Below are 72,089 nucleotides of genomic sequence, written 5' to 3'. Positions count from 1 at the left end.
CTCAGAGCTCTGTTGCATTCAATGGTAAAAGCCTGTGCTGTGGATGAGTAATCCACGACATGAATCAAACTGAACAAGGCCAGTAGTTTCTGTTTCAAAAGAAGCTGAATGTAAAAGATGCCTCACATTACAACTTTTTTGGTGGAAGATGTTTTTCACATAGAGCTCCAGCACTCTGATTGGGAGCACTGGAAATGCAAAACTTTTTGGTCCTTTTAAATCCAAATTAAAAACACAATTTGTTCAGACTAGCATATGGCATTTAGCACATTTGGTCTCGTTCTTCTTGTGTTTAATTGTGCTTTTATTTCATTTAGATTAAATTTTATCGTCCCAATCATTTAGAAATGTTGTAAGAAAGCTGCAATTCTTCTTCTTCTTCTTCTTCTTCTTCTTCTTCTTATTATTATTATTATTATTATTATTATTATTATTATTATTATTATTTTATTGTTATTATTGATATTATAGATGTACCTGCAAGGCTTATATGGTGGCCCCTAAAAGTATATAGATTCTTTAAAGGGGAATTCCATCGATTTATCATAATTTCTTCACAACTCAATGGACAAGATGTAAACAAAATCATTCGGAGTGCTTTGATGTGAAATGAATCACTGGGAAACTTACCAACTCAAATTTATTTACAGTGGTGGTGAAACAAGGGTTATGCCTACAAAAATGTAAATATAAACATTGTATTTACTGTCTGAAATGACAAGTAACCTTATACATGTCATCTGTGGTTTTATCTGCAGCCTAATGCTGATAATGAAAAAACAGCTATATATTTGAAAAAACAGGTTTCTATTTTTAGACTATTCCCTTACAAGGTCCTGCATATATCTCTCCACCAGACATTAAATGGTGCATACATAACCATTTTGTGTAATAACTTTCCGTGAGGGGGCTTTCACAATCTTTAAATGCTTGGGGCATTTGGTTCCTATCACCCCCACTGCAACAGTTGTAATTTGGTATGTTTCTCTAGCACCATCAGATCATTGTGAATAGCTGTATTTACAGTGTATCACAAAAGTGAGTACACCCCTCACATTTCTGCAGATATTTAAGTATATCTTTTCATGGGACAACACTGACAAAATGACACTTTGACACAATGAAAAGTAGTCTGTGTGCAGCTTATATAACAGTGTAAATTTATTCTTCCCTCAAAATAACTCAATATACAGCCATTAATGTCTGAACCACTGGCAACAAAAGTGAGTACACCCCTAAGCGACTACACCCCTAAACGTTCAAATTGAGTACTGCTTGTCATTTTCCCTCCAAAATGTCATGTGACTCATTAGTGTTACTAGGTCTCAGGTGTGCATAGATTTGTAGTGCAGCTCTCACACTCTCTCATACTGGTCACTGAAAGTTCTAACATGGCACCTCATGGCAAAGAACTCTCTGAGGATCTCAAAAGACGAATTGTTGCACTACATGAAGATGGCCAAGGCTGCAAGAAAATTGCCAACACCTTGAAACTGAGCTTCAGCTCAGCGTCACATCCAAATGCTGTCTTTGAAAGATAGGCGCAGGACTGCTGTCAGCATTGCTGCAGAGATTGAAGAGGTGGGGGTCAGCCTGTCAGTGCTCAGACCATACGCCGCACACTACAACAAATTGGTCTGCATGGCTGTTACCCCAGAAGGAAGCCTCTTCTGAAGTCTGTACACAAGAAAGCCTGCAAACAGTTTGCTGAAGACATGTCAACAAAGGACATACACATTACTGGAACCATGTCCTATGGTCTGATGAGACCAAGATTAATTTGTTTGGTTCAGATGGTCTCAAGCATGTGTGGCAGCAATCAGGTGAGGTGTACAAAGATAAGTGTGTCATGCCTACAATCAAGCATGGTGGTGGGAATGTCATGGTCTGGGGATGCATGAGTGCAGCAGGTGTTGGAGAGTTACATTTCATTGAGGGACACATGAACTCCAATATGTACTATGAAATACTGAAGCAGAGCATGATCCCCTCCCTCCGGAAACTGGGTCGCAGGGCAGTGTTTCAATGACCCCAAACACACCTCTAAGATGACCACTGCTTTATTGAAGAGGCTGAGGGTAAAGGTGATGGACTGGCCAAGCATGTCTCCAGACCTAAACCCAATAGAACATCTTTGGGGCATCCTCAAGCGGAAGGTGGAGGAGCACAAAGTCCCGAATATCCACCAGCTCTGTGATGTCATCATGTAGGAGTGGAAAAGCATTCCAGTGGCAACCTGTGAAGCTCTGGTAAACTCCATGCCCAGGATAGTTAAGGCAGTTCTGGAAAATAATGGTGGCCACACAAAATATTGACACTTCAGGAACTGTCTCTTAGGGGTGTACTCACTTTTGTTGCCAGTGGTTCAGACATTAATGGCTGTATATTGAGTTATTTTGAGGGAAGAATAAATTTACACTGTTATATAAGCTGCACACAGACTACTTTTCATTGTGTCAAAGTGTCATTTTGTCAGTGTTGTCCCATGAAAAGATATACTTAAATATCTGCAGAAATGTGAGGGGTGTACTCACTTTTGTGATACACTGTATGATGATTTAATTATGCAGAAATAAATGGAAATCTCATTAAATCATTGAACATTAATTAATGTATTTAAGTTACTTAAATGTAAATTAACATAAAATGATATTAGTTTCAGAAAAACACTTTCAGCACAACATCAAATGATGTTGTAAAGATGAATAGTTTGGGATGCACTAAATTGGCCAGGGACACAGAGATGAAATGAAAATGCAGGGTTTCCTGCAGCACTAATGTATATTTATTTTAGCCCGGGGAGCTGAGGGGCAGATGGATGGTGGCAACCACAATGGACGGGGTGTGGGTCATCTCCTATGCTAAAACCTGCAATTTCTCTGCAGGCAGATGCAGGGGAACATGAAGGGCTGATTATGCCTTGACCTTTCCCAACATGTCAAAGTTCTCTGTCTAATGGCCAGTTAGTCAGGCGCACTCTCTGAGGGAACTTTCAGATTACTTATTTACAGTAGCGCTGGAACACGAAGCATGAAATTTAGATAAGCAGTCAAAAAAGCTTAAAGCTGCCATTGTTATAAAAACACTTACATGCAGGCTTTACAAATGTAGAATGATTTTACTGATAATGCACACTCATCTGACAAAATGTCATGTAGTTTCCTCTCAAAATCATTCATTTCTGCATCTAATGAAGAGAGCATGCTGAAGCCTGTATATCATGTTGTTTGGAGCATATAATGGCAGTTTAATTAGAGGGGCAATCTATAGATTTTATTTACAAACAAGCAGTTCTTTCATGTCCTTCCTAATTTGACATTTAGCTTTCATTCTGAAACAATGTTCACTGTCCTTATGCTTTACTGCCCTCTGCTGGATATGTGTAGTGTTGAGAACAAATTACTTAACCAGCTACAGTCGTGTGCTAACACCTCCAGTCAGGGCTGTCACTAGAGGCTCATAAAAAGGTGTGTCAAGTTTGTATTAGGAGTGTGTGGGGCCATAGTTCCCCAGGAGATTGTTTTAATGGCCCCAAAATTTTCATCTTGAGCCTTTAGAGTGGGAACAGTCAGAAAATGTATCAAAATGGCTATTTGGTCACACTGGCCCACAGTAGATCTGTTTGTAGTTTGTATTAAGCACAGAGCTAATATGACTTGAAGACTATATCCATTCACTTACAAGGGCACAAATCAAGCTACTGAGGTCAAGCAAAGCTATTTGGTAAGACTTTATTTGGATAGTCCACTTTTGATGCTTTGCAGATACTTCATTGACTTTCAAATTACATTCAACTATATATGAAATATGTAATACTAAACTGACCATAATTTTCTTTAATTCTAAGCCTGGTTCTAATCCTAACCCAAACCTTAACCTCAACCCAAAACCTAAACCCAACCCTCACCCTGGTCCTAGCCCTAACCCTGGTCCAAATCCTAACCCTAACCAAACAGTTGAGTTTCAACGGATAGTTTGTTAACAATTTGAACATCTGTAGATAATCTGTAGAGGACTATAGTACTACATAGTATATCCAAATAAAGTGAGACATTAACTTCAGTATTAATTTTAATCAAAAGCTTGAGCAACTCTCCTTCAGTTTCTTCTTGATCACTAACCTCCATCAGATTTGCTCCTTCAGTCCTGTCATCCCCTTTCAACTTCTTTCTCTCCCTCTCTCTGTGTGTTTAGTAATACATTATTTTAATTGAACTAAGATATAATGGCAGAGCAATCCATTTTTAACAGATAAAAACCTTTTCATCTGACTGGCCTTCGATGGAGCAGCTGCCTCTTAATTTCCATCTACAAGCTAAGCTGCAACTTCTTCTAAGCTATAAATGTGTGAACCTTGTGTGACTTATCTTTGCACCTTTTGCTGTCAAGCATGTACGCCTATTTTAACCACAAATGGACAAAAAGGCTATTCTGGGCTACAGTAAATAGAGTGCGTCTTTGAAGCCTCTGCACCATCTGTTTTGACATGCACTCCCTGTAGCTCTAAGGGAGAGAACAAACAGGTTCAGTGAGGTGACGGTAGGATTAGAAAGAGACGGGTAGAATTCCTAACAGTTATGACTGCCTTACACTTTACAAGCTCCGATATGATTGGTTTGCCACTTGCAAGCTGTGATATAGTTGGCTTACAACTTTTCACATTATGTTAATAAATCTCTGGTAGCACAACAGAGGCAGCACTGCACCAGCAGATCATGCCCTGTTATCATGTGTGAAAGAGAATAAACTATACATTATTTGAACTAGTAAAGTATGTGATGTGGGAAGGTACAATCTTAAAGCTGGCCTAGCTATGTCCATGTAGGTCAAATAACATGCTTTTGTTTTGTTTTTGTAACACATCCCCTTCAAAGAACAAACTTGTTTTCTTCAAAAATTGTAGTGAACGATGTTTTATATTTAACATATTGGAAAAATGTAAAATGGCAGCTTCCAATGTACTAGATTCAGCAACTAACAATGCTAACAATAATAGAGCATTAAAATAATGTAGAATTGTGTTCTCTGTAGAGGTTGTGAATTTTATTTTCATAAAATCAACAAACGTCATCTGACTAAAAAATGTCATTCTGAGAGATAATTTCTGAAAAACCCATGAAGATGTGAAAAAAAGTTTTAAATATGAAATGGTGTACTGTAAAGAAACTGAGTCAGAATTGATTACAGTGGTGGTTATAGGACATAGACATCCAAAGCGTTTAAGACATTGTTTTCTCAGTCCCAAGACCTGACACTGTAAAAACAAATATTGCTTTGTTATGCTATTTGCTGCATAAAATTTGTGATTTTTTTGTTTGTTTATTTACTATTACCTGATGATAATAAATATGTTCATTTTTCAAAATCTTGTAGATTTTGTATACATAATTTCATTGGCCATAATACTGAACAAAGAAATCCATTGAAATCACTGAAAACAATCCATTCATCCATCCATCCATTTTCTAAGCCGCTTCTCCGTCAGGGTCGCGGGGGGTTGCTGGAGCCTATCCCAGCAGTCTTCGGGCGGAAGGCAGGATACACCCTGGACAGGTCGCCAGTCCATCGCAGGGCAGACAGACAGACACAGACAGTCACTCACACCTAGGGGCAATGTAGCATGTCCAATTGGCCTGACTGCATGTCTTTGGACTGTGGGAGGAAACCAAAGAACCCGGAGGAAACCCACACAGACACGGGGAGAACATGCAAACTCCACACAGAGAGGACCCTGGTCGCCCGAATCGAACCCAGGCCCTCCTTGCTGTGAGGCGACAGCACTACCCACCACGCCACCATGCCACCCATTTTTGCTCCCAAATTCATAGAACATTTTCTGCTGTCACTCCTAAATAAACATAAGATTCCACTTTCAACAAAGAAAATCTTGAATCATTACTTTTTGTAATACATGAGTTTATTAAACTAATCAAAGTATAATTCACTACACTTCATTCCAAACATCCAGATTACTTCACAATATAATTTTTTTAACATTTATGAATATCTACTATTTCTTTTTCACCATTTATAAGAGTGACCTTCTAGAATGACATACATACAAAATTATTTCTAAAATAAATACAGAATAAGTCCAAAACAGTGTTTCATTTAGACTTGAAGGCGATGAGTGTCTATCTCACCAGATGTCATATTTGATAAAAGAAAACACTCTAATAAATGACCAACCAACAGAAAGACAGAAAGATTTCTGTGGAAACATATAAGCGTGAGTGGTGGCAGAAGCTTACCTGCTTCCATAGAGCCTGGGAAAATACCTGGAAAAATTAGGGTTTATAACCAATAAACAAAAGTAATTGTATGAATTGGTCATGAATATGTTATCTAGTGCCTGAAACATTATTTTAGGATGTTTTTGAGAAAAGCTTTTGGCGTAAAACATTTTTTAAAAATTTAATATACATTTTTTTTCATTCATGGTGGAGAGGTACATGCTGAGAGTTGTAAGGCAAAAAAGTCCCCAAAGAAAATTTTCAGACACATTCTGATACATTAGCAATATTTCATCATCATCACCGTTATATATAAAAACTCAGAAGACACAAATTAGGACCACAATAATAAACAAATAAACACAGTAGGACCACAAATTGTTTTGGAAAGTAAATAAATTGGTTATATTTGGGTTGTACACCTCACAACCATCTGGTTCCTAACACCTCCACTATAGAGAAATCTGAGTTGATAAGTTTCTCTACAATACACTATTTCTCATCAAACCACTCCAGATGACTTTGTTTACATCTCAGCGACTGAATTATGCAGTCTTATTATGCAGTGATGCATGAATTATTTGGTTGCTACTATGACACTAATGTATTATTTAGTTATGAACGTGAGGAATTGAAGTGGTCCCACATACAGGCCATTAGGGTTGAAGGAGTTAAAGACTGGCTTCAAAATTCTGGATTCACTTGCTTTTCTTCTGAAGGAATAATGAATAATGGATACTTTAGTCTGGATGGAATGCAATGCAAATTTGAGAGTTTCTTGAACTTTTTGGGAAAATCATACCCGGATGCTTCAATCAAAGCCCTGACCATTGTATATATTTCAGAGAAGATGCTTCCCTGTAATCATTATAATTGGGTGAGTTTTTACAGATAAGCAATGTGTGAGGATGCATTAGAATAATTGGCCTGGGGAACATACAGCGTATATCAGCTCAGTAATCAGAGAGCTGGCAAATGCCGTAGGTTTACTGAGTGCACTCACCCCTCTATTCATCTTATCCGGGAGAACATCGAGGAACACATATACACACACAAATAAACAAATACGCACACACACTAACACGGTGATGCATTTATCTGTGCCTTGTTTAATCTTACTTTAGTTAGGAAGCGTTGCTGTGCAAAGCTGAGGCCCAACGTTTCATTGCTGGCAAAAGAAGATTAAGTGGCATCATTAACAAGTATGACAGTGGAATGCACTCTGGATAATAATTCATTAGAGTTGGCTTTTGGCCCGACTGGTGGGGAAATTAATTTGTCTACTTGTCCAAACACTGCCTGAAATGTTTGAAATCACAGATACAGCTGGCTTAAAATAATGGATACAAAAATATATGAATTGAACATAAATATATGAATTGGAAGACATTGCTTAGTTACACAAACACAAATGCTGTGAGTAACATCTTTGTAAGCAAGTGCTGCACCCTCATAAATGCACAAATCCTTCAAACATCATTACTAGGCCCTCATCATCCAATGGGTTTTGTGGGCGAGTGCCCAGGGGCCCAAACCACTAGTGTATATATATAAGATACTTAAACATACATATATACATTCATATTTAAAGAATGTTAAATATACAATTTTAAAGCCCAAGCCCAGGGGCCCAAACTTTTTAAACAAAATTAAACAGCTTGCTTGACTCTTACATAGATATAGGCTGTGTTCGTTATCATCGTAATCGTTCATCGTATCATCGTTCGTAATCATTATTTCTTTCAAGTTTGAATGCTGATTTTTGCTCATGGGTGGTTAATTTCTGTTTTAAACTATCCTTTATGGTCGGAACATAAACACTCACCAAACAGTGGAACATTTCACAGATCTGTCAAGGGCCGGGGGGGGAAGTGGCTGCTGAGCTGTTTTTATCATCTGGAAAAACACAGCTGCAATTTTTGTAATAGTCATAATTTAAGAAAGAAAAGATCATTTTTGGTTGTCTGGTGCTCAGCTTTCCCATTACAAATGCTAAACAAGTGGCCAAAAACAGTGCTAAACTGTTTAGTTTCTCAACAACATCAACTTAGTATGACAGCTGGCTCACTAGGTCAGTGATGGATCACACCACCTTACTGCCATCAGTCCCACCACATCCATGTCAGAGCTTATCACAGTATTCAGACACCAGCTAGCAGACATCTGGATTTTTCTATTGTATCATAGTAATTTGAGGAGTGAACCACAATATATTTAACACCAGACAATCTTGTTTGATCTACCGTATTATCAATTCACCATGTTGTGCGAGTGACAGAGTGCTGCTTCAAGTTAGCTAGTTGCTAAAACAGCTAGCCTGGAAACATAGTGCTCTCCCGCTCTCCAATACCTCACAGCTTCCTCAATTTACTTTAAATGCTGTAACTTGAATGAACTCACTTCTTTCTTTCACTTTCATTGCATGGGAATGCACCAACACTAAAAAAAAGATAGCTTTTTGAGCGCTGTAACAGCGCTTTCATTGTATAGATCAGACGTGATTTAACGCTGCCAAAGCTTGTTTGGATGTACAGAAAGAGGTAAGTTCACTTTAGGACAGTACAATTACGCAACTGATCTCATCACTTGCGCTTGGCCACAGAAGGTAACAGGAAAACAGATCACTGGTTGCTCCACTCAAACAGGGAATGTATTGCTCCACATTTCAGACTTTGCTAATTTTATTCATTACCCCTCCCTCTCTAATCATGTTGAAAAACTCTGAAGTGCACCCTCTCCTGGCGACAGCAGAGTAGAGTCACTTTTCTTGCAGTAAAAAAGGCCTCCAGGGCTGTCGCTAGAACGTGGGAGTGTGAGAATGATGTATTATATCAAAAATGTATCAAACTTTTCTTATCACTCTATTGAGATTATTTCATTTTATTTCATTTGTGTGTCCATGTCACATGGATTCCTCCTCTATTAAATTCTTCAGATCAAACCAGGCAGTTACATTGTTTATTATGTCTTTCTGAAATGACTGTGTTGCATTTCGTAATGCACTGTATCATAGAGATAGCTCTGGCTGCATGCTAGAATATTAGGCAATGCTGTACATCTAGGTATCTTTGATGAACTAGAAAAAAAATTATGTTGGTGAAAAAAAAAAGACACATACTGTGTGCTACATACTAAGAAAAGATGGTTCTTTAGTAAAGAAAATGGCTCCATATAGAACCATGAACACTTAAAGAACCCATTGCATGATTAGAGGGTTATTTGCATTGTAATGGGTTCTTTGAATTAATGAAGATTGTGTTTTACATGTTTCTATATATCATCTTTTTGAAAATGGTTCTATATGGCACCCAAAAGGGTTCTTCTATCATTACAAGCTTGACACCATAACAATACAATAACCCTTTTGGATGCTATATAGAACCATTTTCAAAAAGGTTCTAGAACCATCTGTAGCACATTCTCCATCAATCTTAAGAATTCTTTCATGATGCAAATAACACTTTAATCATGCAGATGGTTCTTTGAGTGTTCATGTTTCTATATACAACCCTTGAAAAAGTGTACTTACCACTTTTGGTCAGAATCAGAGCATAAGCCATACGTGGTAGGCTATTTTGAACACAGCTTGTATACTACAAGCCCCAGCCTAAGCAGCTTAGTAGAAAAAAATAATCATGTAGCTCAGGTTGGGGCCTGCCAAACATTTGCACCCTGAGGGCTATAACTATGACCTGGGCCTGATCATTACAACACAGTGCAGACATTTCAGCACTGTGAGCATTCTTGGAAACATTCTCTTAAATACACCTCAACGTCTGTTTAAGGCTGTTTGGAATTCCATGCCGGGCAGCTCTTATCATTGATGAGCGAGTGTGTTCTCTCACAGTGGTATGAGAGGAATGCTTACTCATTGCTTCCTGTTTCGGCTAAGCAGGAAACCTCTGGACTGGCTCTTGGGTGTTGGTGTCATTTTTGCTCGCTTATCTGCAAACTTTTCAGCCTCATGGGGAACTCTGAGGGAGCGAGAAAGGAAGAGCACTCTAGGTGTGCCTTGAACGCTAATTTGACCGACACTTCTTCCTGCCTTTATGGCTACCCAAAAATCCAAGACTAGACTAATTCTCCACCACAAAGATTTCTCCTCCTGTTATACGTTCTTAAACAGAAACTGGTTCTTGGCTTTAACATGAAAAAACATCACTATGTGTAGAACTTTTACATTTTCTAGTGTTTTATTTAAGACTGGAAAATATTCTTCAGAATCACATTTACAAAAATAGCTCTTAAAAGATTGAAATATTCTTTAGATAGCAAAAAAGTTACTTCTCTGTGATGTCACTCCGAAGAACTGTCTCTGGTACCTTTATTTTTAAACGAATAGAGTAGTAAAGATATTCAGTTAGTAAATTTGGTTTACCAGATGCCCCTTGTAACATGACGCTTTGTTGATTTTCTAAGTGAAAATAAGTTAACACATCCTCTACAGAGAACATGCTTCTGCACATTTTTAGGCACAATTACTGTTTACTTGCTGAATTTAACATATTGAGGAAAAAATAAAACACAAAATGTGGCTTGTGCACATTGTGCAAGTTTTATTTTTTTCCGATATATTAAACTCAGCAAATAAACAGTTTGCTCTCTATAATTAAAGTGATAACTAATTTTCACTTGGAAAATCAACCAAATTTGACTAGGGTGCATTTTTGTTGAGTAAACATACATGGAAAAGTAATCTTCCAAGATACAAAGGTGTTGAAGCTACACCACAAATATATATATATATATATATAGTACACTGCTCCAAAAAATAAAGGGAACACTCAAATAACACATCCTAGATCTGAATGAATGAAATATTCTCAATGAATATTTTGTTCTGTACAACGTTGAATGTGCTGACAACAAAATCACACAAAAATCATCAATGGAAATCAAATGTATTAACCAATGGAAGCCTGGATTTGGAGTCACACACAAAATTAAAGTGGAAAAACACACTACAGGCTGATCCAACTTTGATGTAATGTCCATAAAACAAGTCAAAATGAGGCTCAGTATTGTGTGTGGCCTCCACGTGCCTGCATGACCTCCCTACAACACCTGGGCATGCTCCTGATGAGGTGGCGGATGGTCTCCTGAGGGATCTCCTCCCAGACCTGGACTAAAGCATCAGAATCAGATTCAGGTCTGGGGAACGGGCGGGCCAGTCCATAGCTTCAGTGCCTTCATCTTGCAGGAACTGCTGACACACTCCAGCCATATGAGGTCTAGCATTGTCCTGCATTAGGAGGAACCCAGAGCCAACCGCACCAGCATATGGTCTCACAGGGGGTCTGAGGATCTCATTTCGGTACCTAATGGCAGTCAGACTACCTCTGCCGAGCACATGGAGAGCTGTGTGGCCCTCCAAAGAAATGCCACCCCACACCATTACTGACCCACTGCCAAACCGGTCATGCTGATGGATGTTGCAGGCAGCAGATCGCTTTCCATGGCATCTCCAGACTCTGTCACGTCTGTCACATGTGCTCAGTGTGAACCTGCTTTCATCTGTGAAGAGCACAGGGCGCCAGTGGCAAATTTGCCAATCCTGGTGTTCTCTGGCAAATGGCAAGCGTCCTGCACGGTGTTGGGCTGTGAGCACAGCCCCCATCTGTGGACGTCGGGCCCTCATACCATCCTCATGGAGTCGGTTTCTAACCGTTTGTGCAGACAAATGCACATTTGTGGCCTGCTGGAGGTCATTTTGCAGGGCTCTGGCAGTGCTCCTCCTGTTCCTCCTTGCATAAAGGCGGAGGTAGCGGTCCTGCTGCTGGGTTGTTGACCTCCTACGGCCTCCTCCACGTCTCCTGGTGTACTGGCCTGTCTCCTGGTAGTGCCTCCAGCCTCTGGACACTACGCTGACAGACACAGCAAACCTTCTTGCCACAGCTCGCATTGATGTACCATCCTGGATGAGCTGCACTACCTGAGCCACTTGTGTGGGTTGTAGAGTCCGTCTCATGCTACCATGAGTGTGAAAGCACCACCAACATTCAAAAGTGACCAAAACATCAGCCAGAAAGCAGAGGTACTGAGAAGTGGTCTGTGGTCCCCACCTGCAGAACCACTCCTTTATTGAGTGTGTCTTGCTAATTGCCAATAATTTCCACCTGTTGTCTATTCCATTTGCACAACAGCTGTGAAATTGATTGTTAATCAGTGTTGCTTCCTAAGTGGACAGTTTGATTTCACAGAAGTTTGATTTACTTGGAGTTATATTGTGTTGTTTAAGTCTTCCCTATTTTTTGAGCAGTATATATATATATATATATATATATATATATATATATATATATATATATATATATAGTTGCTGTCGGAAGAAAACCTTGTATCTCCATTTTTGGCATTTTTCAGTTTTTGACATAATTTGAAAATATCTGTTACTCTTTACATTGTTTGTAAATTTTATGATAAATGGCCTAAAAGAAATTACCCAAAATGACATGGGAAAAATTCTGGTTCCATTGACTTACAGTGAAAGTAAAGTATTTTTTTCCTTCTCCTGTAAAGTTACTATTTTGGAGATACAAGGTTTTCTTCCAACAGCAGCAATATATATATATATATATATATATATATATATATATATATATATATATATATATATATATATATATATATATATATACATATATACACACACACACACACACACACACACACACACACACACATATATATATATATATATATATATATATATATACATATATGAGCACTTTTAATTTAATTTTACATTAAATAATGTCATGAAAAAAATATTTTAATCAACAAAACACACACCAAATTTTTTTGGGAAATAAAATATACAAATTCTCAGGTTTCAGTTATAGTGAAGGTGAAAAAAAAAAGATCTTAATTTTAAGCCAGGTCCCTCTTTTTTATCCTTGTTGTAGCATCATTGGTAAGTGGGGGTCTCCTCCTTTCTCCTTTTATGTTCAGTGCTTCAAGATGAAACAGTCAGTGCTTTGATTGGTCATGCTATCAGGTTATTAATGAAAGGGAGTAAACCCTTTTCTGAAGGGTGTCAAGAGTTGTGCAGTTATGCAGGTCATATGAAATATCGGCCAATTGGTAGACGCCATAAATAATTTGGTCACTCAAGGCTGTATTTCATGCGCTAAAAGAAAAAGAAGGTGCTTCAACCAACTTTATGCAAAACACAACCAAATATCAAGGCCTATTAGGAAAAAAGGTTTAAACACTCACTCCACCGCATGGCGGTATGTGAAATGTCATGAGATTTAATGATATTTTTTATACTATTATGTGGTAGAGGGTGATGCACCTTTTTTCTTAAAGGGACTTACACTTATGTTTTCAATTAGTCTGTATAATTAAGTCTTCAAGAGGTGAACAGGTCAGACTATTTTGATGTGAAACACTCCATTCTAGAGTCAGAATTGTTCACAGTGGTGGTGATAGGAACCAGACGTCTAAAACATGTACTGCCTTAAAAACCTATCACAGAAAGTTATTTCACAAAATACAAATAAAAATGCAAAAATGTCTAATATATCTATTGCACAGCACTCAGGGAAAACTGACTTATCACTATTTTACTATTATCAATATTACATATAAACACTTAGAAGACACTTATTTGTTGACTGGTCACTTTGGATAGTAAAGAAATGGCTGTAGTTGCATTGCAGATATGACGTCTAGTTCATCACACCACCTTTGTAAAGAAATCTGAGTTGGTAAGTTTCTCTCCAATAAACTCCCATCAAACCATTTAAAATGAATCACTTTACATCTCAACATTTGAATTATGTAGAAATTTGGAAAGATTTGCAAATTCCCCTTTAATGATATATGCTATACATTGCTAAATTAGTTGTAGCTTAAATGTACCACAAGTCACCACAGCTACATTCATCCAAGACATGGTCAGTGATTTTCTATGGAAATTCAGGGATGAACAGCAATTCTTTGAAGAGTGGTCATACAATCCATGAATGGGTCCAGTTACTCTTTCACCTCACAACTTTCATGTGTTGTGTCCATATTTCATTTCACTTTACTTTCCACTACCCTTCATGTCCTTGTACATGTCCATCCATTCAGTAGTCTGTTTTTGTGGTATGTGAAGCCTAAGGATGCGTTTCGTACTGGCCCTCGGTAGCAATGTAGTAGTCATTAAGTGTGTCCTGCAGGTATTCAAATGTGGGTCTTTCTTCTGGTTTCTCTCTCCAGCATATCAGCATGATGTCATACAGCTCTTGAGGGCAGTCATCTGGACACGGCATCCTGTACATCCTGTCCAGGTTACGGATCACCTCCGGATTCGTCATGCCTGTAGCAAAACATAGGTGGGTTATGTGAGAAGTTGAAAGGTTACGCAAGGTATTCCAGGTTGTGGGTAGTAGGTATATGGACCATTCTACCAACTTGGTTGAAATTGGTTTAAAGTGTTGAAAACATGTTTTGGACTTTTAAATTACTTGAACTCAATTCCTGGTCTAAAATGTAGGTATAGCTTAAGTCAGGCTGTGCCTATTGACTACAGCTCTTTGTGTTTCATTAGTGAAGTGAGACTTCACTTTCTTTGAAACAATGTCATAGAAGAATCACCCTAGGGTTCTTAAAGAACCTTTGAAAACAGAACCTTTTGACTCAAAGACAATGAGATGAGGATGAAAATGAAAGTTGGTTCTAATGGCTTCTACAATATATGTATTTCCAATTTGTGGGTTTTCAGTTCAAGTACAAGGGATAGTATTGAAATGCTTGTCCATGCTAATTCACTATACACTAAAACAAGCATACAGAAAGAGATGAGGTTGAAAAATGTATTATTTTAAATGCAAAAATCTTCAGTGATTTTTGATTTTTTCTGAACTATGCAATGTTTTTTCTTCAGAAATATTAATGGAATATATTTGTACAATACAAAATTGGAAGCTAACTGGATTTTCATCTCTGTAGATGAGCAAACAAGTCAATATTTCTAAACTTTTTTTTATTATTATTATTATTGTGGCTACATTTTATTTAACAAATTTACAAATACAGTTACATAAATTTACAGTTGTTCTCTCCCTTTTATCTCAGAATGGCCATCTTTGTGGGGAATTACAGCAGTCACAACATTTCACACACAGCCAAAAAAACTGTGTCCTAATTAATCTCATAACAAAGTTATGGGGAAAATATGTTTAATTGTTTGCAATTAATTAGCAGAATTATATTAATTACAGAATTAGCTCATTTCCATTCTGCTAGCAGAGCGGCCATTAGGGGGCCTGCAGAAAGAGGTTAAAGGAAACAGCAATTTCTAGTAACATCAAGAATAGTAAGCTCATCACAAAAAGGCTTAGTATTTTGCTAATATAATTTACCCACTAAAACATGGTGCCAGCACATTTTTTGTTTTTTATGATTTCTTTTATAACTTCCCAGTTCAATCTCTTTATTTACTGCCCATTTATTTGTGAGACGTCTGCATTATGTATCATATTTTTGTGAGCTTGGGTTATTGAAAATGAATAATAAATCAAATCTATTTATTTCATTTTTTTTTTTTTTACTTTTTACATTTTTTCTTATTGTGAGACACTCAGTTTTACCTGGATATGGTACTCTTCCATATGTCACGATCTCTGTCAGGAGAACGCCAAAGGACCAGACATCTGACTTGATGCTGAAGGTGCCAAAATTGATGGCTTCAGGGGCTGTCCACTTAATTGGGAATTTTGCACCTAATCAAAATAAACCCCCCCACAAAAAAAAAAGCACATGACATAAAGGAATGATTGTGTATTTGCATGTAAAAGATACTTTTCACTGCGTTTACATTTCACTTGAAAAATATGAAGGCGTATGTTCTAAAATTGCATAATTGCATAGCACAATTTTGGTGTGATGACAGTGATAATATTGATGATAAGTGATAAGGCTTTAAAGGAACTACATGTCCATGAAGCATTTACATCATATTCAAATTCAACAGTACAGTAACAGATTAAAAAATCAGAAAAGAGTAACAAATTTAAAGCACTCAGTGCTGAGTGACCTGTGGTGATGATGTGATAAGCATTGTTTGATTAAACCTTGGTCGTAAAGATCATCCTGAAAATTTTATTAAATTTCATGTAAAGTCATCACTGTTAAAAATACATTGATCATTCAAGAGGACCTAGTACATGTGATCAAAAGTTAATATGTTTGTATCAAACATGATTTTTGAGCAGTATTATGGAACCAGTGATGGGTGTATTATGAATATCTGTTGAATATCTTGTGCTTAGAAGCATGTTTTTCCCTGAAAATGAATACACAATCATATGAACACAATTAGGTGTGTTTTTAAACCATTATACTATACACTTGTTACTTAAAACAGAACTAGCAGGTCTCAAATGCAAAATCAACATTACACTGATGAAAATGCAATGACAGCAACACATAATTCTCTTACATCCTCGGAAGACACACCCTTCAACAAGTTTCGACTGAGCTCTTTTAGAATACTCTTTCAATGCCTGTGCAATCATCAGATTCATCTATTTGTGGGTGTCCACAGAACAATTGACATTACAAAACGTTCTTCCTCGTGTTGCATACAATCACATATTTCCACCAGAGAGGTGGAAATCCCCAACACATCTTACATAGTGCAGCTTGAATTAATGTATTTTATGAATGTTCCAAAATAATTATGTAATTGCAGTGGGGCATTACTGCACTGTTCATGTAAATGCTGTGAATGCTTCATGCTACATGTAGTTTATGTAAAAAGCTACCCAATATTTCAAACATCACTTTTTTTTTTAACTTTCCCAACTATAACAACTAACAGTCAACAATTCACCATATATGTAGTATATATGACCATATAAAACAGTATATAAGTTCTTTTAGTGGCTTTTTTATATTAGTCACACCAGAGTTACAGCAATCAGAAATAAGCATGACTACAGGACATGCCCACCACTTCTGCAAGTTGTCAGGAGAAACAGTAAGACTGGTGCGAAACACTGATGTTTACATAACATATCATATTGGTTAGTGCTCATAGCAATAGAGGTTAACTGGTCTCACTAATGTAAATCAGTATTCTCTCTAGTTTAATTTGATATATCGCTGTTGTCAGAACAAAACTTTGTATCTCCAAAATGGTAATTTTACAGGAACAGGAAAAAAACCTACTTTATGTTCAATATAAGTCAACGGAACCAAAATTTTTTCCAAGTCATTTTTTGGTCATTATGTTGGCCCATCCTTCATGAAATTTACACACAATATAAAGGCCAACATGCATTTTGAAATTATGTCAAAAACTGAAAATTGACAAACACGGAGATACAAGGTTTTGTTCCGAAAACAGCGATACGGTTGTTTTAAGTGTCTATTCTAAAAGAAAAACTAGCAATATCATTTACCCCATTGTTCGACCCATGACTAGATGGATTGCAAAACATCCTGAAAGTGGCACATTCGTGGTACAAACACCAAAGAAAACACCCTAAAATGTGCTTATTTTTATGTTTCAGCAAACCTGGTCACACGCATTGTAATGCATTTAAAATAGTTTGGTATAGATTGTAACATTTAATGTGCCCCATCTACTGTTAAAGGGGAACATCTGTGTGGTTTACATGGCTAAGAAGTAAACAGTCATTCACGGTTGTTTTGTGTCTGAAGTGTTTAATTAATTAACTCTAAAAACTAGCTCAGAAAAAAATATTACAGAGAATGGTGACAAATATGTTGCCTGACACCTCAGACATTGTTCTATAAAATAAAGTTTTGGCCTTAAATGTATTTTTTAAAAGCCATTTGTTGCTGAGAGGTGTTCTAAGGCAAAATAGTCCCCAAAAGAAAACAATTCTTTCAGATTTACCACTTACACATGTATGTTTACTGGTCATACGATTTTATCTTATAAACTCCACACATACGACACTCATGCTATTACGCAGTACTGTCCTATATCACCGTTTGTATTAAATTTCCATGAAATAATAAAGTGGTTCTGTAAATAAATTATAATAAAAGATAAAAATAACCTCATTTTTAACAATTTATGTATAAAAGATGATTTTTTTGTTATTTGAAACATCTACATTTTATTTTAACTTACATTATATTTTAATAAGATTGTGTTTAATTCACTAAATAGAAAAAAATAATCATTACTCTTTAATATAGGTTAAAAATAAAAATGTGCACAACATGAATGATGTTTATCCGTCATTTGCTGCCTTTGAGTCATTTTGGATAGTAAATAAACTGTCTATATTTACATTGTACAGACCGTGACACCTATCACCTATCACCTATCACCACCACTGTAAAGAAATCTGAGTCTGTAAGTTTCTTCACAATTAACCATTTCACATCTAACCAGTCTGAATGGTTTTGTTTACATCTCAACTATTGAATTATGCAGAAATTGTAAAAAAATGGATAGAATTCACCTTAAACCTACCTTTGTAGTGGTTAGGCTTTACTTCAGCTCTCTCATTTTGTAAGTGAAAAATTGACTTATTATAAATAAATATGGGTATATCTTATATCAAAGTTTTAAAAATGTAGCACAAACAACCACTGAGTTGCAGAGGCTGAGACATTGTTACTACAGTGTTACTACCCTCAGAGGTCTCCGCTACATAAGCATTTTAATAGCAGTGTAACATAGAATTAACATACAACTAACCATGTTTTTATATTTAAAAAAAACACTGCTATGCAGGACATATGACAAAGCTCCATACCTTCTTGTGCAGTGTACTCAGACTCTATAATCCTGGCCAGGCCAAAGTCAGCTATCTTACAGTGCAATGTTTCTGACACCAGTATATTGGCAGCACGAAGGTCTCTATGAATGTAGTTCTTCCTCTCTATGTAGGCCATGCCCTCTGAAATCTGCCACAGAGAGGAATAAACAAAGCATAGTTGTAGACAAATGTACATACACACATAGTTTATCTAATTAAAACATTCTAACTTTTAAATACAATATTTCTGAAAAGAACGGAGGTTTATAGCACATTTGCACTACAGTGGTTCTACAATCAAATGTAAAACTGCCATAATTATCCATCTGACTAATAATTTTCTTTTTTCAGTCATCACAGTGAATATATTAGTGTTTAAACAGGACATTGCTGCTCAAGCAACATTAGGGAGTGCATGTAGTCTCAGGGGAGGGGGTTAAATGGAAAAAGTGACATCACTTCCTGTCCGGAAGTTAATAATCAAGTTGTGGAGAAGTTGTGAGAGGCTGACGCTCACAGTCTGACCGCAAGCTGTGAACAGCATTGACTTTTTTCCGCTACCTTTGTCACACAACTTTATGATAGACACACTCTCTCAAAATAGCACATTGATAGAGGATGTCTAAATATTCCATCTGATAGACTATGACAAAATATCTTTCCATAATATACAACACATCAGACTGGAAACTTTGCTATAAAAATGTGGCTCATATATACTTCAAGGATGAACAGCAAGGCTGCACTTACCTGAGCTGACATGTCTATTAACTTGGGCAGCTTTAGTTTCTTGCCATCATCAGTTTTCAGAAAGTCTAATAAACTCCCTGAAAGGAAACCAGTAAAAATGAATCAATGACAAGCAGGGCTTTGAATGGGCATTGCTCAATGTACCCCTCCTAGGGCCAGCTGTGTTGCTTACATGTTATCCTTAAGTTAAAGTCCTTAATCTGTGAAAAATAATTTGATGTATTAACTGAACAAAGTAAGTCATCTGGTTGCCTTAAAGTTCATTGAACTTCAAATAATAAGAAATCCTGTATAGAAAAAAAAGATGCATCAATATGTATTGATAATCGTTTTATAATCGCATCGCAGTCCTCTGAATCATAACAGAATCAAATTGTGAGGCACCTAAAGATTCCCACTCCTAGTGTATATAGTGGAAATCACAGGCAAATCGCATTCAAGCTGTACATTTTCCATGAACGTCAAGAGATGATTGAAATCATACTCACCATTTGTCATGAACTCTGTGACAATGAGGATGGGCTGTTTGGTGACTACAGCGTGAAGTCTCACTAGTCTCTCATGCTGAAGCTTCTTCATAAGGTTAGCCTCCTGCAGGAAGGCCTCTGGCTCCATGCTGCCCTCTTTTAAAGTCTTAATGGCCACCTTTTGATTGTTTTTATAGTACCCTTGGAAAACAGGAAAATATGAGCACACAGAAGAGACTACATACTGCAGGAGGTTGTAAATCTCCATACTGCAGTCAAGCACATTTAATATGATGATAAAATCAAGTAGAGAAACAGAGCAAAGTAATAAGTTGATAAACTGTTGGCCTACACCCTGGCAGTGTTGGAAGGAAAGTTTTTCACATGATGCTCAAATTCTACGTATGCAATTCATTTGATATTGGTAATCACCACAGCTTCTAGTCTGGATCTATCAAAAATCATCAAAAATTGTCACAGCCATGACATTTTTGCTTGTCTAGAAAAATGAGATACAGAAAGTCTTTTTTGCAAGTGTTCTAAAATTAACTGCTCTAATGTGTGCTTGAGGAAAGTTTGTTAGGAATTATTTTTAGTATTTCCCCTGCTGATTAGTTGCATTTTTATCTCAGTGGATTGACTGCTGAGTTATTCTAGCATGACATTTTGAGACAGACGTTGATTTTAGTTGCTGATATCTAATACTGTGAAGCTGAACAGACACAGTCTTTACAGTTGGATTGGAGATCAGTTTGCACAGAGATATTTTAGCTACGATTTTGAGCCACTTGAACCTCAGAATACCACTGCATTATGAACTGTGACAAATAATGAGAAGTCAGAGCATGAGTGATGCCAAGCCTCACCCCCATTACAGTACAGTTACAGTATTTAGTCACAAGAAACGATGTTTTCTGGTAAGCTGCTATATACTACAACCTCTAATCTGCTTTAAAGGCAGATTTAGTCAGCTGGGAAAGAGTTTTGAAATCCTGAAATTTTTGGAGCATATGTTTTGTTTTGTTAAAGTATCCACTCTCTCACTCTAATTAGTGAGTTCAGATAATTGAAGGTGCATCCATTGCTCACACAGGTGTTCAACATACACACATGCAACTCCATAGAAAAGCCATCTGCTAGAAATGTATAAAAACCCCTGGCATTGCTCTATGGAGCAGTGAAACTGTTCTTTAGAGTGAAGGGGAACCATCCAACACCTTTTGGCTGAGCTGGCCTTTGTGAACATCCAACATCCAGAACATCCAACATGAGTATCTGATCTCACTATGGCTCTTGTGGTTGAAAGCAATCAAACCCTCACAGCAATGTTCCTACATCTAGTGTAAACCCTTCTAAAAAAGTAGAGGCTGCTGCTCCAGCAAAAGGGGAAGAAGAAGGTATCTACAAACTTTAAGGTACATAGCATGTCATTCTGGAAATGCCTTATGAGCTTTACCCATCCAGACTTCTCCAAACTGCCCAGCACCCAGTCTCTTCACCATCTTTAGCGTTTCCCTTGGGATTTCCCACTCATCCTGAGCCCAGGGCCGTTGAGGAGCAATAGTCTTACAGGGGCTTCCCAGCCTCAGACACAGGCCATCAGCTGATCCTACAAACACATACAGGTAAAGAGAACATAATTCTGTGTAAACTTTTCAAAAGGCTATGATTCAACTTCCACCTGCTGATCAGAGTATTTCTGGTGATTAAGAAATCTAGTCCTCATAATTCTGTGTAGGCGGGATGACTCTTAAATAAATATTAAATAAATATTTGTTTGATGATCAGAGTCTCTTTGATGTAACAGAAAGGTTTATTTGAGGCAAGATTCCATATAATACAAAGCAGAGTGAATGCACCACATATAACTTTTAGAGGCTTAAATGTTAAATGTCTGATACGATGAGCAGAAACAGGAAGCTGGCCATACAGGGAGAACATAGTGACTTGTTGACAGATCTATAAAAAACACTCATCTTCCTCTTGGTATAGGCATGATATGATGAGCTGGGGCTAGTGCTGGCCTGTTTATCTGGTGGTTTAGACTAAGAGAGAGCGCTCAGAGACACCACAGGAAGTGTACACCGCAGCTGTGAGGTGAGGGCCCCATGCTCAGGAGATTAAACGAGAAGCCAAACTGTCTCTCAGCTGATCAAGTTTAACAGAACAGAAATTTAGCTAATGCTAAATGCAGATCTAACTGTTCCAACTAACTGTTCAGAGTTCAGGATATGATCACAAGCAATTTAACTAGACTGTATTAGGATGTACAGAATCAAAACACAAGATATTTGCTTAGAGAACTGCTTGTAAGAAAAGTTTTGGAAAATTAAAAAAAAGTATTATGAAGCAGCAGAACAGCATAATATTCAGTGGGGAACCTTGAAGGCTTTCTAAGCCTTCAGAGAAGGCCTAATGCTTCAAGAAAAACTATGTATATGTAATATTTAACAAATTTTCATTTAATATCATCAATAGGCTTGTTGTATTTCAGCTCTGCAAGTTGTGTCGTTGCAGTCTTATTTCAATGTTTAGTTTTGATTGAAAATAAATGGTTAAATTCTTGAAATGGACAATGGAAAATTATCCAATCAGGATTTACTTTCTCTGTGGTATCTAGGTAGATACAAACAAGCTAGCTCTCCATTAGATAGGCCTTCAGGAGCTGAACAGAAACCAACTTTTTGGAAAAAAAAAATCAATCTAGACCTTTTGGAGTGACTATGATCGACCACTGACTATGAGTATGAAAGCTTCAACTTCAACATGGAACATCTTTTACAAACTTCAAATGCCTGTGTTTAATCTAGTAGTGCCAAAAAATATTCATGCAAATTACTGTTAGCCTAGTGCTAAAATGCTACTACCAGGGGGGCTAGAATTAGCCTTATCATATAGGTGTTTTTTCCTGTTTTTCAATGGGTTGACTGACATTTGCACTACAAAAATGGTTCATCAGTTCAATGAAACTTATTTAATCTAAATATATAGTTTGTTTGAATCAGTGCTTGAGCAATGCATAGATTGTTTTAATCAAAGTATTTGTGTGTGTGTGTAAAGTAAAACTAGTTAAAATGCTTGTTACCACATGAAGTGTTTTTAAGGTTTAACTGCCAAACCATTTTTACAGTGTGGTTTGCCACTGTACACTCTTAAAAATAAGAGTGCTCCTAGAATTGTCCATTTAAGAACCTTTGATTTTAAAGTGCATTTTTGAAAACAATTAAACATATTTTAAGTGACAGAGTTCATTTTACTCACTTGAGTAGTACTGCACCAGTTCCTGCAGGGAAGGGAAAGTCAGGGAGGGAGAGATATAATAACCGCCTTTGTCCAGGGCACGAATCTTATAGTGCTTGACCACGTCACCTTGCTCTCCAGCAGTGTCTCTTATGGATAGGGAGAAAGCACCTGTGTACAAGAGCTCTTTTAGGAAGCTTCATCATGTGCTGATCATTGTACATTTACAGTGGCATCAGTTTTGTAGGGAATTGAGTGAAAATGTTGAGAATTGAGAAAAATTGAGAAAAATTGAGAAGCATATTTGTGTTGCATAACAGATTTTTCCCACTAACTATTGGTTTAGAGTTTCACTTTAGCCCCTAAATGGCCAAGGCTATGTTTAATTACACCCAGACTAGCTCAACAAGTTTGCATTGAAGTTTGTGTAGTTACTGAATAATAAGCCTTAATATATAGTAAGTCTGATATAAGAGGTTAATGACAAAGGCCAAATTGAGGCATGGTGGTGTGAATGAAGGCATAAGTTGAGAATGATCTACATCAGCTTAAATGTTTTCTATTAAAAACAGGCCTTTTGTACAACCATGTGTCAGTGTGATTCGGCAACAGAAACTGGTACTGTAGCTTTCAGAGGACTAGCTGTTAAAATAACTGTCTACATTGACATCATACTACACACAATTGACTGTTGATAGCAAAAGAGCAGTACTCACCCGGGGTAGTCTCACTCTCTCTGACAAGGAATGCACCAATTTTGTTCCCCGGAGCCAGGAGAAGACGCTCCGTCTCCCTGCGACTCAAATCCTTGAAGAACCATCTGGATACCAGAACAAAAGAGAACAACTTGTAAAACTTGCATTTCTTATATGAGATGATATTGAAAAAAAAAATGTTGTCAACTGACGGCTCCTCATGCTTAACTTAGACAATCAGAAGATTACTTGGTCAGGTCATGTGAATAATTTTAAGAGAAAGCAGCAGCTTACTTCTCCACCTCCAGGGTGTGAGCTCGGGCCACATATGTACATGGTATGTATCCCTCATCTCCAGTGAGGAGAGATTTAGCCAGCCACCAGTCCCCATTTCTTACATGCAATAAGAATTTACAGTGAGTCATGTTCAGAGTGGTACTGTACATTACTTTATTTTCCATTTATCATATCCGCTTTCCAGAGACCATAAAGACAAAAGGATTTTTTTCAGAGCAACAATAGAATTTTTCTTTTTCAAAGGCTTGATACCAACCTTAACCCTCTTACAAGATACATTCTTACATTATGTTATTTTTCTCTGGGATCGTGGCTTATTATTCAGTTATTAAACATAAGTATCAACTAGTAATTACAAGGTTTCAAGGTTTAAGGAGTCATAACTATATATATATATATATATATATATATATATATATATATATATATATATATATATATATTAGGCCAACAATGCAACAGGGTTTCTATCTGAGATATCTACTCACTCCTGAATGATCTTGAGTTTCTCTCCTTTCTTAAATGGAAGGTCGCTATCATTGGTTGGTTTGAAGTCATGTTGAGCGATGACAATATCTTCGTCTAAAAATAAAACCAAGCAAAAGCGAAAAATTAACACATGGTTTTTCATCTTTTCACAACGAACACCAATTATATGTAATGCACAGCGAAATATTAATATACTAACGTGCAAAATAACATCATTACACAATGTGACTGACATAAGCAATACTTTCAGACACCTCCAAATTACAACAAGCCTCTACACGCTCCAGGCCTCCAGGCCAAAATGGACCAAACAGTGATATAATGACCATAATGCTGTTCATGTGACTCAGCTGCTGGCTGGCATTACTAAAAAGGGTTCTTTGAATGGTGAGGGTTTGTAGCGCCAAACATCGTGATCACACTCCAAAATAACCTTCACATTTACACTGACAAAAATCACCACTAGTGTTTACATCTCGGAAAAACTCAAAGATTTTACCGTAGTCCGCACCACACTGTCGTTGTTGTCTTGGCTGAAAATAAATGGGGAAAGGGCAACTTTTTAAAATTCATTTGTTTTTTAAGCAGGCAAGGCGAGTGATAAATGAACAGAATATATGCACTGCAAGCAAAAACTCACTGTGATATAATGAATTTAAAATTTTGAAGTTGCAAATAGGAGTACGTACGTAAGATTTGTTGGTGGCCGCTGAATTGTTATTTATATGTCCTTTTTCTTTATCGTTCTTATTACCACTGCAAGTACAGCCCATTCTTGAAGGAGCGAGAGAGAAATGAACATTTCCTCTATAAATTACATCACTTTCAAAATCCTCCAAAAGCTATGGTTATTTAAAATAATTATCAGATAGCATGTATTCATCACTGATACTATTATATGCTGACCTAGGCTTACTATTATATATGCAGTATATTATATTGAAGATTAACTGTACCTGCCAGTCCACGATCTTTAATGCATAAATGTCAGTCTCCACTGCTGGCAAAACTTAACTCTGTACTCCATATGAGCATCTCCACTCGCATAATGAGAGCTAAACAAGAGAACAGGCATCAATCAGAATAAAAACTCACAGTGGAACATAAACCAAACCAAAGACTAGAATGTGGATCAGAATAGATCAGAAAGTTATGCAAGTTTAACCAATGACATGTAAAGACTTTTTTTTCACACCCTATGACTTTACAGGAAGGACCACAGATGAAGTGGATAAAGTCTAATCAAAAATCACATTTGACCCAGGTTTCAATGTGCAATTTCTAGCCTGGAACATGCAAAAAGGGTGATAAAAACCATCTAACGTAAAAATACATGGGCATTAGTGATAGTGTGCCCTGAAGTACTATTGAGTTACAGGCAAAACCAAAAGAAAAAAGCACACATGCATGCAAAGCTTCTAACAGTTTTGACATGTTTGACCTTTGACATAACATTATAAAACATCTATTCACATCTAAAATGCACTCAGGTGATCAAATAGTGGTGTAATGTCACTGTCCGATAAACAACAACAAAAACAAATGTATCTCCATTTATTTTTCTACATTATTTAAAAGTGGTAGCCGTCCTTTTATATTGTTCACTCAGTGTTGAATGGACTAACAAAATTACTTGAAATAAAATCTCTTTACTTTTACTTACATTCAAAAGCTACCATTTTAGAGATCTTTGTTGTTGTTTTTTTTTTGGACAGCACTGACATTATATTAGATTATCATTTCTAGTAAAAAATAGACAATATTCAATCTCCTACTTACATCTTCTGTGGCCTCGGTGTAATCCAGTATTTTAGTGCCAGCAGGTGAACTTCTCAAGACTTTCCCCTCTCTCGCGCTTTCTCTATCTGTTTCTCACTTGTTCACACACAAACTCTCAGAAGCAGCTGAGGCCCAGTGCGTGCCCTGGGAGACCACATTAGTAGAAATAGATAAATACAGAGCAGTTGTTGTGTTTATTTAGTCTGCTTATCCCCTCCCTTTCCTCTTTGCCACAGCTCAATTCACAAACTCTGCTGCATCTTCACACAGAAGAAGTCAGAGGAAAATAAAGAACATATAATTAAACTTAACCGAACAACTAAATGTTATGTTTAATTCTAACACTGTAAACAATGATTTGGACATATTTTACCCAAAGCAACTTGCTAGTGCAATCACAGGGGTTTGGTTGAAATATATCTCTTACACATCTCTTGAATTTCTTCAGGGAATTCTTCTCCTGGATCCTCTTCTCCAAGCATTACGAAGCATAATTGCTTTACTTTGCATGGTAAATGCACTTGATGTGCTCTGATATCCTTGTATGTCCTTATGTATCATCAAACTCTTATGTTAATAAATTGTAGTTGGAAAATATAAAACTGATCACAAGCTGTAGATCATCTAGCTCACTGAATAGAATTTTGTGAGAGATGCAATAATGAATGTAAGCAGTTAAAAGTGAGACCACCTCAGCTGCTCTGAAACCTTGCGCTAATACAGGATGTTGTTTACTAGCCACATTGCCTCTGGGCTCATGTATTTCCTGCTTTGACCGTTGTGGGTTTTGATCAGTTACAGTAAATACGATGACATATTTCACTCTTAAATGACCAGATTCACTTAATTTTAGCCTTTTAGCCTTAGTCTTTAAAGAACAGCAATTAAACATGTGTTTTGCCCCCACAACACTTTATGACTTCTAGTGTAGCTTTAGAAGATCTTCAGGAGGGGAATACTGCAACTGCATTATCTCTGTCTTAATCTGTATCTGTTTAGTGCTTAGAAAAAAAAAAACTATCACTTAGAATATCTGCATGCCTGTGGCTTTGGTTCAGAGATGTGGCGTGGTGTAAACTATAAGTGGATGTGGACCATCCTGTACACAGTTATATGCAAAATGACAATGTAAAATGACATGTTTTGGTCATATTCAACAAAGTTAAATATAGTAAATTAGTACACATCCCCTACAGAGAACATATTTCTGCTCATGTATTTTACATGTATGAGCTATATAGCACATACACTTTATTGGTTACAGTAGTTCTCAATTTATGTAGTACTTCTCAGTTGTACTATAGTATTCTGCCATAAATAAATACCCTCACAAGTGTAATACACATATGTAAATATGTAGCTATATCTGAGCATACATTTGTTTACCCATAGTGTTATTTAAGGTTAAGTCAATCTATAAAAAGCAAATGACTTCCTGGAAGGTTCATCTCAGGACTTTTGTTGCCAAAGTGGCAAGATCTAATTATGGGTTTCTACCTACATGCCAAACTCAAGGCCCAAGAGCCAGATTAGGCTTGCAGCACAATGGTATCTGGACACACACACACACACACACACACACACACACACACACACACACACACACACACACACACACACACACACACATATATATATTGTGTATACATATGGCACACCTAGGCCTGCAGACTGCTTATGTGTATGTAATACACATATGTAAATATGTAGCTATATCTGAGCATACATTTGTTTACCCATAGTGTTATTTAAGGTTAAGTCAATCTATAAAAAGCTAATGACTTCCTGGAAGGTTCATCTCAGGACTTTTGTTGCCAAAGTGGCAAGATCTAATTATGGGTTTGTACCTACATGCCAAACTCAGGGCCCAAGAGCCAGATTAGGCTTGCAGCCCGATGCTATCTGGACACACACACACACACACACACACACACACACACACACACACACATATATATATATATATATATATATATATATATATATATATATATATATATATATATATATATACATATATAAATGTGCGTGTGTGTATCTTGCAGTGTTGCAATGTATATAAACAATATTGTGTTCACTCACCCATCCAAATAATTGAATTCAGGTGTTCCAATCACTTCCATGGTCACAGATGTGCAAAACCGAGCACCTAGGCCTGCAGACTGCTTCTACAAATATTTGTGAAAGAAGGGGTTGCTCTCAGGAACTCAGGAACAGGAATTCCAGCATGGCACAGTGATAGAATGTCACCTATGCAAGCCCAGTCATGAAATTGCCTCGCTACTAAATATTCCAGAGCCAACTGTCAGTGGTATTATAGCGAAGTGGAAGCAATTGTGAACAACAGCCACGAAGTGGTAGGCCACATAAAATGACAGAGCGGGGTCAGCGGATGCTGAGGCACATAGTGGTCAGAGGTCACCAACTGCCAACTCAGCAGAGTCAATCACTACAGATCTCCAAACTTCATGTAGCCTTCAGATTAGCGCAAAAACAGTGCATATAAAGCTTCATGGAATGAGTTTCCATGGCTGAGCAGCTGGATCCAAGCCTTACATCACCAAGCGCAATCCAAAGCGTCGAATGCAGTGGTTTAAAGTGTCGCCACTGGACTCTAGAGCAGTGGAGACGTGTTCTCTGGAGTGACAAATCACGCTTCTCCATCTGGCAATCCGATGGATGAGTCTGGGTTTGGTGGTTGCCAAGATAACACTACTTGTCTGACTGCATTGTGCCAAGTGTAAAGTTTGGTGGAGGGAGGGACTGTGGTGTGGTGTTGTTTTTCAGGAGTTGAGTTCGGCCCCTTGGTTCCAGTGAAAGGAACTCTTAATGCTTCAGCAGACCAAGAGATTTTGGACAATTTCATGCTCCCAACTTTGTGGGAAACTTTTGGGGATGGCCCTTCCTGTTCCAACATGACTGTGCATCAGTGCACAAAGCAAGGTCCAATGAGTTTGGTGTGGAAGACTAGGCTGCACACTTCTAAACCTTGTGGAAAGCCTTCCCAGAAGAGCTGAAGCTGTTATAGCTGCAAAAGGTGGGTCAACATCATATTAAACCCTATGGATGGATTACACTCAAGTTCATATGCGTGTGAAGGCAGACTACTGAATACTTTTGGAAATGCAGTGTGTGTGTGTGTGTGTGTGTGTGTGTGTGTGTATATATATATATATATATATATATATATATATATATATATATATATATATATTTATATATACACACACTATTTGTTGAGTTTTCAAAATGATCCTTTTTTTGAGATTGACACCCCTTTTAGTGCATATACTGCTGAATGTTTTAAAAATGGTCTTTTTTCTCATCTTGTTTTGAAGTTTTCTGTGTTATTATGCCAGCCTTAAAATCTACAAACATTTCTCACCGATTGAAGTTGAATCCTAATGATCATTTGATTATTAATCTGTTCAGAAAACATAACACCTCAAAGCCTCACCTTCATTCATTAGAACATCCTCAGTTTAATACCCTCCCACAACCCCCTTCACAAGTGGAGGAGTGTCTTCCGTGCAGAGCAGTGACACTGTTGGGAAGTCACAGTTTTCAGTTAAACTGACATTATACACTGAGTTGCAAGTTTTTTAAGCAGACCCCCACCTTTCATCAAACGTGATCGTTTGGGAAATGTTTTGATGGAACACATTATACCCACTAAAGAACGTTCTGAAAAGCACAGCAAATCTAAAAGCTGGTTCTTACATAGTTCATTCCTCCATGGCTAGTCTATCCACACTTGGATGGACACTTCTATCATATTAACCATCTCACAAGGCAAGTATTGTCATTGAATGGCTCAAGATTGACAGCAATCTTGAGATTGACAGCAAGATTTCTTCACGTGCTTGCAAGACAGCAAGACGACCAATTTACAGCAACTGCGCAAAGCTGTTATTTCCACATGATGATCTGTGGACAACACACCCAGCATTTGTAGAATCCATATCTAGTTGAACTCCAGCTGTTCTGTTGGCAAATTGAAATGCAGACTGATAGATAGGTTGCTAGATAAACTGGCAACTCAGAGGGTTCATTAAATCTATGAATAAAAAAAAAAAAAAAATTCTTTCAGAAATTAGCTTACTTGAGCTAGCAACCTAACTAATGTTTGTGTATGTGGCCTATAAATTAGTGCAAGATTAAACAACAAAAATGGTGAATTTGTGAAAAACTGATATTTTCTGCTAAATATCAGTTATCTGCTATTTTGTGAACTTCTGGCCAGTTTGTATAAAACCAATGGATAAATAAATCTTTAAGCCTAGGTAACAGAACAGAGAAAACAACTGATGAGACAGAGGAAGCACACAAGCAGAGCAAGCTGAGTTTGTCTAGTCTTTTGTGGTATTATGTGTTGTGGCATAAGTCACAAGCAAGCAAGCAAGCAAGTCACAAGTTATTTCACACAGATCAAAGCTTTTAGACCGACCTGTGAACCACCTATCTGTAATTGTAACTGGACCTGTTTAGAGCACATTATTTGTTCATTCCAGACAATGTATTCACATTTACAACCTCTCCAAACTTTAATCAGCAGTTCATACTGTGCCACTTTACAAACACACCCTGTAGTCCGTTCTATTACATTATAGGGGGATTCTGTATTTGATCTTTCCATTGTACAGTGTGGCTTAATGACTAAATACTGGTACACATATTCCCCCACCTTTTTCCCATCCGAAGTGGGTGCTGAGTATGGGTTATTATGAATCACAGAAATTCTTTTAACACTTTCGAATGTACATGTACAGAAATTGCCACTAGAGGGTAGCAAAGCTCACAAATGATATAATTTGAAGCAAGAGTGAAGCTGGATTTTGTTCTTTCTCTTAAAGATAAAAGCTTTAAGTACAATTTTAATGGTCAACCAGGTCTTTCACAGTTGTTAGGAGTTCCCCCTTTTCTATAAATTTTAACTTTTTAAAATTCAGTTTTGGAAACTCCTATTTTTTTCACTTACTTTTCTTTGACTTTTCCCTTACATATACACCTAGATGAGCATGTATGTAATGTTATCAGAAATATCTCTTGAAAAATAAAAAACGTAGGAGGGATTTGCCACTGCAAACACTGCATGGGCAAGTAATGTTTCTCTATGTAAAGTGGTAGAAGACAAAAAACTTGTAGAACTTGATTTCATGGTCTACAGTCCAGAGATGCTACCATCTTCTCTGGGCCTGAGCCCATTTAAGATGTTCTGTGGCGAAGTGGAAAAGTGCCCTGTGGTTTGACAAATTAAAATGTTTAATTCCTTTTGGAAATCATGTGCGCCATGTCATCTGGGCTAAAGATGAAAGAGACCACCCAGCTTGTTATTAGCTCATGGTTTAAAAGCCATCAACAGTGACAGTATGGGGATGCATTAGTGCATGTAGGATGGGCAAACTTTTGTGAAGGCACCATTAACAGATTTTGAAGCAATATATGCTGCCACCCAATGTCTTCTTCAGGGAAGGCCTTGCTTATTTCAGCAAGACAATATCAAGCCATATTCTGCATGTATTACAACAGCATGGCTTCATAGGAAAGGAGTGGGTGCTAAACTGGCCTACCTGCAGTCTAGATCTGCCATCCATTAAAAACATTTGGTGCATTATGAAACAAAAATTACAAGAAAAGAGACCACAAACTGTTGAGTAGCTGAAATCATATATCACTAAAAAAATGGTAAAAAAATTCATTTTAAAAACCTATATGAATTGGTCTTCCTAGTTCCCAAACACAGATTGTTGTTAAAAGAAAAGATGATGCAACACAGAGGTAAACAAGCCCCTGTCCCAACTTTTTTGAAGCACATTGCTGGCATCAAATTCAAAATGGGCATATATTTTTCAAAGAACAATTCAATTTCTCAGATTCAAAATTGAATATGCTGTCTTTGTACTACATTCACTTAAAATCTAAGCTTTACATGATTTGCTCATGATTTCATTCTGTTTGTATTTACATTTTGCATCATGTCCTAACTTTTTGGAAACAAAGTTGTATTTATTTATATTTTTTTCCATTTTCAGTGTTGAGTAATGTCCAGCCCAGGGATGACAAACAAAATACAAAAAAAATAGAAGGTCCCAAAAAATTTAATGCACACTGTGATTCTAATGTCCTGGTCAGTCACCTATCATGTGAAATCATTCATCTTGCTGTATTTCATGCTCACACATTTGAGGGATTCCATGTTTAACAAAGGAAAGGAAACACACTCAGCATCAAACAATTTAAACAATGAGCCTCTGATTAATGTTTTCATCCTAAACAAATGTCCTTGCATTTTCCTTCAAATCAGGAAGACATCTATCAGATTAATATGAAAACTTACATGAACAATATTATATCAAGGAGGAACAATAAATCTTACAACACCGCAAAGTTGTTTCCTACGTGTTTTGTTTCCTATGGGAATATTTTTTTTTTGACTGCATGTTCACACATAGAAGTAGCATGACTTTGTGGCCAGGCTACTGTGGGTTTGGGGTAGACCACCTGTGTTTGTGATGTTCAGCAAGAGGGGCCCCTCTGACAGCATCTACTGCAGGTGTGCGATGAGAACTCTGTTCAGGGTGTCCTGGTTATGTATTCATTCTTTCTCACCCTGCTTTTCCCAGGGTCTGCGGATACTGCGTCCCCACAAGCCAGGTCCCCAGACGCTGCATCCTGTCCCCCAGTATAACCTGAATAGCGCTGGGAAAGAAAGAGGAGCGAGAGAAAGAGAAAAGAAGAGAAAGCCTCCACCCATATTGTCAACCATGTGCTAACACAGCAAAATTTGTCCTTCTGCTCCCTTCCATTGTGCGTGTTTATGTGTGTGTGTGTGTGTGTCCCTGTATGCATATATGTGAGTGAAACATCTGTAACATCTGTCTCAAAGTGTGCAGGCCAAGCTGGCAAATCATGACCCCGAATCTGGGATAGATTATTGACCAGGCTGTTGGGGCCAGTGGTCTCTGGTTGCCAGGAGCCTCAGAACAAAAGGCTTGAGGTGGGTCAAATCCTGAGGACAATTCAATGCACATGCAAACATTAGACAATCAAATAGAACTTGAGAACAATTATTTCACAATTTCCTTTTTTATTCATTTACTTATTTTAAAGTTAAGTTTAAAAAACATAAAATGTACTAAAACTTTTGCACATGCCACATTTTATTCTTATATTTTTCAATATGTTAATGCAAGTAAACCATAATTGTGCATTAACATGTGCAGAAGTTCTCTGTAAAGAATGTGTTACCTTATTTTTACTTAGAAGATCAACAAACCATGTAATTTGACAAGGGATGCCCACACAGCTGTATATACAAATGACTAAATTAATGAAGGAAAAGCATAAATATAACCTGCTTTCAGGCCCATTTCCTGGTGTCAGTAATTCTTGACTTATGACTCAAAGGATATTTTTGTTGCCATTTAAATGGGATTTTAGCATTTACTTTTCTATGTGTGTGAAGCTACTTCTTTTATACAGAACAATTTGATTTAGCATGAAAGAAAAAGACAAGAATGTTTCAAATTATAAACAATCTCCAAAGATTACAGAAAAAATGCTATGAAGAAGACATAATCGGATATTGCACATTAAGACTTTTGCGCAATTTTAGAATTTTTTTTCATAATAAATAATTGTTTATATATATTGGCCTCCAAAGACGCTGTATCCAAGTACATCCTTTCATATGACTAATTAATATTGACTTACTGAATGGGTCCATTGGCATAACCTTTCAAGGAACAATAAGGAACAGCATGGTAAAAGTGAAGCAGAGCTTTCTCAGCCACATCACCTTCCCACACTCACACACCTAGTGTAAACTGTGCCAATCACCTTCCATCTGAGGACAAAGGGAGAGAAACCCCATTCACAACCATCCAGGGTGCTTCCTAAATGGAAAGAGGGGGGCTGAAGCTGTATAGTGTGAGAGCATTTTCACTCTTCCTCTCACCGTGTGGGAAAACTCCTCTGACCGTCTCACACATCAAACCGGACAGGGGCTCTCTCATTCATTCTCTCTTTATTATATGAGACGATGGACAAATCAACTCAGCAATAAACTAGACAATGCATTTGAGAGTGAGTTGTTTAGATGTGGCTGCTGGGACAACCTCACACGTTGCGCTTCCTCTTTGGAATCAGTCTTTGTCCAGAGCTGATGGCTTGAGAAGACATGGCCTTGGCATAGGGCCTATATCATAAAGAATGAAGGTCATGCCATTCCAGCTTTGATGCTATAATACATTGTCGCTTTATTTTGTGAATGATGCCTTTTGAAATATTTCAAATATTTAATATATAAAAGGCAACAACTCTATGGCAAGGTAGAGTAGTAAAATGTATTTAACCCCTGAAAATGCAAGTTTTTTGTTCAGGTTTTTATTTTATGCTGAAATGTGCACGAAACTAAATTCCAGCCTAGCATTTGAAGTGTTATTTGTCATATTATGTATATTCAGAATTCACTATTTTGTGTCCTTTATGTGTTTTCATCCATCAGCGTTTTCTCACTACAATATCCAGCATGCATTACGCAAGTGTCGTACAACCGCTGGGAACCACATGACATTGATAAATCTTCTAAGGTACGACTTACGTAGAGACGTGATATTTGGCTCCCTAACACTGCTGTTACCTGTCTAGATTCTTTCAGCGTTATCCAGCGAGTCAGGGGGTAAGTAAGTAAGTGAGTAAGTGAACAAATAAATAAGAAACAAACCCGTCTCCGAGTGTCCGCCCTGACATGCTTACAGCTAGTTTCTCCTCCAACCTTCGAGATACATAGTTAGCGTTAATGAGGGATGTTTCCTAGACTTCATACTGGAAAATCTCACTCTAGAGACTAATGGCATCAGCGTCGAATGCGTGGATGTTTACAGTGTTTAGGACAAACGTAGTTGTAGTTATTTATTTATTTTTTTAATAATTATTTTCGCCAGAGGGCCCTTTTAAGGAACAATTTAAACTTGTTTGAAACTCACCTCGACCGGTGCTTCTCAGCTCCTCGACTTTCATGAAACAGCCTATCAAGAAGCTGATAATGTACCACGTGATCACATCAAACCAACGATCTTTTGGGAGTATTGTTTGTTTGCTACCAGTTAGCTTAATTAACCTAGCTAGCTAGTAGCTCACCAGCTAAAGTTTGTGACAGCTCTTGAAAGGGCTGTTTGTGCCAGCATTTGTTCTGCTTCACCTGCTTATTTTTTATCTCGTCTCTCAATATGAAACACACACAAAGATGCAGATGTAAGTTTGCGAACGTTTCTTGTGTAGCCAGAACGGCACAAAATATGACAAATGCTAACTTGGTTGACGCTAATACACTAGCCAGCTAACTAGAAGAAAAATTGAATGTGTGATGTGCGACTGTAATCTTCAATAGCTTTACATAACCATAGTAAGACTTACTCTTCATTAACTACTGTGAATTATTTAGTAATTACAGTGAATCTGATGAACCCATTAGTTAGGTTATGAGAGAGGAATTGCATCGTGGCAACCATTCGGCAGTAAAATGGTTTTAACTGTGGTAAAAGGTTCAAGCTTCAGTTATGTCAAACCATTGCGTATGAATAAAATATAACCATTGTCTTTCAGTTTGCCTCTTTTGGTAAGAATTTATGTAGCACACTTTATTTATGTACAACAGTTTGACACAATTTAATTTGAGGCAGAATTTCATTTCTGGTGGTAAAGCATTCAGTGAGGCCTAACCGAGACAAAATGGCCCCAAACACAGCACACTGCATGGCACTTGTGTCTGACATCCACCTGTGCGATGCATTAAGCTTTTAACAGGAAATTCTGGCAGCGAGGGTCACATGTCTCTCTTCCCTATCAACAGGCTGGCACACTTGTTTGTTTGAAACATCTGGAGGCATGGGAGCATGGGGTTGCAGGGGAGCAGCTCTGTGCAGCTGGCTGCTGGCACTGCACTTGAAGGTAAACAGGGAAAATGGGGAAAGCCCCCTGTGTTATCCACCGGAATAGAGCTCCACGTCTCCCAGCGCTGAGGGTGGAAATAGCTCCTCGTCAGCAAAGCAGGTGTTTCCTCCTTTATTTCTTCTTATTTGTCTACATTTCCAAGCAAGTTTGGGCAATCGTGGATTCCAGGTTTCAGTTCCAAACATGTTGGTCTTAACAACACTTAGTTTTGTTCAGTTCACAATTTGAAGAGGCTTCACGCTTCTAAGTTGTCAGCATAAATACAACCTCAATACTAGAAATGGGACTTTTGGGAATTTTTCTGTCTCTCCTGAGGAAATAGTGTTCTGTGAGGTTAGTTTATGTGAAAGGTGTGTCTAATATGACCAACAAGTGAATTAGCAGTTTGAATCTTGCTACATAAACTACAGGGGTCTGTATAGCCCTGTGCCAGTTGATGGATTTGCAGCCCTGTGATGCTACAGTGACTGTAAAAAAGTGACGGACATGCCTCTCAGCCAGTTACAGCTGTCTCTAGGCTCTACTTCCTTTGTCAAGCAAAGGAAAATCTGAAAGGAAAGACAGATCTCTGCGTTGATAATAATGGAAGCAGTACATTTGTCAGAATTATTAGGACTAAGAGGTGGTTAAAATGTGTTACTTATTAATGTGTAATTTAATCACACATTGTCTTGATCATTTGGTTGGTGATAATTTTTTATTTCATTCCTGAAGTTAGAAAAAAGTTTAAATGTAAGCTGCAAGGATAAAGCTATTAAAGACTTACGTTTGCTCTAAAATAGGCTAAACTTTATTTACTGTAATTGCTTACATATGTTTAATTGTAAAGTCTAATGCTGAGAAACATGACAGAACAATGTTAAGATTGGGTAGCTAACTAAATTAGCTTTTCTTAACTTTCTTAATCAGATTATATATAAGTTACTGTAGTTCCTGTAAAAGGCCTTGTATAAAAGAACAATTCTTAAACATATAATGTTTCATAACCCATAGCTCCAGCATTAGATCTAACTTTGTTTTAACTCATAGGAGAAGGGGAGAGGTAACTTCCATCGTTGAAACCTCCTCCTTATTTGACCTATTTTTACAGACAGTGGCCAGAATCTTTTTTTTTGGCCTACATTTATATTTTGTTCATTCTCAAGTATGTCCATGCTTCATATAAAATCAAATGTACTCCTCTTTGTGCTTCAGAATTTTCCCTTAATGATCATTTTAGTCTGTGAGGAGTCTAAAGTGATATAAATGCTATCAGGTGACCTGAGCTGACAGGTTGATGTAGCAACAGTGATTAAGAGAGGCAGTTCTTCAAAGAACTGTGCAAATGGTCAGTTAAAAGTGCAAATGAGGATCATGAGGCTGTGTCATGTCCTATTTCTCATTCTAGAATTCAGAGAGGTGCTTACAAGTGCTCTATATGAGCCTTTAATGAGGATGATGGTCCTTTAGGTCTGCACAGTGTTGGCGTCACAAAAATGTGGACTTGAAGAAGGACTGTAGTACATAAGATTTTTTGTGACAAGCCTTATGCAGGCCCACAGTTCAATTCTTAATTTTCTTAATTCTCATGACTACTTTGTTTATTAGCTTGAATTGTCATACACTTTGGCATGTAAAGGTTGTGTGTTTTTGGCATGCACATGCATCCAGATTTTGACTTTTTCCCAAGATTCTCGAGCCTTTTCTCATTTATAAAGGAAAGGAGATTTGAACATTTTTCTTATATATTTTATCCAAGATTAAGCTACAATAATAACATTAGTGACTATAACAGGGAATATGCTGTGGCATTGTGACATTGTGAGTGTGTTTTTTTGTCTTTGAAATTTGTGAGTGTGTTTTTATGTCTTTGAAATTTACTTTCTTATATTGTTTTATGGCTGTAGTCATTGTTTAGACATTACTATTATACATTATTATACATTTTTAGTAGCTGGAAGAGCAATGGTGTTATGAGCACTATAATAATTTAAATGATTTTAAATTTATTAAACTACAGTGGCTTACCACCATGAGGAAACCTCTTATTCATGACTTAATTAAAGAAAAAAGAAAATCTTGCAGTAGACGGAAAATAATATGTCAGTTATTCTATGTCAAGTGGAAAATTCTTTACCTGTTAGAATGATGCATTCTACCTAGTTTGATCTATCTTATTATCACTAACTTTCTCTGCATGTACTCTGTAGGCATTCTGCAGTGTGTTATGTGAGTCACTCCAGCTCTTTCTCCAAGTGTGGCACTCGGTCGATGGGAGTGACACCAATTATTTATGTCACATCCCCTCCGGAAGCAGTGGATGGAAACTCACAAAGAGAGGACTATCCATCAAGCTCGTCCAGTGGGGCTGCACACCTCTGACTCCAGCACAGTGTAGGTAGGGAATGAAGTCTCCTAGGACAATTTCAAATACCCAGTCACACACTTACCTTGTCAAAGGTAGACTTTAGTTAAAACTTCCAAAATATACATAGGTATAGCCTATATGGCACTGCTTCATATAAATGAATGTAAATGCCAATGCAAGGGAAAGGAGGAGGAGTTAAGCCCAAGTTGCCATGAAATGTAGGTTACAGATGTTAATAATTGCATTTTATAGCATACATCAATATCATTTAAGAAAACATAACTGCCTGCTATGTGGTTAAATTCAAATGAAGTCTTATTTGAAATGGACCTTGACAAATCTTGTAGATTCTCCTATGGTGGAATAAGTTAAATAAGGGACCCCGCTGAAAAATGCTCTTCAGACTATCTATTACTGCAGCAGACTCCCGATGTCCTTACAGTGCTGGGTGCCCTGAGTAATTGCAGTTGTCAGGGTATTGAATCCTTGGGCTCTGCCCCTATTCAATGAACTGACCGGTCTGTTAAAGCGACCAAGTTAGGGAACAAAAACAAAAATGCTTGAGGTGTCGCGATGGCTGGGAATTGACTCTTAACTAGGGGGACTCTGGCTGATGGATGAGGTGGAGCAAATTATTAATAGTTTGCTGATTTTTCTCCTTCAATATTTTTGTGGAGCATTTTTTATTTTGTCACAGATGTCACACTATGATCTATTGACGGTTTAGAAATAAACCATACTCTCTGAAATAATTACCTCCACATTTAAAACTTGTGAAGGATGCAGTGTCAGAAAAATCATGGCCTGCATGATATGAACTGACATGCTACACACCTCAGACTGCAGAAATGAAGCGGCACAATAAAAGTACTGGTGCACATGTGACAAGACTTTCATTAATTCTAGGAGTGCAACAATACAAGGTACCCTTTTTATTGTTCAATACAACCCTCACAATTCAGTATGCACACATATGACTCAATGTTCTGATAATAAAAAACCTTCTGTTCTTGTCTGTAATGTAATAAAGTACTACATATGGTCAAACTGAAAATGTAACTAATTCTCAATAATGCAATGACATATTACATTTTCAGTAAAAGTCTTATTGCATTATCCGTTAAGGCATTGTGTCACATTTTTAGGCATATTATTGTTATTATGTTCGTTTTCATGTTTTTTGTCCATGTTAAATGCAAAATCCCATTTCTGCTTGTTATCACATTATTGGTAAATTATTACATTTTTGGGTTCTGTACTCTAATAACCTGGAAATGTAACCATTGACAAAATAACATAAGTCAGATTTTCAGGCACTTCTAAGGTTTGCTGTATTGAGAAATGTACTGAATCAAGACACCAGCATTTCTAACCAAAATATGAATTCTGTGAACCATTACACTCTTAAATAATTCATAAAACAGTGTACTGTAAGTAGGACAGTGGTAGGCCATTAATGGTACACTCCTATACTTAGTCTTAACAGTAGTATTTAAGTGCAAATTATTTGATACCAATATACATTATACAGGTTTTTTAAATAGGTTATTGAGAGCACAAAGAGGTTACACAGCAAACTTGGCATGGAATTTGAACAAGTTTCATTGTTTATGAAAAGTTATTTGTATCCCAGGTTGGGCAGTCTCTATTGAACTCTGCTTTATTACTGCTTCGACCACTGATTAATATCAGAGAAAGAGAGCTTAGCAGACAAAAGAAAACTTGTTCAGAGATATAAGAGAGAGATTAGTAGACACAAACATGGTCCAAAGTTATATAATAAAACCTGTTCACATTAATTTACATTGAACATTTTTTTTCCTTGTAAAAATGACCGTTTTGAAGACTCAAGATTTGGTTCTGACCAAAGCGGAATGGTCTGTGTTCATGGGAAACAGATACCTCAAGATAATTAGAAGACCAGATGTATATACCCAACTAACCTTTTGTTTGTTATGTTTGTTATTATAATTTTATGGTTCTCTAGGGTCCTACATTTTTTCATTTCAAAACAAAGCAAACTGTTGTAAGTTCATATTTCAAGACAAATAATTGTCAATAGAGTTTATTTTATTGAGAATAACAGTACATTCAAGTCAGAAATGGAAGTCATCCAGTGCAGCACTGGTACAGTACAATAATCTTGATCCAAGGGGGCAAAACTTAGACATACAGACTTAATTGCCAGTGTAGCAACCACCAATGTTAATTTTCTTTTAATATAAGGTTCATGATGCAAACATTACAGCAAGGTGAACAAATATTTGTTTCTTCATTTCTCAATGTGCAATATGTTATCTTTTTTTAGGATAAGGTCATGGATGAAGTTGAAATACCTTGCACTGGTGCACGTGGCAAAGCATCTAAGGCATATTTTCCTATGAATTAAAGGCTTCCAAAGTGGGATTTGGTATTGTACAAGCTTCTAATTCTTTCAAATCATTATTGAAACATTCTAGTGCTGTAGCACTAGAATTTACAATATGATGATGACCAGCTTGTCACGTGATAACAGCTTACTATTAGTTTAACACATATTTTAAGTGTATTTTTTAAATACACTTACTATAAATGTAAATATTATTGTAATCTGGTGTTAGTTCTGGAGGGGTGTTTTTGTTTTTCTTTTTTTTATGATTTTTATACTTTGTAACACTAAAAATTAAAACAAAATTATGATTAATAATGTGTCTTGAAGACGTGTATAATGTATGATATATAATACTAAGAGCGGTCAAAACATGGAATATCATGATTCAACATACAGTATAATGACGAATTAGACACAAATAATTCAGCTACATAAAAGGAATTTTCCCTTCTTCTGTTACATGCTCACACACGTAAATTCACACATATGACACAAAGTACATTACTGCACTATTCCTCTTAAGAGATCGTTGTCGTTTTTTGTGATTACAGGTATATAGAGTACATTAGCTGTTGCAGAATATTAATTATACAATACAATATTATCCTCCCATTGTCTAAACAGTATACAAAGGCTAAGGCTCCAGTACAGTATAATATATTGAGAATAACTTCCTGCATCTCAGTACAAAAAAAAACTGTGTGTTATCTATTTGTTATTTAACAAGGAAAAAATTTTGTTTTATTTCACAAAAGTGTTTTCAAGTTTCAGTTATTCCCTTTAACAACATAGGTTGTGCTGTGCAGAACTGCATATACCATTGCAATAATATTAATAAATATAAAGTGCATAATACAGAGTATACGGTCTTTTGTAACTAAAACCAGCATTTACCACTGTTAATAAAAAAAGTTATTCAATGCCTTTCAGTTTGTTTGATTTTTTAGCAGCTTTCTTAGTGGTGGCAGTGTGCCTATCTAACTCTACAGACTCTCTATAACTTTTTTCTTGTGTTTCTTTGCTGTCTTCCTCTGAGGTAATAGTGGGATACATACAGTTGCCTTTCACAGTGAGGTGATCTGAACTTTCCTTGCTTCTCGTCTCCTCATCCAAAACTTCTTCCATAGAGCCAGGCTGTGATTCTATGGATGACTTAGTCATTTGCCGTGCCAAGCCATTATCAGCTGATTCCTCCCCACAGTCAGTATGTTTTATTAGTCCTTCTTGTTTTGATGTTTCCTCATTCTCCTCATCTTCAGCAGCATCCTCTGCAATATCTGATAGTTTTGCATGACTTTCAGTCTCTTTCTTTTCCACTGGACTGTGTGCAATAGCTTGCTTCCTCTCTATAGTGACAGAATCATCTTCATCATCATTTTCAGCAGTGTCATACTTATAATGACCATCTGTTTCTGAATCTTCAACATCAGCCTCAGCTCCATCTTCAGAGACTGTGGATATTTTGACTATAGCATCAAATGATGCCATTGTTGTTTCATCAGTTTGGTCATCTTCCTGCACTGACCAAACTGGAGGATGCACAGCAGTCATCTTCACTTCTTCCTTTTCTTCATCTGTATCGACATCTGGTTCAGTTTCATCCTCAGCTTCATCTCCTCCTTCAGCAGATTCACCAACATTTACTAAATGGCCATTTAAATAATCTCTCATATCATCTTTTTCTGATGTCCCTGAGTGCTCCTTGTCTTGACTATCACTCATCAACTCTGAGCTTTCTTCTGCTTTTGTGTTATCTGTGTGCTCTTCTTTACTTTCTTCAATGCTTGCTTGTTCATCAATGCTGTGTACAACAACATCACCTTCATTTTTAAGTGGTGCATCATCATCAGCTTCATCATCTGCTTTTAATTCAGTTACTTCATCATGAACATCAGTATTTTCAATACTAGAATTAACAACAGGATCATCTGTTTGATGTTGATCCTTACCTGCTATCCCAGCCTCCTTTCTTGCGTCTTCCTCTCCTTCAGAAGTGTCACTTTTATCCATTTCTCCATTGTCTGTTCCCTCCATGTCACCAGCTTTTTTTTCATTTTCTACACTTTCATTATCAGCTGTCTCTTCATATGTTTGTGTTTCTGTTTTAGCTATTTCTCCATCTTCTGCTGTTTCATCTTCAGAAGTCTTATCATGTGTGGCTGTTCCTTCATCAGCTGTCTCTTCATCTTCTGCTGTTCCATCATCAGCTGTCTCTCCATCTTCTGCTGTTCCATCATCAGCTGTCTCTCCATCTTCTGTTGTTCCATCATCAGCTGTCCCTCCATCTTCTGCTGTTCCATCATCAGCTGTCTCTCCATCTCCTGCTGTTCCATCATCAGCTGCCCCTCTATCTTCTGTTGTTCCATCATCAGCTGTCTCTCCATCTTCTGTTGTTCCATCATTAGCTGTCTCTCCATCTTCTGCTGTTCCGTCATCAGCTGTCTCCCCACCTTCTACTGTTTTGTCATCAGCTGTCTCTTCATCTTCTGCTGTTCCTTCATCAGCTGCCCCTCCATCTTCTGCTATTCCATCATCAGCTGTTCCTCCATCTTCTCCTGTTGCATCATCAGCTGTCTCTCCATCTTCTCCTGTTGCATCATCAGCTATCTCTCCATTTTCTCCTGTTGCATCATCAGCTGCTCCTCCATCTTCTCCTGTTCCATCATCAGCTGCCCCTCCATCTTCTCCTGTTGCATCATCAGCTGTCTCTCCATCTTCTCCTGTTCCATCATCAACTGCCCCTCCATCCTCTCCTGTAGGATCATCAGCTGCCCCTCCATCTTCTCCTGTTGCATCATCAGCGCTCTCTCCATCTTCTCCTGTTGCATCATCAGCTGTCTCTCCATCTTCTCCTGTTGCGTCATCAGCTGCCCCTCCATCTTCTTCTGTTGCATCATCAGCTGTCCCTCCATCTTCTCCTGTTGCTTCATCAGCTGTTTCTCCATCTTCTCCTGTTGCATCATCAGCTGCCCCTCCATCTTCTTCTGTTGCATCATCAGCTGTCCCTCCATCTTCTCCTGTTGCATCATCAGCTGTCTCTCCATTTTCTCCTGTTGCATCATCAGCTGTCTCTCCATCTTCTCCTGTTGCATCATCAGCTGTCTCTCCATCTTCTCCTGTTGCATCATCAGCTGTCTCTCCATCTTCTCCTGTTGCATCATCAGCTGTCTCTCCATTTTCTCCTGTTGCATCATCAGCTGTCTCTCCATCTTCTCCTGTTCCATTATCAGCTGCCCCTCCATCTTCTCCTGTTGCATCATCAGCTGCCCCTCCATCTTCTCCTGTTGCATCATCAGCTGTCTCTCCATTTTCTCCTGTTGCATCATCAGCTGTCTCTCCATCTTCTCCTGTTGCATCATCAGCTGTCTCTCCATCTTCTCCTGTTGCATCATCAGCTGTCTCTCCATTTTCTCCTGTTGCATCATCAGCTGTCTCTCCATCTTCTCCTGTTCCATTATCAGCTGTCTCTCCATCTTCTCCTGTTGCATCATCAGCTGCCCCTCCATCTTCTCCTGTTCCATCATCAGCTGCCCCTCCATCTTCTCCTGTTGCATCATCAGCTGTCTCCCCACCTTCTACTGTTTCGTCATCAGCTGGCTCTTCATCTTCTGCTGTTCCATCATCAGCTGTCTCTCCATCTTCTGCTGTTTCTTCATCAGCTACACCTCCATCTTCTTCTGTTCCATTATCAGCTGTCTCTCCATCTTCTCCTGTTGCATCATCAGCTGTCTCTCCATCTTCTCCTATTGCATCATCAGTTGTCTCTCCATCTTCTCCTGTTGTATCATCAGCTGTCTCTCCATCTTCTACTGTTCCGTCAACAGCTGTCTCTCCATCTTCTGCTTTTCCATCATGAGCCGTTTCTACATCTTTGGAGGTTTCAGCTTCATTTCTTTCTTCCTCTGCCATTTGATTGCCACCCATTTCTTCGTCTTCTGCTTCTTCATGACCTGTCTCGTCATCCGCTGTTCCCTCATCAGCTGCTTCTCCATTTTCTGCTGTCTCTCCATCCTCTCCAATTTCAGCTCCTGAAGCCTCTTCATCTTCAACTGTTCCTTCATCAACTGTGTCTCTATTGTCTGCTGTTTTAGCTTCACTTGTGTCTTCATTTTCTGCTGCTTCATCATCGCCTGTCTCTTTGTCTACTATTCCATCATCTGTGATTTCTCCATCTTCTGCTGTCTCTTCATCCTCTTCGGTTTCATTATTATCATTCTTTTCATCTCCTCCTGTTTCATCAGCCCTCTCTTCATCTTCTGCAATATCAGCTTTAGAAGTCTTTCCATCCTGTGCTGTTTCATCATCATCTGTCTCATCATCTTCTGGTGTTTCCTCCCCATCTTCTGCTTTTTCCTCTTCAGCTACTTCTCCATCAGGTGTCTCTCCATCTTTGGGTGTTTCTTCATCTGTTGTCTCTCCATCCTCTACTCTTCTTACTTCAGCTTCTTCATCATCTTCTGCTGTTTCATTATTAGCTGTCTCTTCATCCATACTTGTTCCATCATCAGCAGTCTCACTGTCTACTGTCATGTTATTGGTCTCTCCGTTTTCTGCTATTTCAGCTTTAGGTGCCTCTTCACCTTCTGCTGTTTCATCATTAGTTGTCTCTCCATCTTCTTGTGTTTTAACTTCAGCTGTCTCCTCAAAAAGACTGTCTTCTTCCTCTTCTGCTGTTTCAGCTTTATCTGTCTGTGTGTCTTCTGCTGTTTCATCAGCCATTTCTTCTTCTTCTGCTGTTTCTAATTTATTTGTCTCTCCATCATTAACTGTCTCTCCATCTTTTGCTATTTCTGTGAACTCATCATCAGTTGCTTCTCTGTCTTCTGCAGTTTCACTAATCTTTTCCTCATCCACTATTCCACCCTCAACTGTTTCCTCTCCTGTTGTTTCCTCCTTAGTGGTTTCTTTTCCTTCAACTGACTCATCTCCATCTGTTTCTTCACAATGTGTAATATCCTGTTTCTTTGGCTCTACAGTGTCCTCTTCTTCCCCTAATCCTTCTTTCAGAAACTCTTTTTCCTCTGCCGCTTCATACTCAGCTTCCTCTTCATCATCTGCTGTTTCAGCATTGATAGTTTCTACAGTATCGATTTCAACTGCTGTTTCCCCATCATGTTCTGCTGCCAAATCTCCTTCAGGTGTCTCATTTTTCTCCAAAGTTTCATCATCTGTATGCTCATCTGTTATCTGATCAAGTGTTTCACTTTCTTTTGTAGGTTGAAATTCAGCACTTTTTGGTTCTGAAGTCTCATCTTCTCCTATTTCAACTTTGTCTGCTTCTTCAGTCTCTTCTCCCTCTGCTTCACCTTCTTCAGACTCTTTTCCTTTTGTCAATTCATCAACTTCCTCTACATCCTCTGCTACTTCAGCTTCATCAGCCTCTACTGTTTCCTCACCTTCTGATCCCCCTTCAGTGATTTCCTCTTCTTCTGAAGTTTCTGCTTCAATTGTACATTTATCAATTTCTATTTCACATTCAGTTGCTTCTTCATTTATGTCTATTTTTTTAGTTTCAGTGTCCACTACTTCATATGACTCTGCACAATCAGTGATCACATTTTCAGGCAGACCTTCAGCTTCTTTGTTTAGCTCATCATTTCCAGTCTCTTCAGTAATATGTTCTTTGTTACATGTGGGAGGTTCTCTTTTCAGCTGCAGAATTTTTCTTAAATCAAATTCCATCATTGCTGGAGCAGAATTTAAAACCTCCACAGGTAACACAGGCTTTGATCCCATTTTCTTTTTCATGCATGTGTCACATGGGCAGTATTCATCATCACTGCGTTGATCACTAAAATCAGTCCCTGTCGCTGTATAATCATCATCACTTTTGGCTGCTGGATCTATGGACTGGTTGAGCATTACTTTCAGACGTCTGCGCCTTTGTTCTGTTTGAATAGTTGACTCACGTGACATGGCTTCTTTTGGTGGTTTAGGTTTTCCTGCACGACCCTGAATTTTCCTGAGTTCTCTGTCTATGCTTGATTGTATCCTCTTATGGACTTCGTCCCTTAATTCACATATCATGCCATCGAGCTGTTCATTGTCATCTAAGTTCCAGCGTACTTTGAATTCAGCCATTGCATTGACATAATGTGTCATGAACTGCTTTTCTAGTTTATTCAGCAGATTTAACACCCAGACAGGATCAGGATCTTGAGAAATTCTTTTTGTTAATGGAGCTCTCTGCACTGATGGAGGAGTGCCTGAACTTGTTTCTTCTTGATGCTCATTTCCAGCACTCTTGTTTGATGAAAGGGGAGTTTCAAGTGGCTCTCGTGGACTATCATTGCTCCTTATTGTATCATCTGAGGCTGGAATGTTATTATCTTCAATTCTTTCTTCCACAGTACCCTCAGTCTCAGGGGTCCACTGGACTCGACTTGCAATGTCTGGGGTTGCTGGATCAGATTTTGTTTCTACCACCTCTAAAGCCATTTCTGTTTCTATTTCATCAACCTCTTGTACCTTTGTCAGTGTCTCAGGGCCCTCACCTTCTGTATTGGTTTGGGATTTCTGAGCCTGGGTGCTATCATTTACACTGCTTTTCCCAGAGCCAGTTGAGCCGCTGCTTACGTCTACTCCTGAGGATGACTTGGCCTTTAGTTCATCATCCACAGATTGCTGCTCACTGGATTTACTTTTCTGCGTCACTGTCACCCTGTCCGATGGGTCACAGAGCCAAAGGGTCTGGAGCATGTTCATGAGGTCCTTGTATTTTTCAGCTTTACCATTTACATCATTGGGATCGAAATGAATTAACTGGAGATTTACGAGGCAGTCTAAAAGTCCTCTTGCTGAGGTGCTGAGTTTTTGTCCATATACAGTAGAAACCTCTGGTAAACTGTTGCATCTGTCAAGTTTGGGACTCAGTAAAATTCTCATAACCTGGACAGAAGAATGAAAACTTTTTGGGACTTCATCATTTTCAGGACAAGATTGGTTCTTTTTCAGGTCTTTGTCAGTCATGTTTTTCACCTCTTCTTTGTCATTATTATCCATTTCTTCAGTTGCCATTTGAGCTTCTTTTTCAATTTGAGGCTCATGCACTGCCACGTCAACATCTCCTTCACTTTCATTCTCTTTTTCATTTTGTGTCGGCTCTCCTAATCTGTTTATTGTCTCTAGTTCTTTACAATTTTCATTGAATTCATCCCCAACCTCATATAAAGCACTGTCCAGTGGAATTTTATTCAGCCATTCATTCACTACCTCAGTTGGAGAAGTATTGGGTAAGTTAGATGGGGCTAACTCAGAGATCTCATCATTTACCTTCTGTTGTGAAGAGCTGCTGCCTTTTCTGTTTCTGCATTTACTGCTTTTTTCACTTGTTTTGTCACTGACATCCCTACCATAATCAGTAACATCCAGTGGGCCATTACAGGTCCTATCAGATATATTTGTCCTGCCAGATACATCTGCTGTATTCAAATTGTTGGAATTTTCATTTAATAGATCTGGAGCTGAAACAGACTGAGACAACACGCTATCATTAGATCCTCCTAGGAGAATGACAGGCTTTTTTGATCTGTTTGGAGATTTCAGAGGACTGGGACTGAGTCGGTTCTCTGAGGTTGCACACAGGTCTGCTGATCGAGGCCTTGATGGCTCTTTCTCATCTTCTTTAGTGGGTCTGTTGCTTGAATTATTTGTTCTTTTTGCTTGTATATTTGCATTTTTACTTTTAGAATTACTCTTACTCTTTTGTCCTTTTACTTCCAAATGAGATGATGCATTGGACATATTGCTTTTTGGTCTGTCAGACACTGATGAGGATTTTATATCTTTGGAGTGAGAAGCACTGGAGACTTTACTGGATGACCGTTCCTCTTTAGTTGAGTATTTCTGCTCCACTGAACTATTAGTGTTAATGCTGGTATCAGATTTACTTTCCATATCGTTCTTTGTTGCAGATGTATTGCTTGTCACCTCATCATCAATACCACATTCAGTATCTGATATTGGTTGGGCAGAGTTGCTATGAGTGCATTTAGACTTCTTGGATTTGTTTGAGACATTTGTCCCTGCTGACACTGAACTTTGAGGTCTCTCATCTGGTTTTAGCCGACTTGCGACATCTATCATTTTTGAGGAGCCCTTGCAACAATCATCACTTTCTGATTTCACAGGTGGAACAGAGGTCATTGAAACCACTGACACACTATGTTCCTCTTCAGTATTATCAGCATCATATTCTTCTACAATCCCAATAGAAACAGAAGCACTTGCTGGAGTTAAATCTATTTCAGAATTGCTGCCGACTGAACTGGTTTTAGACTTTGCAGATTTTTTAGACAAAGCACTGGCAGACCTCTCCTCATTGTCAGCTTCATTTGTAGATGTTTCTGTTGGAGGCTGTGGTTTATTTGAGCCATCACAGACGCATTTAACAGAGCTTGGTGCCTTCGAATGGTCTGACAAAGCACTTTTCACTCTCTTGTCACCAATTTCTGCCCTTTCAGGGTTACTACCATTTTCCTTCTCTTCTTCAACTTTGAACTTTTTTGACTTTGTGGAGATACTTGACTTAGCCGAGAGCTCACTTGTAGCTCGATTGAACTCTTCCTCTATCTGAATACCACCCCCAGCCTGAATCATTGATGCTCCAGATTTTTTACACTTTGCAGAAGAGTTAGATTTGGCAGATGCAGGACTTACTGATCTTTCTACATGCAGCTCATCTTCATTTTCGTTTTTAAATATTGCAGAAGTGTTTGAATGAATTGATAGGACACTAGGATTCCTGTCATTATTCTCTTTTTGTGCAGATTTATCAACTGTCTTCTGTGAATTTTGTGATTTTTTAGATTTTACAGATCCTTTTGACGTTACACTAGCAGTGCTCTGATTCAGATCTTGAGATTCAGTGGTCTGCTCAACAGCCAAAGCTGGACTCTTTGATATAGATGATCTGGAGGACACATTAGATTTAGGAGACATGGGACTTGGTGCTCTTTTTTCTGTCTTCATATTCTCTTTAGTCTCTTCAGATAAAGCAGAGGCAATGTTTGCAGAATTGTCTGTTTGGATGGAAATATTCAATTTTTCATGTTTGGTAGAGGTGCCAGATTTAATTGAAAGATTACTTGGAGTTCTTTCCTCTAAATGCTCTTCCTGTTTTGACCTACCCGATGTGACTGAACTGCTAGATTTAGCAGACATTGCGCTTGGGGATCTCTCAACTGTTTCCTCATCTTTTGTTTTAAAACTCATGCCTGAACCTCTAGATGTCTTGGATCTTATAGAGGTATTTGATTTTGCTGACAGTACACTTGGAGTTCTTGTTGCAGTCTGATCTATATCTGCAGAATCCTTGGGCACAATTTCTGAGGATTCAGACATTTTAGACTTTGCAGATATGTTTGATTTGAGTGATGCTGCACTTGAAGCTCTTTTGCTCTTTGCTTCATCCTCTTCCTCAGGATCTTCAGGCCCGGTTTCTGAGTTTTTAGTTCTTGTAGAAACATTAGATCTTGCTGACAAAGAACATGGAGATGTTGCACTTGCACCCTTGTCCTCTTTTCCTTCTTCATCTATGTTTTCAGTTTTCTGAAGTGCTTCTTCTGAAGCTTCTGAAATCTTGGATTTTGTAGAAACATATGACTTAGCTGATGTTGTGCTTTGAGATCTCTCTTCTATATCATGCTCTCTCTCTACAGGCTCACAAATCACTATATCTAAAACCTTTGATTTGTTAGATGTAGTTGAAACAGTGGATTTACAAGACATGGCACTCAGTGTCCTTTCTTCCTTATCTTCATCAGCAACGTCTTGTCCAGGAGCCTCTGACGCATTTGATATTCTAGATCTTCCAGAAGCATTGGTTCTTATTGACACTGCACTGTGTGATCTTTCATCGGTATGACATGTTGCATCCACATTTTCACACTGTGCATCAGAAACTGTTGGTTTCTTAGATTTCACAGAGGTATTGGACTTTGCAGATACAGCACTTGCTGGTCTCTCTTCAAGATGCTCATTTACCTCTGCTGGTGAATCAGTTTTTGCTTCAGCAGTTTTGGATTTTTCAGAAACACTGGATTTGGCAGACATTGCACTTGAGGGTTTTCCCACCTTTTCCCTTTTATTTGTTTTCCCAAGTTTTGTAGCAGCATTTTGTGAAACAGTTGGCTTAGATAGTACCAATGTGTTTGATTTAGCTGATTTTGTACTTTGACCTCTCTCCTCTATGTGATGTTCCGCATCTGTAGGCTCACAGGTTGAAACTTTTGAACTGTTAGATCTTATTGAAATATCGGATTTAGAAGACAAACCACTTGGTGCTCTTTCCCCGTCACCTTTGTCTAAATGTTCAGGTTTTTCTGAAGTAAGATCTGACACTTTTGATTTGTTAGACTTCACAGATACATCAGATTTTGTTGACAAAGCACTTGTCACTCTCTCCACCTTCTCTTCATCACTTCCGTTTTTTGAAGTCACAGAGTGATTTGATTTTTCAGGCATAGCATTTGAATCTTTCTGTTCTGCAAAAATGCTTGTTTCACTTGTTTCAACAATAGAAATGTTTGACTTTTTAGACCTTCCTGAAATGTTAGATTTAGCTGACATTGCGCTTGATGCACGTTGCTCTGTTTGTTCGTCTATGTCAGCATCATTAGAGTCATCCTGTGCTAATTCTGAGCCCTTAGATTGCACTGATTTTTCAGAGACATTGGATTTTGATGTCATAGCACTTGGAGACCGTTCCGCTGTATCATCACAATCATTGTTCATGATTTCCGAAACTTTTGATTTTGTAGACTTTTCTGAAGTGTAAGATTTAACCGACAGTGTGCTTAGGGGTCGTTCTTCGGTTTGACTCTCTAATCCTGCACATTCTTCAGTGGTCAAAACAGAAATTTTTGACTTTTTGGATTTTGTAGAAACATTAGATATAGAGGACATTGCACTTTTAGATCGTTCTGCAGCTTCTTCATCAGCAATATCAGCAACACATTCTGATATTCTTGACTTGTTTGTTTTTGTAGAGGTGTTTGATTTTGTAGACAGAGCACTGGGAGCTCGTTCTTCTGACTTGTCTTCAAAGTCTGCTGATTCATCTGCTGCAGTCTTTGAACTTTTAGACTTCTTAGATCTTTCAGACACATGGGATTTAGAAGATAGAACACTAGGAGGTCTGTCTTGTAGTTTCTCTGTCTCTTCCTCAGTGTTTTTACACTTTGAGACTGTCTTTTTGTATTTCTCTGATCTTAAAGATGCAGCTGACTTAGAAGACATAGCACTTGATGCTCTTTTCTCTAAATCTTCCTCCATTCCATCTGCTTCTTCAGGGGCTATTGATGAAACTTTAGATTTATTTGACTTTGCAGATGCATTTGACTTGATAGACCTTGCACTTGGAGCTCGTTCCTCTGACGCCTCTCCTCCTGCTTCACTGTTATGTGAGTCCACCTCTGAAAGAATGATTGGTGTTCTAGAATGTTCCTCTGAATCTTCACAAGTCACTGCAGGAACCGCTTCTGAAATGTTGGAAATATTTGATCTCTCAGACGTATTTGATTTAGTAGACATGGCACTCGGTACACGCTCCTCTAACCCTCTGTCACCTGTTTCCACAGTGTCTGCAGCTGTTCCCTGTGATATCTTTGATTTTTTTGATGTTGCTGATACATTGGACTTGGTTGATGTAGTGCTTGGTACCCTTTCTTGTGTCTCCATCGTTTGGTGTTTTACAGAAGATACTTCTGAAAAATTAGATTTCTTTGAATGTGCAGAGACATTACACTTGACAGACATTTTACTAGGAGATCTGTCCTCTATTTGGTTATCCTCTTCTTTCAAATCAGAGAACTCTGGTTCTGATATTCTAGATGAATTGGATCGAACAGATACTGTTGACATTGCACTTGGAACTCTCTCTGCTATTTCGTCTTCTACCTCAATAAATTCATCAGCTGCCACTTCTGAAACTCTTGATCGTCTTGATTTTGTAGAGGTGTTAGACATGGCACTTTGGTTTCTTTGTTCTATCTGTAGTTCAGCTTCCTTTGTTTCATTTGGTGCTACTTCTGAGAGTTTGGACTGTCTTGATCTTGCAGAGATGTTTGAATTAGATGACATGGCACTTGTTGTTCTCTCCTCAGTGTTGTCTTTGACATCAGTGTGTTCTTCTTCAGCTACAACATTAACATTGGATTTACTTGATTTAATGGACATGGCACTTGATGATCGTTCCTTTTGGTTTGTCTCTGCAGGTCCTGCTGTATTATCTTCAGTATCATTATCTGGTTTTGATATCATTGACGTTGAGCTTAGAGCTCTCTCTTCATCTTGAATATCAGTTTCATTTAGGACATTCTCCTCTGGTTGATTGTTTGTATTTGATATATTGCTTTCAGTTGCCTGTTTTTCTACAGGCACGACCACATCTTTCGATTTCTGATATTTTCTGGATCTTGATTTCACGGAGCAACCTGAACCTTTACTTGGTGGCCTAGGTGATAAGTGATGTTTTGGAGATATAGGTGACTTACAGGATGTGACAGAATGTGGGCTTAAAGCCACATCTCTGGTTTCTTCATCTTCATCTTGATTCTTACTCTGGGATGCTCTTGAGTAACTTGGAGGAAGATCTGTTTCCTCTTCATCCTGATCCTCTTTTAGGGATGCCAAAACTTGTGAGGAATTGCTTTCAACAGAAACAGGTCTCTCTCCTTCGTGGACAATCTCGGTAATTTGGACACTCGCATGATCTTTTTGTACATCTTTAAGAGGAACAGAGGATTCACCCTCAGTTTTTTTCTCATTGTTGATTAATACCTGGCTACTCTCCCCTTTTTCATATTTCTCTTCAGTGTAAGCCTTCTTTGCAGACACTGAACATAATTCACTGCGACTGCAGCAACGACTGATGGTGCAGTATTCAACTGTGGTTTCACCTTCCTCCCCAACAGTCTGCTGAATGCAAGTTGCCTTTTCTACTACTTGCTCTGTATATTCCTCACTAGACATAGTGTGCACGCTATCAACTGATGCCTTTTTGCATACAATTTTGTGTGAGGATGTGCTCGAACTAGATGATCTGATGTGTTGCACAGGTCCTTGTTCACCAGGGACTGGATTTTTCCAGATATCATACTCTTGGCAGTAAGTACAACAGTGCTGGCAGTGAGGTTCCTCCAAATGCTTTTGGTGAAGTTTGGCATTATCAACATCACCAGCAGAAAGGGACTCTGCCTCGGAGCAACTCTCACTGTTGCTGTGTTGGAGGTAGTAGTCATCATTGTATTCCATGAAGGATTCATTAACTGAGCCTGATGACTTCTTAATCTCTGTGGACCAGTGCAGTGTCTCATCATTTAACAGTCGAAATCGCACTTTCATCTCCATTGACAAGCTACCATCCTTATTGACAAGTACTCGCTTTTCAATGTCATCATCCATCATACTTTCTCTTGTTTGAGAATAAGAACCTGTTTGACCTGGCGGAACAGAGTTAAGAACATGTGGAAATGACTTTTCCGATGACATGCTGAGTCGGGCTGACTTGTCATTTGAGTGTGATCTTGGATGGATGATGCTTTTCTTGGTTTCAAGTCCAAAGTTGACTATAAATGTGACACACAAATAAGAACATTCATATAAGTATAGGGCTTTATGTGATTTGCATTGTGATTCTATAGCTCTAGAAATTATTAAAGATTAAGGAATCTGGTTCTTAGTCGTAATAGCAACTATCTATGATCATCAGCTATTACATGTAGCATGTAATGAGTACAACCACAATTCCAATGAAGTTGGGACATTGTGTAAAACATAAATGAAAACAGAATACAATGATTTTCGAATCCTTTTCAACCTTTATTCAATTAAATATTTAATGTTCAAATGGATAAACTTTATTGTTTTTGCAAATATTCACTCATTTTGAATTTGATGCCTGCAACACATTCCAAAGAAGTTGGGACAGGGGCACGTTTACAACTGTGTTACCTCACCTTTCCTTTTAACAACACTCAATAAGCGTTTCAGAACTGAGGACACTAATTGTTGAAGCTTTGTAGGTGGAATTCTTTCCCATTCTTGCTTGATGTACAACTTCAGTTGATCAACAGTCCAGGGTCTCCATTGTCGTATTTTGCGCTTCATAATGCGCCACACATTTTCAATGGGAGACGGGTCTGGACTGCAGGCAAGCCAGTCTAGTACCCGCACTCTTTTACTACGAAGCCACGCTGTTGTAACGCGTGCAGAATGTGGTTTGGCATTGTCTTGTTGAAATAAGCAGGGACGTCCCTGAAAAAGACGTTGCTTTGATGGCAGCATATGTTGCTCCAAAACCTGTATGTACCTTTCAGCTTTAATGGTGCCTTCACAGATGTGCAAGTTACCCATGCCATGGGCACTAACACACCCCCACACCATCAGAGATGCTGGCTTTTGAACTTTGCGCTGATAACAATCCGGACAGCCCTTTTCCTCTTTGGCCCGGAGGACACGACATCCATGATTTCCAAAAACAATTTGAAATGTGGACTCGTCAGACCACAGGACACTTTTCCACTTTGCGTCAGTCCATCTCAGATGAGCTCGGGCCCAGAGAAGGTGACGGTGTTTCTGGGTGTTGTTGATGTATGTCTTTCGGTTTGCATGGCAGAGTTTTAACTTGCACTTGTAGATGGAGCGGAACTGTGTTCACTGACAATGTTTTTCTGAAGTGTTCCTGAGCCCATGTGGTAATATCCGTTACAGAACGATGATGGTTTTTAATGCAGTGCCGCCTGAGGGTTTGAAGGTCACAGGCATTCAATGTTGGTTTTCTGCCTTGCCGCTTACTTGCAGAGATTTCTCCAGATTCTCTGAACCTTTTGATGATATTATGGACTGTAGATGATGAAATCCCTAAATTCCTTGCAATTGCATGTTGAGAAACATTATTCTCAACAATGTTGTTCACAAAGTAGTGAACCTCGCCCCCAGGAATGCTTGTGAAAGACTGAGCCTTTCAGGGATGCTTCCTTTATACCCAATCATGACACTCACCTGTTTCCAATTAACCTGTTTACCTGTGGAATGTTCCAAACAGGTGTTTTTGAGCATTCATCAACTTTCTCAGTCTTTTGTTGCCCCTGTCCCAACTTCTTTGGAACGGGTTGCAGGCATCAAATTCAAAACGGGTGAATATTTGCAAAAAACTATAAAGTTTATCCGTTTGAACATTACATATCTTGTCTTTGTAGTGTATTCAATTGAATATAGATTGAAAAGGAATTGCAAATCATCGTATTCTGTTTTTATTTATGTTTTACACAATGTCCTAACTTCATTGGAATTGGGGTTGTATATCTGTGCATGACTGTGAGAAACTTTAGAAGTTTTTATAATGACTGAATCAAGAGTTCCCTAAACTACTCAAAGGCATTCTAAGAACATGTTGCTGTAATTCTATTTAATGGTAAATATTAATGAAATAAGGGTGGCTATTTTAACAATTTAACAATTTTTACAATTTAGAAATAAAAGAAATTAGTAGCATACCACTTTTACATCCTTGTTCCTCATTGCAAGCACTGGAGCGTGACTTTAAGACAAGCTTTGGAAGTTTATCATCAGAATTTTTCCGGAAGCTGTTCAATAACAGTGGGTGGAAAGGTTCACGGCCCACACAAACCAAGATACTGGGGCACTGTAGGAGACTCTGAATGCTGTCAATCTGAAGCAAAGTACAGAATATTTGATGTTATAAACAGAGATATGGAAGACTGTTGAATTCACACAAATTTTCAGTGTTAATGCTGCAAAGAAAAGTAGAGAAAGTTGAACTCTTTTGAGGAAGTACAGTGTTCTGGATTAAAGCCATACAAATTGAAAGGTTAATGGTGTCAGGAAGTGCAAGCATCTGTGCTATTAATTTTCCCACACTGACTATAAATGCTTTAAACAGAAGTCTAATATCATTGGTGATATTTATATCAGTATACTGATATGATAAATTAGCATGGTATATATTGTTAGCATATCAGAAAATTCCAAAAATACACATTATGCATAAAGTAAGATAAGTTCATGTTACTTTTCTGATGTGGGCATCAGTTTGTATACTCATAGATTAAATATAGTATGTACATGTACCTCAGTATAACTCCCTGTGAGGCACAGTTAGAAAAACTATTACATTTTTACTGTGATGCTCTGCTGATCCACTGAGACTAAAAGGTTCAACAAGCAATGTTTCACAGAAACAAAGTAGTATGTAAGGTTTGTATTGTATGTGTTTTTTAAATAATATAAAACAATAACATTAAATAATAGCTGACATGCTTTCTGGTTTCACACTTGAAGAAGATTAATAAGGGTAATAAACTTAAGATCTGATTCGTCCCTTAATAGCGCCTGAAACATTTTGACACAACGCCTAGGTGCCTTCTCAGGAGTTACGCGTCACAGGCAACATGCTCAAGGAAGGATTGGGATTGAAAAAAGTCCCATGCTATTTTTGCATGCTATTGACAACATGCATAATTCCATGGGTAATGCAGTGCACCACTTGCCAATTGCATCACAGTGTGTGCAAGTCTGGAGGCAATAAAGGTGTGACATATAAGTACAGACATATCAGAAATAACATTTCGCTCTTTAGCGAATTGTAGTTGTAGTCTGCCTAATGTCAAATATGCTTGCAATTCTTTGAAAGTTCTCTTTTTCTGGAAGTTTCAATGTTATTAATGGGAACTGTTAAAGATATGAGTCTAAGCATCTCCAACTATGTATTTTCAAGCCATTGACCTGTTTCTGTTGGTTCAAAATAGCTCTGATTTGAGTAAGATTAATAGTTATTCCCAGGGTGCTGGAACATCACTACAATGTAAAAGTACCGGTGAAGGAATATCCTGATTGCTTCCTACTAGAACAATGTAGGAGGAAGTCACTCAAGGAGATAGTAGGGTTGATGAAACATAGAGCAGAAAAAAACAGACTGAAGTCTAACATAGAGGGGAACCTTCAGGGCCTTCTAGGCCTTCAAAACTGGCCTAAAGATTTCTGGGAACTTAAAATTTACATTTCTATCATTTTAGTATTTTTAATTAATAGAATCATCATGCTTCTATTTAAACACTGCAAGTTTTGTAGTACTTGTATTACGTTCAGTTTTGGCTGGAAACAGAAATGGTAAAAATCTTTTTCTCCGTGGTATTTTGGTAGATACAGCCATGGTTAAGAGCTCAGGACCTGAACTGCCTTACACATCAAATTCTTAGATTAACTGCCAAGATAATTAGGATGTGGCAGAGGAATCAACCAATTATGTTCTGATTTTCAAGTGGTGGAACATATTTTAAAAGAAAATAAAAGAAAACAGTTGGAAAATAGTGACAGCATCTCTGTGCTAGGGCTTTTTACTGAATCACTGTAAAAATGCAATATACAAGGTAGAATATATGTTAATGTTTGTTATAAGCTTCCAATAAAATATGGAATTTCTTTTGCAAGCTTAAATAACTATTTAATCTTGAACAGCCAAAATATGTTCTTGTGCACCACTATCAGCGGAAATGTCTTCTTTGAAAAGTGTATCAGACTGAATTTTATATGATGTTAATAAGCCATTTTTCACAAAATTTTACTTTTACATTTGAAATACTGTAAAATTTACGTTCTCCGTATACCTTAACCATCTGAATAGCACTGCAACACCTTCACTGTAATATTTTGATCAGGAAGGTTAAAATACAAAACATATAAAACATAATAACATATACAAGTAGTAGATAATATACTATTTTATGAACCTGGTTATATAACCTAAAATATTAGCAGTACAATTGAACAACAGAGTAGTGACAAAGCTCTGTATCTCGGACACCACATGTTTTGCTGACTGTTCCACTTGATTCTGTTGTATCTCTTGTTCTTTTAGAAGTTCAACTTTTTAACTGCTGACAACAAAGTCTTAGCTCTAACCCTTGTACGACGTGCTGCAGTACTGTCCTTATGGCATTCCCAGTGGCATCTCTGTATCAGTCAGGTCCCCATGGAGGGGTGTGTGCTGCCTTACAGCATGTTTTCTCTGGAAAGTACATGCCTGTGGCAGTGCTAAAAGGATGTGCCTGCTCCAGACCCACAGAGGCCAGCAGTGCAAAGCAAAATGAGCAAGGCCTGGTCAGTTTAGTTCTGATGAGCAGGAAAGTCCTGGATCAGCTCCAGACATGTGCAAAGCCAAGAAACCTTGCCCATTTAAAGGGGAAGTATTTTTTCCTATATGCCCCTCACTAATGGAGTTGATGTCTCTGTTAGCACACATTATTATTGTGTGTGAATTGACAACCGCTTGTCTTTATTTTCTGGTTTCTTGATAAATTTCACTCGTATTTACAGCTTGTGGTGCTTAGCCCCAACAAGACTATTTATTTTATTATAACTTTATATAAAAATAAGTTTGTTTGCAGTAATTATTTATGTCCTTTATAAATATTCTTTCTAAATACTGGGCAATGATTTTATCAACTGAGTATTTTTTATTTTTTCTATTTTTTGAGGTAACAGAGAATTACGAGACATTAGTGAACAACCACTACACATACATATGCTAATTTTCTGTCACATTCTAAGATGTGTACTTACAAATTGCTCATGTCGCAGTTTGTTCAAAATTTTTGAAAATGTTTATGTGAACTAGAAAGAAAATGTTTTTTTTCCAGATTTCACCACAAGGGGCCTCTGTTTTACAATGGGATACCTTTTACCTCAGTCCTGTTTGGATGTCTGTGTGAAATAGCTGTTTATTTTCTACTGTAGACCCCAAAATGTGATTTAAAGAAAAACAAATATCTCACTCAACTTCAAATGATAAAAACCTCTTTTTGACAAATGTTACTGTTGGCTTTTTTTCTGAAATAGTGAGGAAGCTCATTTAATTAACAGCTTTCATTCAAGGCTGAATGAAGTGGTTGTCTGAGTTACAGTAGCCTTTCTGTTAGCTTTCTGTTATCTATTTTTTTTTTTACAATATGTTATATTCATAAAATGTGCATCTATAGAGGATACGTACTTATTTAACATATTTGACCAGGGGTACCCAAACTTTTGCTTACGGCTGTAGCTATACTGATTTATGTCACATTGTGTACACAGACATAAAATATATCACTTCACATGGAACATGAGCATCACTCACCAGAAAAGTACTATGCTGTAATAATCACATTATCCTTTGTGGGAGTAGTGTGACTTACTTAAATATGAATACATTTTCTCCTCGGTCTTACATTGCAGAGTATGCTAGATCATTAGTCCATTAACTGTGTGAGAAACTGTTTAGAAGTTTAACTGTTAAGGGAAGAAATCAATATAAAGGGATTATGATTACCAGAGGACTGTATCACAGCAAATAAAAAACAAAACTGGATAAACTGCTGTTGTTTCACCTTGCGGCCTTCCAGTGTGAACAGCTTCCTGATGAGACACTGCATAAGGTCAGATACATCATCCAAAAAGACTCCAAGGCTGCGCACAGTCCTGCGGTGGAGCACAATGGTCCTCTGAATGGATGGATCACTATTCTTCACAAGCACAATTCTCTTGGAGTGCCTGTGGTGGTGGTGGTGGTGGTGCTGTTCAAGTGTCGCACCCTCAGCAGGCTCTCCATCTGGTCTTGTGGGCCTCCTGAGTGAATGCTGATGCTGGTGGGTTTGGGGCTGGTACCATGGAGTAGACTGAGTCCCTGAGGCCTCTGAGGTCGATGGCTTGGCCTGCTGGTGGTCTGCACACAGGTAGCATCCATGATCTTCCAGCGGCTCCAAGCGAGTCGAGTTATGAGAGCTTTTCTGAGGCGTAGCAAAGCGATGCCCAATAGGAAAAGACGGTTTCTGAGGGTAGTTGTCCACAATGGCATCAAAGCACTGAAAGCTGCGTTTATGAGAGGCCATTTTGCCTAGTGGCTGGTGTCAGCCCAGAAGCAGAAAGGAATCACATCAGAACAGGGAGATAGTTCTTAATTTCCTCCTGCACTTCTTGGCAGTCCAGTTGCTCATTCTCTTCTCCTTCATTCTGTGTTGAAAAACAGAATAGCACAATGAGCCGGGAGCTGTGATAGATTGTTTTAAATGATTGTGTGTTAGTGGCTCTGAGGCCATTTTTGTGGCTAACGATTTCTGATGTCTCAGTGGAACGAAGAATGAATGAATACAATAGATAATGCAAGGAAAGAAATAATAAAATATATGTCTTTCTTGTGCTTTGGGAAACACCACTTTAACAGTGGTGGACAAAGTGCACAGATCCTGTACTGGAGTGAAAGTACAGAAACCTTTAGTAAAATATTACTCAAGTTAAAGTGCTCTATTTATATTTTTAAAGTACAAAATTAAAGTACAAATTACTTGCTTTTGCATGTAATTATGCATCAAAAGTACTGTAAAATACCCCAACAATCTATGATTTCATCACTTTTGTGTTTAGTTTGGGAAAGTGTTCAATTCCCATCCAGATTTCTGGGATATCAAGTGTGTGATTTAAAAATACCCCACCACAGCATTTTCTTTAATTCTGAATGTTTGTCAGATTTGCCTGGGCCTAATTACAGTTGCTAGCCTATAACCACTTTAGTTTATAGTGGAGGGATTTAGCAAAAGGTGCACTATGATTGGTTTGATTTATTTGTGACACATATTCTTTCATGTATTATGGAAAGTATTTTACAGAAAGTAGTTAGAAAAAAAGTAGGATACCTTTCTGTGAAATGTACTGAAGTGAAAAAGGATACATGAAAACGTACTGAAGTATAGTCATGAAGTACACCTACCCTTTTACTCTCAACCACTTACTTTTAAACATTTGGAAATTGTCTGTTTCTTGCAATACTAGAAAGACTAGTGAGATTAAACGTTTGGACAGAGTTTCTTTAATCTCTGATTACATTTCAGTTCAGACCTGTTCTCTAAATGGTCCAGAATATAGCACTTTTAAATTCTATTTGAGGTAATCCAAAGAGAGAAAGGAGAAAACGTGTATTGTTTTGTGTATGCTTTACTTGACGATGTGAAAGATCATTACGGGCTGCCCACTTTACAAAAAAGCTGGAAAAAAAAAAGTTTTAATAGTCTTACTACACTCACATGTGAGTCTATCAAAATATGCTAGAGCGGCACATTTTTTCTACATGTTTAAACACTTTGAAATAAGTCAATAAAAGATCTAACCATCTAAATTTGAAATTATTACGCAGTTTTTTTCTCAGTCCAACACATATTTAAGGTGATAGATGTATTTTCCCAAACCCATGGCTAGAACCCAACAAAAAATATTACTAAAGCAAATGCCATTTGAAAATGAATTAATTTAGGTCATATGGAAAGAGAAAAGCTTTACATGACACTTGGTTTTTAAGCTGCAGCCAGTCACATGCAGACAAGTATCAAAGACTCAAAATAACAGGGGATAAAAAGAGCAGACATCGAGCTTTGTCTGACTTAAAGAGCTTATCTTCAGCGTAAAGGAAAAAAATGGCTGTGTACAGGTACTAGGTTGAAGGTTCAGGAAAAACAAGCTGGCTTAGGTTACAATGGACAGGGAAATTTAAGTCAGCCAAAAAATATCTAGAAAATAAAAATATGCATATATAAGGATAATAAGTATACCATCAAAGTCAACAACTAACAGATTCCTGCCAGTGGCTTGACCAACAGGTGGCCTTTCAGATGCTCAGGGGTAAAATGGACAATAAATATTGATGAAATATTAACAGAATGCTGTTTGAATTAATGCACTTTCGGATTGTTCAATAAGTATAAATCCTCAGTCCTATGCTTAACGATTTCTTATTGCTCATATTTTCATTACATTTCCTTACATAATTTTCTCAGATTTCTCCATGTGCACATTCAGCCTAGGACAAGTCTTTCTCATTGATTTACAGAACACCCTCAAAACATAAACATAGACATTAATGAAATATGTAGTGATGATGTGCAAACACATAAATTGATGTGCAAATAAATCTGACAGGCTGTACAGTTTTCCTTCTTACTTTCCACTGTAGACATATCTTTTTTGACAGCTTGCAATCATAGAAAGTGAAAAAAAAAAGCCACGAAATCAGTGACTATGCTAAGTAACCTTCAAACAGAGATTTCCAGATTATCTAATTTTGCCTCCAGGTGGATTCGCAGGGTGAATTGAGGAAACTGAAAAACCACATCCTTTTCCCTGGCAAGGTTGAAGACATCGCATTCACTTTCAATTATCTACAGGCCTGTTCTGATTTCTGCTTTTGAAGTGAGCAATGACATCGAGTAGTGTCAACAAAAAACACAACTCATAAGAAAGCTATTATTTTTCCAAAAACAACAACAGTGATGTCAATAGTCTGTGAGCAGTGAGTTGTATAAGTAACAGATGCTAAACTTAAGTCAGTTGCTGTCTTGAAGCTTTGTGCAGAGCATAGTTCAAAATGGATATACTGTGATATATGTTATACTAGGTGCTTTGAAAAACATTGGGTCTTAAATGCCAATGAAATTTAAACACTATATTTTTCTCAAGATAAAATTTGTGCTTACACTAAGCATATATTTTTATCAGTAGTCATAGAATCTCAATAAGCATGCTTTCCAAAACTAAAAATGTTTTTAGAAAAAATCACTGCAGTTTCCACTGTTCCAGGAGACATTTCAGAGGAGAAATCAAAAAGACCTCAAATAATTGCTCATTTTGTGATATAGGAGTTCACAAATTTGAAATGAACAAAACAAAAATCCAAAATAAAATACTCACCAAGAATGTCTGTCAAGAATCATAGGATTTCAGGTGGTGAAAGAAATCAGAGAAACCATCCATGAAGGTGGAATGGCTCCTGCAGACTGGCTCCACATTGACTGAGTTAGGAGTAAGTAGAGCTGCAGCAAAGTGCTAGTTCAAAAGCCCTCCTCCAACTGAGGGCCTACCTGCTAATCGGGGCCTTGGGAGGCTAAGGATAGACTGGAAAGCCTCACTAATCACCCTGATTGTATCAAAATCTGTTGAGGCTTTACACACGTGACAAGACCATTGCATAAAGAGGAGACAAAATTAACATACAGGTCCTATATAAAAACTGCAAATCCTGAGACCTCAGATACTGAGAACCAGTGCCAGACAAACATAAGTGGTTGTTATTATAAACAACCACTATAAATTCTGTAAGGGATTTGAGGTTGATTTGACACCACAATGAGCGTGAAGTTAAAATTTGGGACGGGAAGTTTGATTCCAGTAATACAGGCTATTTACATCTCCAGTGGTTCAAGGAATCACAGCTTTTTTTTAAAGATATTCCCCCTCTTTGAGGGCACCATTAGTAAGTGGACAACTAGTTGATCAGTTGTTTCTTGGCCAATTGTTTCATTGCCTTGCAAATTCAAAACAAGATACAGGAGAGCTAATTAAAGCAGTGGAGTTGATACTGTATGAATCAACACCTCAACATGAGCACTGATCCACAGTTCAGCATGTATCAATGGCAGCAAAGCAGGTCATTGCGGGGTAAAAATTTTGATTAAATCTAGCAGAGGCATAGCCAAAATATTAGGTGTGCAAAAATCAATAAGAAAAATAGAGAATTTCTTTACAAATGTTTCATTCATATTTTAAAATCTATTCTAAATTACCATAAGCAAAGAAAATTGGCAAAAGCAATAACAGTGCTTTTCTCTTCTTGAAGTTCTTCACAAAATTGTGGCATTATAGAACTGTTCAGCAGATACCTCCCTATTACAAGTCACTAAAATTAGTTATACATGCAGAACTTGAGCCAGGAAGAATTAATCTCACTTAATACTTTTTAATTCTTATATTAATTGGCTACTTCCAGTTACAGTCCATACAAACTTATTCACATTATTACTATCACATTTGAGAAGTAGCCTTAATTCAACATATAAACAGATTAATTTTCTTTTAAATTAAACCAATTTCATACAGCAAACCAGAGAATCACATGCAGTGCTTCCTACCATTCCTGTCTTCTTCAAATTCAGTTTTGTAATGTTTTTCCTGCTATAAAACATGTGATTCTAATAATCTGTTAATTATCAAGTCTGAAGTGAATCAGGTGCGATGGAGCATCAAACATGAATTGTGCTCCTTCAGGACAACATATGAGGAATGCAGGATTAAACAATAATATCAATAACTCAGCACTGCTGGGAAACATCTACAATAGAACGTAGGAGAGGATGCAGAGAAAAAGGATGATCAGGGCAATCCTGTTAACTTGATGGGTGGCCCAGATGCTCATTAATGGATTAATGGATCTGTTTTCCAGCAATACTTCTAGTTACTGACAATAAACCACTGCATTTTTCATGGCTGTTCTAAAGAAGTAGTCAGCGCTGATTTCAAATAGTTATTCAAAGTGTACCGTTATCACCTTCTGATGATGAAGGAAACAGTAAAATGGTAATGGACAGAAAGTGGCAACCTTAGAAGTTGCATAAACTCTTTTTGGCACAGTGTCAAAGTAAAGCAGCTGGTCAGCTGAATGCATGGCATTGTTTCATAGCACTGTATTTCACTTCACTGAACCACACAATGTCCACAAGTGTTACAGGCTGTAAAGTAAAGGTTATTATTAAGGCAAAAGCCTAATACGACGTGAGAAAATGACTGGTGAAGAAATGCCAACCACTAACCTGCAAGAAATATACATGAAATAATAGTAGTTCAGGCCTTCCTACTAAAAAAAAAAAAAAAAAAAAAAAACGATAATTAGTCATGGTCAGGCATTGAGGGCCTATATGTACATAGGCAAAACAGTAGGAAACAGCTTTGTTGCAAACTAGCTCTTTGTAAATACTTCTCATGGCCAGTAATGTGTTGATCATTTTCTTATCAGGCACCTGCAGCTTGCAGGACAATTCCAAACAAACTGATGGAACGTCTTTACTGTTAATGGGTACGGGTGAGAAGTGCTTATTCACCAGTGAGACCCCCTTCCTTTGAAGAGCCATTGCACATACCAAGGGTGAACTCTTATCCCACCATCTGTCTGTATGTCCTAAGGAGCTTGGCTAGGAGAAATGAGCTGGCGGATTTATTTTGTTGTGAGTCATGTGTTGCGAGACCCTAAGAGGCCACCCCTGACTCAGAGGAACTGGAGCAAATATTCTTACAATCCACAGACTGTCCCCTAGTCCACCAAAAATATAAGCCATTTCCTGAATTTCTTAAAGTTCCCATCTTGTCGAAAAAAAGAACTGTGGATAATGAACAAAACTCCAAATTAAATGCTAAACTAATTCTATAGATTTATGCTAACTGCTGAACTATTCTATAGAAAAATCTGCCCTTTTACACAGCATATATCTTATATATTTATCTATACTATTGCTATAACAAAAACTGGCTAGTATCTGTCCTCTTTTCCAGTTTCTGTTGCTTTCAGTGTTCTTTTTTTCATGCATTTTTGTTCTTTAAGTATACATGGGATTGCCTAAAACACAGACTTATCAAGAATATTGATTGTTTTATGAGAGAAAGTGCTACACTACAGTAATATGAGCTCTTAAGTTGGAATGGTTTACTGGGCTCCTTCTGTTCAGCCTCTGTGGCCCTGGGAAGCATCACTTTCTCAGCAGGAGACCTAATTCTCTGGCCCACACGTGAATGCTGACGCCCAGGCTTAGCCACTGCTGCCTTCATGGTCACGTCAAGCCTAATTACAGAGAACCTCCTCGACGAGCTGCAGCTATGTTGGTATTTGTCCTTTCCAGACTTTCCTTCTGTTTTTAAAGGATGATTTAAAGCGCATCACACGTAAACCACACTAATAAAAAAGAAAACTTTAAGAAAAGGCGTATTAGAATACAACAGAGAAATGTTTTCGATAATTAGCATTTCTGTCTGTGCATTTAGACAATACCACATTTGATGCAGTCACCTAGGATAAAAAAAAAAAAGGAGCATCCAAATCATAGCTTATTACCATATTATTCTGTCCTATCTGTGCCAAGAGTTATACTGCAGAGAGTAAAAAGTATAAATGAAAAGTATGAAGATCAGTAGAGGAACCCTGACTTCCAATCTGGGTGGGTAAAATGTATCATGCAAAATTTTTCATCAATGCTGTTTTATCTCCTTATTTGTACCAGCTGTTCATTTTTAAGTCTGTATTTTGCTGTACAGTCATCTGCAGTACACAGCTAATGTACCCCTAGAGGATTAGCAAAATATGGGTGATGTTAAACCCATATTTGCATTACAATAGCCACAGAATGTGATTGTTTCCAGTGAAACAATAGTCATACTCAGTGTACTTTACAGGCCATAATCGTGTGTGTATGTATGTATGTGTGTGAAACCCTAATTAGGACACTTAGGGATGAGATTCTTCTTGGCCATAAGCATCTTGTTTCCCACATCTCACAGTGATAAATAATCTTACAGGTTCAAAAGCAATGCTGTGTGTTAAGACTAACTGGATTTTATGTGAATGTAGTCTGTTTCCATAAATTAACACTCATTTGAAAAGCTACAAGGTCTCATGTAACAGTATGATGATAATGATGAGACAGAATCATCTGTAGTTTATCCCAAATTCAAATGCAACCAGTACACTCCCTTTACTCTGTAACTGATATTAAGATTTCAGGAAACACAGCTGTGTAATATTAATTTTAGTTTACTTCCCACACTGAAAAATGTTTTATCATTCAATCTAAACGAAAGTATTTAATGTTGTAACAAGCAGTTTAACTGAGTTCTACTCAGGCCATATAAATCAATTAATCCATATATTTGAACAAAAAGTGAAGACCAGCTTGAATGAACAAAATAAATTATTCATCACTCCAAATCTCACTTCAAATCAGTGTCTGCCCTTTCCCATGTCTTTACAATGCATTTTCATTACCATTACCCAAACTGAGGAAGGGTGAAGATAAACTGAGGTATGAGTGTAAACCAAGGAATGTCCTGTCTGTGTGTGTGTATATTTAAAAAAAAAAAGAGAGATGTTTAGTTTGATTTGCAGTTTCTCCCACAAATGCAGTTGATCATCCAAGATATGTCTGCTGTCTGAAGTTAGTTTCTTTAAGTTTAACTAGCAGCTAGATCACTTAAAATGTAGCCTAATGGCAGTCTTAGGATGTGTCTCAAAGTGAAGGCTGCAGCCAAGGTAAGAGATCTTGCTAGCACTAGTATATGAAGGCTCCTCTTTAGTGATCAGTCATGTTCATTCAGGATGGCAAGAGCAGACTGTACGAACACATCATGGTTTACTGACATAAACAGTTCATCACATTTCAATCTTACATTTAAAACCATTAAATTAAACTTTTCATTTCTTTACAAAAGCAGATACCACAGAATCTTGCCACTCACAGCTGGATCCACCTTTTTGACTTTTGTGACATTAAAAGTCTTGCAAAATCAAAAAAAAAACATTTGAGTCCTTTCTATTTTTCAGAAATGAGAAACAAATTTTGCAAAAACTTCAATATGTTGTATGCAATTACATATTTCCACCAGAGAGGTCTCCAAACCCCTACATAGTGTTACTGTCACAGAGCTGTCATCCTAAGTGTGATTGAGTGTTAAAGCTATAGCTAGTCAGTCTGCTTACTTTATATATACAAAAGTATTGGGACTCACCTGCTAATTATTGAGTTCAGGTGTTTCAGCTACACCAATTGCTAACAGGTGGATAACATGAAGCACATCTCCCTAGACACACAGTGGCAGTAGAAGGGGTTGTACTGAAGAGCTTAGTGACTTTAAACATTACACTGTCATAGGATGCCACCCCTGCCACCAGTCACCTTGCTAAGTTCTACCATTGTCACTTTCTGATGATGAAGGAAATGTCATGCTTCAAACAGTAAAACGGTAATAGACAGAAAGTGGCAACCTTAGAAATTGCATGAACTCTTTTTGGCACAGTGTCAAAGTAAAACAACTGGTCAGCTGAATGCATGGCATTGTTTCATAGCACTGTATTTCACTTCACTGAACCACAAGTGTTACAGACTGCAAAGTACAGGTTATTATTAAGGCAAAAGCCTAATATGGCATGAGAAAATGACTGGTGATAAAATGCCAACCACTAAACTGCAAGAAATATACATGAAATAGTATCACCCACATTTCAATCTCATGTTTAAAACCATTTTAGCGTCTGACCATTAAAACCATTAGAATGGGATGTTATAAAAGCTCCTGTGGGTGTAATGTGTAGTTGTCCCAATACATGTGTCCATATAGTGTAGCTAAAGGTTTTGCTGTATTTTTCTACCTTCCAGAACAGTTTATCTTGTAACATGTAAAGATTCAGTATTTCATTTTCCTCGTGTTGTAACACGTGGTGTGGAAAGTCACTTGATATTCTCACTTTTTTCCACTGTTTATCTTTTAAACCATAATTAGTTTCAACCTCTTGGTGTGATTGACTGAAATGCATATCACCCAGGATCACTTTGTTTTATTTGACACTTGTTACCTTTCAACACCCACAAGGAGCTTGTTTTCAAATAGCCTTTTTTTATTTCAATTTAAAATTTTTATTTAAAATTTAATTGTACTGCTGCTAGGCTACCTTTCCTTCTGTAAGAGAATCTGGGGTTTCTATGTATACAACTGAACAGAACCCAATGGAAAACTGGCCAGTAAGGAATTGTTTTTCTCTATGGTATCAATGCAGACATAGCTAAGTGAGCTTTCCTGTTGGTTAGAGCACATTAGTTTAACTATCAGCCTACTCATGAAGTCACAGAAATGTTGAAAAGACTAATGGGAATGTTAAGATTTTGGTTCTGCTCATCGTATGTCTGTAAATAACACTGTCCTGTTCATTACCTCATAGTTAGCGTTCGTTCTTTGGGCAAATTTGTTGTCCCAGTGTCGGTTATAAGGAAAAATTTTGGCTGTCAGAAGTGGGATTCGAACCCACGCCTCCAGGGGAGACTGCGACCTGAACGCAGCGCCTTAGACCGCTCGGCCATCCTGACGGCTGTACAGGATCGTTGGAAATATCGGTTCTTAAACATGCAGGAGCCTGTTGACTGAGCCTGGTGTTAACACTAAAGTTTAGTTGTAGCTGACAGAAATAACGGTACTTAACGTTACCTAAATATGTTCTTTTCATCATACTCCGATGACGTCACGCAGTGGCGCTGCCACCGCTTCAACGTAAATTCAAGTTCATTCGGCGGCGCAGTGGCGGCTTGTTCTGAGATAATAAACCCGATACCGATCCAGCAAAGAAAGTTATCGAGCTTTGTGGGAATATTCACCTTTTCACCAATTTCTAAAGCTTATTTGAGTTTTTGCTATACTTTTGTATTTATTTGTTGCCATAGCGATGCGTTGAAACAGATTAGATTTCCCACTGCGTTACTTTTGTGCGTCCCAAACCAAATACTACCACACTAGATAGTGTGCAAAAACAGTGCAGTGTGCCACTGAAAGTGCACTGATTAGTGTAGTAGGTGAGCAGTGTGTAGTAGGTACAGCAGTGTGTGGTTTGAGGTGCAGCATTAGATCAGCCTGTATCTGATTAAAGCTCTGTTGTGCTGCTCGTTAAACATTTCCAAACCAAAGTTTAGGTGTTTCTGGTTAATGTTATCTTTAGGGACGTAAACTGGATGTCTACATCGCCATCTTCTGTGTCAAAAGCCACTGTGCTTATAAGGTACATGAATTTAACTGCTGCATCATTTATATATTTGTTGCTCTTTTCCCTCTACAAAACCCTGATAGTGATCTGGTAACAGAGAGAAAGGTTAACTGACATGCTCAAATTCATGTGGAAACTATATTAACATGATAAATGATTATAATTTCAAAAAGAATTTACAGTACATTTCTGTCCCTGCAGTTAAAAATTGCAATATATTTTGATAAATCTTAACATGGCGTACAAATTTAGCATGGTCGGTTAACTATGGTTGGCTTTGCATTGGTAAAGATCTATATAAAACCTAAATGATTTGAGAAAAAGTTTGAGATGAGTGTTACTCTAGCTACCAAACATCCCAGCTGTAAGAGAAATCAAATTTACTCTTATTAAAACACACGTATAATAGTGGATCATTCAGTAAGAGACATGTTGTAGAGTACATCATGTCACTTTCTTAGAGGGAGCACAGCTGCTGAAAGCAAGTAGGTTCCCCAGCCTCGCTTTGTCAGATGATTCATGTTTTGTACATATATAATATGCAACTGTTGGTCATGCAGTGTCAACTTTTCTGCATATATTTATGGGGATATAGAAATATTTTGCATATTTCTAGTTACATGCAAGTTTTATTTGATGAATGCATATTAAGACTTCACAACATCTATGGCATGCGCTTCTGTTTCTTTTGCCACATGAAGAGCAGTAGCTGACATAGCCAGAGATGTCAATCCTGTTACTTAGTACAGAAAACAGCCATCTAAAAATGAGGATGTCAAGTTTACTTGTGAATAGTTGAGGAGGGATATAATTACAGATTTTTAGGGGTAAATAGTGTGAAATATGTTCTTTTCATCATACTCCGATGACGTCACGCAGTGGCGCTGCCACCGCTTCAACGCAAATTCAAGTTCATTCGGCGGCGCAGTGGCGGATATAATTACAGATTTTTAGGGGTAAATAGTGTGAACTAAAGGCTTCTGTATCATCAACTTTATTACTGCTGACCACCTTTACGTTCCCTGTGTTGTTAACACTATTTGGCTAAGAATAACAATGATTCATCAGAATGTAGAAAGATCAGTCACATATTGCAAAATGTGAGGAAATATAAAGCAATAGTTTAGG

At 37.8% G+C, this 72,089-nt stretch overlaps 2 protein-coding genes, 1 long non-coding RNA gene and 1 other non-coding gene across 5 annotated transcripts; 1 reads left to right on the top strand and 3 right to left on the bottom strand.

Annotated features, from left to right (window-relative positions):
- Nucleotides 1-12,989: 12,989 nt before the first annotated feature.
- Nucleotides 12,990-27,385, bottom strand: blk (BLK proto-oncogene, Src family tyrosine kinase). The gene is made up of 15 exons (XM_017710509.2): nt 27,112-27,385; nt 26,685-26,828; nt 25,862-25,960; nt 25,595-25,679; nt 25,405-25,438; nt 24,905-24,998; nt 24,414-24,512; nt 24,141-24,244; nt 23,446-23,595; nt 21,641-21,793; nt 20,206-20,385; nt 19,718-19,794; nt 18,965-19,115; nt 15,815-15,946; nt 12,990-14,541 (listed from the first exon to the last, which is right to left on the bottom strand). The coding sequence occupies exons 4-15, from the start codon at nt 25,676-25,678 to the stop codon at nt 14,339-14,341; spliced, it is 1,461 nt and encodes a 486-aa protein (XP_017565998.1). The 5' UTR covers nt 25,679; nt 25,862-25,960; nt 26,685-26,828; nt 27,112-27,385; the 3' UTR covers nt 12,990-14,338.
- Nucleotides 27,386-35,144: 7,759 nt separating this feature from the next.
- LOC108435009 lies at nt 35,145-41,511 on the top strand. 2 transcript variants are annotated; one of them, XR_005130160.1, is made up of 4 exons: nt 35,145-35,275; nt 36,538-36,737; nt 38,828-39,015; nt 41,294-41,511. It is a non-coding gene; the product is annotated as an uncharacterized LOC108435009 (long non-coding RNA). The 2 variants fall into 2 exon arrangements; XR_001858411.2 differs by lacking the exon at nt 35,145-35,275 and adding an exon at nt 35,287-35,364.
- Nucleotides 41,512-41,958: 447 nt separating this feature from the next.
- On the bottom strand, nt 41,959-64,185 carry LOC108435008 (RP1 like 1). The gene is made up of 4 exons (XM_037538116.1): nt 64,088-64,185; nt 60,742-61,363; nt 56,855-57,029; nt 41,959-54,924 (listed from the first exon to the last, which is right to left on the bottom strand). Exons 2-4 carry the CDS (start codon nt 61,240-61,242, stop codon nt 42,269-42,271), a joined length of 13,332 nt encoding a protein of 4,443 aa, XP_037394013.1. The 5' UTR covers nt 61,243-61,363; nt 64,088-64,185; the 3' UTR covers nt 41,959-42,268.
- A 6,025-nt stretch (nt 64,186-70,210) lies between these two features.
- trnal-cag lies at nt 70,211-70,293 on the bottom strand. Its single transcript has one exon. It is a non-coding gene; the product is annotated as a tRNA-Leu (tRNA).
- Nucleotides 70,294-72,089: the final 1,796 nt, after the last annotated feature.

Source organism: Pygocentrus nattereri, chromosome 4 (assembly GCF_015220715.1).
Source record: "Pygocentrus nattereri isolate fPygNat1 chromosome 4, fPygNat1.pri, whole genome shotgun sequence".
Classification (NCBI taxonomy): domain Eukaryota; kingdom Metazoa; phylum Chordata; class Actinopteri; order Characiformes; family Serrasalmidae; genus Pygocentrus; species Pygocentrus nattereri.
This window is presented reverse-complemented; position numbering and strand designations above follow the sequence as displayed.

Coding starts and splice junctions, on each gene's coding strand:
- blk (XM_017710509.2), bottom strand. CDS start 25,678: ATGGGCTGTACTTGCAGTGGTAATAAGAACGATAAAGAAAAAGGACAT. Junction 24,245..24,413: donor CACACCCTGGAGGTGGAGAA/GTAAGCTGCTGC, acceptor TCTGGTATCCAG/ATGGTTCTTCAAGGATTTGA. Junction 19,116..19,717: donor TAATAGACATGTCAGCTCAG/GTAAGTGCAGCC, acceptor TCTCTGTGGCAG/ATTTCAGAGGGCATGGCCTA.
- LOC108435008 (XM_037538116.1), bottom strand. CDS start 61,242: ATGGCCTCTCATAAACGCAGCTTTCAGTGCTTTGATGCCATTGTGGAC. Junction 57,030..60,741: donor TCACACTGGAAGGCCGCAAG/GTGAAACAACAG, acceptor ACTTTGCTTCAG/ATTGACAGCATTCAGAGTCT. Junction 54,925..56,854: donor GGAACAAGGATGTAAAAGTG/GTATGCTACTAA, acceptor TCACATTTATAG/TCAACTTTGGACTTGAAACC.